The sequence below is a fragment of the Apodemus sylvaticus genome, chromosome 21 (genome assembly GCF_947179515.1).
Source record: "Apodemus sylvaticus chromosome 21, mApoSyl1.1, whole genome shotgun sequence".
Taxonomy (NCBI): Eukaryota; Metazoa; Chordata; class Mammalia; order Rodentia; family Muridae; genus Apodemus; species Apodemus sylvaticus.
The window spans coordinates 34,108,599-34,180,687 of NC_067492.1; positions in this window are offsets into that span (position 1 = coordinate 34,108,599).

Below are 72,089 nucleotides of genomic sequence, written 5' to 3' on the forward strand. Positions count from 1 at the left end.
TAGACAACTAGAAAATGCAGAGTCTTCTACCTAATAGGAGTGGCATTTATCAATTGACCTATTGTGACCTTGCACTTGTGTAATAGGTGTACAGTAGTCTTTTAGCATTGGTATGGTATGTTCCACCATTAATTAACTTTTCAGCTATAGAAAACATCATTTATATGATTACAAGTAGATCGGTGGCATTCTGGATTAGCAGGAAATAAAATTTACTGCTTTCTGGAATGCTTTTCCAACTAATTTTTCATAAATTTTCCCGTCAGTAACTTTGATTTTTTTTTCCTCTCGGAATGGCAGGTGATATTTGTGGACTTGTACATGGTGCTAGTGGGTGGCAGTAGCTGTGTGGGTGGAGTGGTAGCCATGGACTGTGGTGATATTTGGGAGGGGTGGCAATGATGGCAGTTATGAGAGGCAGTGATAATAATGGTGGTAACGTGGAGGTGGACGTCATGGAGACTGGCAGTAATGGACATAATGTTTTAAGAAGATGGTGACATCTATTGGTGATAATGGTTGCGAATGGTGGTGGTGGTGGAGGAGGCTATGAGTGGTAGCCAGGCCATAGCTGAGGATATGATGACAGAGCTGGTGATACACATAAGAGATAGTTATGGTCATCATACAGTGGCAGCAATGGTGATATTCCAGCATTAGTTGGCAGTGATTCAGGTCATGTTGTTGATGATGATCATCAGAATTATTACTGACGATGAGGAATATGATCCTAATAATCAGATAAAAATAGTTGTTGGAGATAGGGTGGTGGTAGCGATGGTGATGGTGAGAGTTAGGAGTGATAATTGTGGGGCCGATGGAGATAGGATGGTGGTGGAGTAGTTGATAGTTCTAGATGGTAGTGGTGACAGAGCTAAAAGCTTGGAAACACGGTCATGAGGCTGAATGGTTGCAACTGTGAGTAGAAATGAGGACGGTGTCAAATGACAAAAAAAACCTAATGACAGATGTGTGTGGCAGCAGTCGTGGGTGGTAATGTCCTGCATATATTCGGCCGGGGTGTGGGGGAAATACAAACAAAGATAATTAGTCATGGTGGGAATTTCAGAGGTTGTTGTTCGTGATTCAGTGTTCTCGTTAAAAAAAATGACAAGATGGGGTTTAAAATAACTAGTTGAAAGGCGGCCGTTGGCCAAAATTATCTTGGTTTCCCTTTCAGTCTGTCGATTGCTGTTTATTGCTGAGAAAAACCCAGGAGTGTGACAGAAGAAACTGTCCCACTGCCATCATTGACAACAATTTAACTGTTATTAATTCTGTGCCTACTGTGTAATGGATGCTGTGTGCTTGGGCCTGTGTGTGCACACATATAGCTTTAATTTAATCCTCATAAAAGCCCACATTATTCCCATTAGAGACACAGACACAGTTTGGTTGAGTGATTTTTTAGCATTTTGCAGAAATTCATTCAGAAAAAAAGCGTAAAGTTGGACTTGGAATTAAGTCCATCACCACAACTTTCCCTTCTGATACGACAGGTTTGGAACATATCCACACATTGAGTTAGGAGTGAGAATATTGTGACATAGGTGTCATTTGGTGACAGGAATGGAGAGCTGGATCAGTGGTTAACAGTACTGACTGCTCTTCCAGAGGACCCAGGTTCAGTTCCCAGCATCCACATAGCTGATAATCATCTAGAACTCCAGAGCTGGGGGGATCTAATATCTCCTTCTGGTCTCCACAGGAATCATGCGCGTACATGATGCACAAAAATTACATGCAGGCAAAACACCCATGCACATAAAATATATAATTCCTTTTTAAAATCTGGCAACTGTAAAAAGTTTCTGAGCAATCAAGAACCAAAGAGCAATTCACAATCAGACAAACTGACTCCAGGATGTCTCTGGCAGTGTTTATCTGTCCAGTTTCCTCCGTTTCACTGCAACTTTGGTTTCCGAACCCACAATCTGCACTTTCCGAGTACGTGGCATCACACCAAACACTGCCAACAAACGCAATCTGAAACTCTGTGGTCCAGACTTGAGACTATCGTGTGTTATGAAAATGCTGTGTTTTTCCTGTGCATACAAAAGTTTCTGCTCTTATTTAAAAAAAAAAAATGGTTTGGGCCAGCAAGATGGCTCAGTGGTAAAGGTGCTTGCTCCTAAACAGATGATCTGAATTCAGTCCCAGAACTCATATGATGGCAGAATAGAACCAGTTCCTGAGAGTTGGGCCACTCATGTAAACACACACACATGTACACACGCACACAGGCACGCAGGCACGCAGACACACACGTATGCATGCACTCATGCACTAAATAAATAAAATATAATTAGAAATTTTTTAAACATAATGGTTTAATTACAAAGGACTTATGATATTGTCCTACCATCATTCCTCAGCATGTGAGTCTAATTAGTTTATCTGTAGATTGTATTGGCTTAGAATGGTGGTTTCAAATATTACTGTTTGAGTTGCTGATAGGGTTTTATTTTGTTTAAATGTTAAGTACATTTAGCTAGGGAAACATGACAGAATTACCAACAAGGGCCAAAATGGTTCTGCAAACTTACTTCAGCCATTTTATGTTATGTGTTTATGTGAAGGGTCATTCTCGGCACTTGACAGGTATAAAAATCAAATTATCGATCAACTCTGGGAAACATTAAGGATACCCTGTATCCCACAGCATCAGTTATTCAACAAAGATGTACAAATACAGCCACCTCTTTGGGATGCTAACTTGCTTTCACAGTGGATGAATTATAAAATTCTGTAAATCAAATAATTATTTTAAAATAAATGTGTTTTATGATTTGCTAATAGTAAATGTTTGAATTGTGTAGCTGTATTAATGAAAACAGGGTTGGTTTGCACATTTTCTTCAGTGAAAAGGGGTCATGAATGGAAAACATTTAAGAAGCCCTGATGTAAGGCAGAGCTTACTTTCAGAAGCCGGGTGATACATACATACATACATACATACATACATACATACATACATACATACATGCAAGCATGCTTTCAAAAACTCCATTTCTAATGAAAGGAAGGCATAAAATTATCAGTATGTTGTATGTAAGAGATACTAAGGAATTCATCAAAACTCTCAGAACTGGTACACCTTTTCAACAAAGTTCATAAAAGCAACATCTAAAAATCAGTAGGTTTTCTACACACCAATAACAAATATGCTGAAAAAGAAGTAAAAAAAAAAAAAAAAAAAAAAAAAACAATTCCATTCACAGAAAGGTCCAAAGGATCCCAAAGGATGGACCTAACCAAGGATGTTGTTAAACAAGTGAATATTTTTAAACAGATATATTAAAACAAAATTAAGTTAGATGCTAAGCGTCGTTGGTAAACATTTAACATGCATAGGTAATGTGCTGAACATCCATATGTGTTGTCAGCAAGCAGGCACTCAGCAAATGATGTCACAAATGCCTACTAAGCCTCAAGCACTGACACACACACACATGAAGGGCACATGGGCAGCCCTTGTATGATTGACATCCTAGTGAGGTAGGATGGGCGGGGAGACAATGTGTGAGGCAGGCAGGATGTTACATGACGGGAAGCAGCAGGGAGGAGCATAAAGCACAGAAGGGTAAGGACTGTCTTAACTGAACAAAGGAGTTTCCATCGTAGCGTGTAAGGACTCGCTCAGAAGAACACGTGAAGAAGGAGTAAACCGTAAAAACGTGCAACAGAAGAATAATTGGGGAAAATGGAAGATTAGCTATCAATACACCCAAGAAGAGTGTTCCAGTGTATCTGGGATCGACAGGGAAGCCACTGTCACTGTGAGGGATGGCCTCATTTGCCTTCACTGTTCTCTGAATCTTTTTATGGAAGAAAAGTTTGGTATGAATGAAAACCAGGCCTTATGTCACTTCCAAAAGATCCTGCTATACCACGCCTGGGCATATACCCAGAGGATTCCCCACCATGTAATAAGGATACATGCTCCACTATGTTCATAGAAGCCCTATTTATACTACCCAGAAGCTGGAAAGAACCCAGGTATCCCTCAACAGAAGAATGGATGCAAAAAAATGTGGTATATCTACACAATGGAGTACTATTCAGCCATTAGAAACAATGAATTCATGAAATTCTTAGGCAAATGGATGGAGCTGGAGAACATCATACTGAGTGAGCTAACCCAGTCTCAAAAGATCAGTCATGGTATGCACTCAGTAATAAGTGGATATTAGCCTGGAAATCTGGAATACCCAAAACATAATCCACACATCAAATGAGGTACAAGAAGAACAGAGGAGTGGCCCCTGGTTCTGGAAAGACTCAGTGTAGCAATATAAGGCAAAACCAGAACAGGGAAGTGGGAAGGGGTGGGTGGGAGAACAGGGGGAGGGAAGGAGGTTTATGTGATTTTCGGGGAGTGGGGGACCAGAAAAGGGGAAATCATCTGAAATGTAAATAAAAAATATATCAAATTAAAAAACAAAAAACAAACAAATAAATAGATAGATAGATAGATAGATAGATAGATAGATAGATAGATAGATAGATAGATAGATAGATAGATAAGAAAACCAGGCCTTGAGCTCTCCAAGAGTCATTCAGCCATGGTCAATACTGGGCTATGAACCAGGAGTTTTTCAGAAACATTCTCTACTGCATGGCTGTGCATTTAGCAACACTATGTAGATTTTGAAAACAGAATAGTTTTATACTGTTTATGGTACTTTAAATACTCTTGGCCCAAAGAATGTAGCACTATTAGGAGGTATAGCTTTGTAGGAATGGGTGTGGCCTTGTTTGGAGGAAGTGTGTCACTGTGTAGGCGGGCTTTGAGGTCTCCTATGCTCAAGCTCTGCCCCGGGAGGAAATGACCCAGAAGGCAATGTGTCTTCCTAGCTGTCTTCAGATCAAGATGTAGAACTCTTGGCTGTTCTAGCAGCATGTCTGCCTGCACACATCTGTCATGCTTCCCGCCATGATGATAATGGACTGGACCTCTGAAACTGTAAGCCAGCCCCAATTAAATGTTTTCTTTATAAGACACCTTGGTCATGGTGTCTCTTCACATCAATGGCGAGCCTAAGACAAATACAAAGATTTGCTTAATTAATAAAGGTTAAAGGGTATATATAACTTGTCTTGGAATGTTGCCACACATCTATAATCCTAGCATGAGAGGCAGAGGCAAGAGGACCACAAATCTGAGAGTGTTGGATATACAGTGATGCTGTATTTTCAAAAAGTATGTTACATTATCAACTTTGTATTAATAAAGATTGAAGCACATGGGTTAATATTAAGACTTGGCATGATCTCAAGAGTTTTTATTTCATATGTTTTCATTGAAAATATTTATGAAAGCCATCCATCTGACAAGTGGTTTGTGTCTCTGAAGGGGAACAATAGTGACATAAACAGATGCCATCTTCAAAGACATTAATCTCTGTTTTCCAAAGGGTATTCCTCCCTTGGTGTCACCTGAAAGCTTATTCCAAATCCCAGATTCTAACCCTGACGGGCCTGGAACTCTCTATGTGGACAGGGGTGGCCTTAAACTTACACTGATTCACCAGCCTCTGCCTCACAGTTCTGGGATTAAAGGCATGTGTCAGCATGTGTTGGAGGCACCGGAAACTCAGAGCCCATTTACCTAGAAACCTAATAAATCCTGACCAAGATCCTGAACTTTTGGGAATCCGAAAAGCTGAAAACAGATGGTAGGCTCCAAGGTGTTCACCCTCTGAATCCAGAGCCTTTAGGCATCAGAGAAGCTTCACTATGTTGCCTTTAAAGAGGCAGGTGTCCAAGATACAGTGATGGCATTAGTTAGAAGATATGTTCATTAAGTCAAAATAAAGTGCCATTTAGGGTTTGGACCACTCTATATTAATAGTCTGTGTACCCTCTGTACTACAGAAGTAGGAGACTACCAGAGTGGGAAAGGGAAAAAGTCAAGGTTCTACCTTTATAAAGGCTCATTTCTTTCATTTCTTATTGATACTGTGTGGAAGGAACCGCAGACCAATAGTTTTGAAAACTCAACATGAAATCTCTTGAGTTTCCTTCCAGATAGTTTTAGCCTCTCCATATCATCTATGGATACCCATTTCTAGGAAGAGGGGGCAAATCTGTGCCTTCTGTCACTTGGTTAGCACAGATAACTCATGATTATAGAAAAGTTTGTCGTTAATGTTTATGGGCAATTCTGAGAGTAAACACATCACTATAGGTAAGAGGACATATTAAGTGTCGATAAAAACTTAATACACATACACACAGTGAGAATCCCATCTGGTAGAGCAATTAAAAGGAGGGACAAGAAGTCCAGAAGCAGCTGCTTGGGCTGGAATCTGTCGCTTCACCAGCCATTTTACATGGGATAAACTTTTCTGAGCTTTCTGTCTCAGTCTCCTCGCTTGTCAAGATGAAACCATAATAATGTGTGTTTAATACAATCACTACAGCGACTGAATGTGAGAACGCATACTAAACACTTCATTCCAGTAGCTAGCACAAGGTCATGCCTAACAGCCACTAACATTATGATAGCTTTATTAATTCTACATGCCCTATGTGAAAATTAAGACTCCCAGCAGAAGGTCCCAGCCATGTTTTTTCATTGTCCAAAGGCATTATTCTAGCCAGTGGGGGCATTTCCATCCTGAGTTCCCGTAGATGTCCCATCTCTAAAATTTAATGAGAAATATTGATGAGAACGCACAAGGCCCTGAAACACTCCCACACATTTAAATCCACTTCACTTCATTTGACATCCCAGAGTAGGTCACTGACACGTGGCCTGTTTACTCATTACATAGCTCTTTCTTTCTTCTTCTCTCTTTAGTGTGTTAACTTCTCCATCTCTGGATTTGGGTTTTAACTGAAGCTATCTAGAAAAGGTGTTTTTTTTTTTTCTTGAACTGTCATAAAGCAAATGAAAACATCTTTACCAGATGCCCCTAAATATAATTTGTATTGTTTAAATTATTCTTGAGGAGGCTAGAGAAATGGCTCAGCGGTTAAGAGTACTGGCTGCTCTTCCAGAGGTCCTGGGTTCAAATCCCAGCAACCACATGGTGGCTCGCAACCATCTGTAATGCAATCTGATACCCTCTTCTGGAATGTGTGAAGACAGATCAGTCAAATGCTTCACAATAAATAAACACACTTTTTAAAATAAATTATTCTTTCTTGACCATCCTTATGTAAACTAATTTTTTTGATATTACAAGATTATTTCCTTAGAAACTTTGAGAATTTTGTTTGAGGCAAATAACATAACTCCAAATGTCTAATGCTGTGTTTCTATTGTATGTGATACTTCAAAATGTGGTATATTTACACAATGGAATACTACTCAGCAATTAGAAACAATGAATTCACAAAATTTTTAGGCAAATGGTTTGATCTGGAAAATATCATCCTAAGTGAGGTAACTCAATCACAAAAGAACACACATGGAATGCAATCTCTGATAAGTGGATATTAATTAGCCCAGAAGCCCTGAATACCCAAGGCACAAATTGCATAACAAATAACTCCCATGAAGAAGTATGTAGAGGGTCCTGATCCTGGAAAGGATTGATCTAGCATGGGAAGGGAATATAAGGACAGAGAAAAAGGAGGGAGGTGATTGGAGAAGGGATGGAGAGAAGAAGGTTTATGGGACAGGGTTTATGGGGAGGGGGGATCCAGGAAAGGGGAAATCATTTGGAATGCAAGCAAATAATATAGAAAATAAAAATATTAAAAAGAAAAAAAATATGTTACCTCTTATTTCTCCAATCTCTAGATCTCATCTCCCTCCACCACTTACCTCTCAGTACACACACATGTTTATGTTACATTATACTTTCAGCCAAAAAAAAAAAAAAGAGTTTCTAAGAGAAAAATAAGTGACTTCTCCTGATAAATACAAAAGTTGGAATAAAATCAAAAATGATAGAGGCTACATTTCTCTCATGGTTGGTTGGTTGGTTGGTTGGTTGGTCAGTCATTTGGTTAGTTGGTTGGTTGGTTTGGGGTTCTACTGTTTTGTTTTATTCCCAGGTATTGCTTGCTAGGTAAATGCCCTACCACTGAGCCTCAGCCCATCTCCCACTTCAAAATGAAAGAAATTTAAATAATGTGAAGGAACACACTTTTATTTATTCATTTTATTTATGTATGTATGTATTTATTTGTATCCCTTTTATTCCAGTCCTAGGAAGACTGAGGTAGAGGATTGATGGTTCCAAGGTGGCTGAGATTTATATTAAGACAGTCTCACAAACAATGTAGACAACTTGTGATAAATAATTCCCTTAATCATATAGATAAATCTCTTAACCAGGCTTCTTACTTTCAAGTGTTAAACATAAAAGAATAATAAATACTTTTAGGGACATAAATCTTAATTATTCTGTCTGGTTTATTATTATTAATAATAATAATAATAATAATAATAATTGTGGCAGGCAGGAGAGCTGTCCCCACCCTTCACAGGCTGCAGCACTAGGAAGAGCAGACCCTGCATCTCACCTGGGTAGCATAGTAGAGCTGTGCTGGTGGAGAGAACGAGTGAACCAGCACTATCCGTTGCTGGCTGCAGAACTTGGGTGAGTAAGCTGGGCAGTGCTGGAGACCTTGCTCTGGTGGTGTGAGTATGGGAGAGCTGGTGGGTTAGCCAACTCAGCTCCCATCCAGGCCCAGATCTTGGGATTTGAGTTGACTCGCCCTGTCTCACCCTATCTATGAACTGCTGGGCCACATGAAAGGACTGGTCCTATAGACCCAAAGCTTCAGGATCTCCATGACATAGGACAATAACAGACTATCCAAGAGGAGTCCAGGTGAGGATCCAGTCTTGATAGTGGAGCAGAAGCCAGAGGCCTCAAACCAGACCAATGACTCACTGCAGTGAATATGTGCAAGTAAAGTTATATGGTCAAAGGGTATACTGTGGGACATACTATGACACACTGCAGTTTCCACTGCAAGATTGTTTGTTTGTTTGTCTGTTTGTCTGTCTGTCTTTTGCTGCTTTCTTTTCTTTTGGTGGTGGAAGGTTGCATGGATAGAGGACAGGTACAAAGTGATGGGGAGATGAGTGGGATTGTGGTTCATGATGTGAAATTCACAGAGAATCAATAAAGACATTTAAGAAAAGAAATAAAAAATACAAGATTGTTTTATAATATAAAAATGAGTAGAATTTATGCAATGTTAACTGGATCAAGTACAAAAATATAAGGGTCAGGCATGGTGGTAAACATGTCTTTAACCTAGGGAGACAGAGGCAGATGGATTTCTGTGAATTTGAGGACAGCTTTGTCTAAATTGCAAGTTCCAGGCCATCCATGACTACATAAAGAAACAGCATCAATAATAATAATAATAATTATAATAATAATAATAAATAATATAGTAGTAGTAGTACTTTGCACATAGCTAAAGCTCACTCAAATTGAGTCTTTTAACTAGGAAGCAGAAGTAGGAATTGTGAACTAGACAAAAATGCACAAAAACTGATAGTAGCCAACGCTCTTCACACAAGCCTGTCATCCTAGCTACTTGGGAGGCTGAGTCAAGAAGGTCAAACTTTCAAAGCTTGACTAACTACAGAAGTCTCAAGGCCTGCTAGGCTCACTACTGAGACTTTCTCTCGAAATAAAAAGGGCAGCTCCACCTAGTGGTAGAGAGACACTCAAAAGTTGGGTTGTTTCTTCACAGTTGAGATCCCTAGTCCCTACCCATGGGCACTCAAATCTTAGAAATCTTGGGCCAAGCCTGCTATATTAAATTTGAGAATATCCCTCTAGGGATTAAAGTATTTACTAAAAAGCTCACTTTCAATAGACTGAGCGGCATATGTTCAATTCCAACCTTGCCTAATCGCTCTATAATTCACCTATAAATTCATTTCTAAATATATTTCCCTTTTATCTAAAATAAGACAGACAGAATTGGGTTAGATTTCTGAAAGAAAGCTAATTATTAACCCCACAAAGTAAAATAGCTCATCACAGATGTGTTTGTACACAGATAAAAATCTAGGGAAATACGCAAGTGCTCAGTTCTTTAAAGATGGCTTTATGAGAAATATAGACTTAGAAGATTCTTGATTTTTCACTTTCAAGATTAAATATAGAAGAAATTCCCCCTAGGACACGTTCCTACTGATGTAATTACCCAGATTCAAGGATGGAAGGAAGTGTCAGTTTGCTTAGAAGTGACAGTAGGAGGGGTGGCAAACACAGGTAGAGATTTATGGCAAAATCTGAACTAAATGACCTGCTTTCAGTTATTTAAAAAAAAGCTCATTAAATAATGCAACCTTCTTTTTATTTTTTTTTAACTGAAATAGAATTGAGTCATGTTTTCCTCCCTTTCCTCCCTCCATCCCCTCCCAGATACCCTCTCTCTAACCCTATCATATCTCCCACTCTCAAGGTCATAGCTTCTTTTCCTGTGATTATTATTGCTACATACATATATATGTATGCGTGTACGTATGTGTATACACAAATATAAATAAACGGCTAGATCTATATTTATTACTGATGTGTAAGTGGTTTCAGAGCTGACCACTGTGCACTAGATATCCAGAAAAGGGGCCAGTCACTGGGAGAGGCTAATTCTCTGTCTCCTAACAGTCATTAGTTGCCTACAGTTCTAGGAGCAGGACCCCTGAAATGCTCCCCCTTCCACATTGTCTTGGTAAAGGTTTCACTGCTGTGAACAGACACCATGACCAAGGCAACTCTTTTAAGTACAACATTTAATGGGGCTGGCTTACAGGTTCAGAGGTTGCGTCCATTATCATCATGGTGGGCAGCATGGTGGCATGCAGGCCCACAGGGAGCTGGAGAAGGAGCAGAGACTATGTTCTGCAGGCAGTGAGGAGGAGGGTCTCTTCCACACTAGCTAGAGCTTGAGCCTAGGAGACCTCAAAGCCCTCGTACAGAGTGACACACTTTCTACAACAAGGCCACACCTATTTCAACAAGGTCACACCTTTTAGTAGTGCCACTTCCCATGGGCCAAGCATATTCAAATCACCACAATGTCCCTTGATATTCTTTTTGTCTTCTTTCTACAGCTATTTCCAGAAGAGAGTGCCTCACACTAGACTTCTGTACTCTGGCTCTTACAGTGTTTCTTCTTTGAAGCTCTCTGAGCCATAGATGCAGGAGCTATGGTGTAGATGTAGCCATCAGTGCTGGGCTCCCGACATTCCATCCATCTCTGCGTTGTGTCCAGTTATGCTTTCTGTGATGATCTCAATTTGCTTTAAGGGGAGGCTTCTTTAATGAGTAGCTATATTTATCTGTGGGTATAAGGATAAAATCTGGAATGTAGTAAGGAACTGTGCTGGTCTAGCAAAGTGTTGGCAGTGAATTCTTTTCTAAGGTTCACGACGTCAGTAAGCCCAGGATGTTATTTTCCAGTACTACACATGATTTCCTTACTGGTGATCAAGCCTTCAGTCTAATTAGAGGGCTTCTGATTGCCACCAACATGTAAGCGTCCCTTATTGTGCCTCTATGCAACCTTCTTTAAAGAGAATCCCAGGAATAAAAGGAAGTAGATTTTACAAGTGTAAAATAGCATCTGTTTAGTTGGCCACACTGTCAGACTTCCAAGTCACCACTGCAATACCTTCAAAGACAAAAAGACCCCCTCAAAAAAAAAAAAAAAAAAAAGATAACCAAACCAGCACCAAAATCTTTAGAGAATCCCAGAAACAGCCAAGCCAACATGAGGCTTAAGACTTTTTTTTTTCTTTTGGTTTTTTTGGATTTGTTTTTTTCGAGACAGGGTTTCTCTGTATAGTCCTGGCTGTCCTGGAACTCACTCTGTAGACCAGGCTGGCCTCAAACTCAAAAATCCGCCTGCCTCTGCCTCCCAGAGTGCTGGGATTACAGGCGTGTGCCACCACCGCCCGGCTGAGCTTTAAGACTGAAAGAGCAAGCCTGGCTCTTCTCTGGATGTCTGGTCTGCCAGAACTCTCCCCCATGAAGATGTAGGCTTTAGACCTGTTAGGCTCCATCAATCACATGAGCTATTCCAGTTCTCAGCCAGCCCCCCACTAATTCAGTGGGAACCTGTCTTTATTTATATTTCATCTCAACAAAGAGCTATTAGAAGTAATACACCTATAGTGACATTTAATAGAAGGTAATATTTCTGCAGCCTGTTCCCTGAAGTAAGACATGGCTTGCCTGCAATCGTAAGAATTAACAGTCACTGTAATTGTCCGTAGCTCTGTAATAAAAAAGAGGCTACATTTTTTCACTGTCGCAATTCAGCAGCCATAGGGTTCTTATTAGATTAAACTCAGTATTTATCTCATGAATATCACTGTGTGTTAAGAATTGTCCTCACAAAATAGATGAAATTCTCAGTTACTGCATTCTAATATTTTATGAGTAGTCATTTGGGCATCAATTACATTTTGTACAGAGTTTTTGAACGTTTTAAAATTCCCTTTGACGATGTAAGTCCAATGTTTGGTATCCATGCCATATTGGTAGGTTTAATGGTTGTAGAATTCACTTGAATTACTTAAAAAATATATTGATACAATTCCCACACCTAAAGCTGAAGAGTCACTGTAAAAGAAGGAGACGGAAGACTTTAAGAGCCAGTGGATGGGGGAGTTACCGTGAGATTGTGCTTCCTAGAAACATCAGCAGCTACACCCATTAAGTTTCATGAAGATAACTGTGTAAACGTGTTCTGTACAAGGACTACAACAGACATTCTGACCTGGAAGGAGGCGGGGAACCCTGGAGGCCTCAGTCCTACACTAAGAACTACAGAAAGCCGTGGAACACTCAGAGAAGAAGAAATCATTTTCTCCAGAGCAGAGCATACAGTTAGTTATACAATACTGAATGGTTAGCCCCCAAAACAAACATGCAAGTAACATTGTACAGACTGAGCAGGTTGTAGTTATGTATCTAGAATTATGTATATGAATATACACACATGTATATAACAACAATTAATGAAAAAAGGACATTATCTCACAGATAGCAAGGCAGAATGTATGAGTGGATTTGGAGGGGGAAAGGGTGAAGGGGGAATGATATACTATATCTTAATGCATATGTATTGATATATGTATTTATTGATGCTGCGTTTGGTGGCACTCACCTTTAATCTCAGTACTTGGAAGACAGAGACATGACAATGTCTTAAAGTTTGAGGCCACTTAAATGTGTGTGTGTGTGTGTGTGTGTGTGTGTGTGTGTACATGCGCACTAAAAATCAACAGTAAAATTGAGATTTTTAGTGAGGGGGCAACTGGCAGAACTTTGGTAACATCAGATGAAAATAATAAAATCTATACAGACCTTGATTTTAATGAACTTTATCTGAATTTCAGGGTTTTTTAAAATTGTCATTTTGTCTCTGTTGGAAACCACAGATGTCATTTAACATTACAATTTCTATCATGGCATACTTACCAAGTTCATCCCCTTGTCATTTCACTGAAGTTATGACAACTAATAGACCCACCAGAAGAGCGTGTGACTTAATGCCTTAGTAGAGTTCACATTTCATTACATCACAGTTTTCTAATTTATCACAACTTTGTAGCATAAATGTTTCCTCTGTAATCCTATGAATTGTATACGAGAAAACTGAAAAGATGGTTTTGAAAACAAAAGCTATAGCCTATATCTGATTCTTCTAAAAAGTCTGAGGCTGGACTTACCACATAAGGGCCTTTGCTGCCAAACATGACAATCTCAGTTCTGCCAGGTCTTGAGGGCCTGAGTTTGATCCCCAGAAAATACATGGAGAGGTAAAATAATCCATTCCCACAAGTTGTCTGCCAAGATCCAAAAAACCTGCAGAGGCTTGAGTTTCGTGTGTGTGTGTGTGTGTGTGTGTGTGTGTGTGTGTGTGTATGTGTGTTTTACATAAATTAATTCTTTTTGTGGGGGGTTGGTTTTTGGATTTGATTTTTTCAAGACAGGGTTTCTCTGTATAGCCCTGGCTGTCCTGGAACTCACTCTGTAGACCAGGCTGGCCTCGAACTCAGAAATCTGCCTGCCTCTGCCTCCCAAGTGCTGGGATTACAGGCGTGTGCCACCACTGCCCGGCTGCCACATAAATTAATTCTTAAATGAAAGGGTTCCAATATCAATTTATGTACACACATACACATCAAATTCCCACAGAGGATGGTGGTGTAGCTCATTGGTAAAGCACTTACGAAGCACGCACAAGGCCCTGGCTTCACTCTCCAGCGTCTCACACACACAAAATCCCATACAACGTGTAGAATTCTAAACACATTTTCCCCCAACAAGAGAGGTGGAGAGATGGAGACAAAATACAAAGGGGAGGTCAAAAAGATAGGTGGGACAACGTAAAACACAGAAGCGGTATGTTCTAGTTCGCTTTTCTGTTGCTCCGATAAAACACTGACCAAAGCCATCTTGGAGATGAGTGGGTTTATTTGGTTTACAGATTACAGTCCATCCTAAAGGCAAGCCAGACAGGAGCTCAAGGCAGGAACTTGGAGGCAGTAACTGAAGCAAAGACCCCAAAAGAGCCCCGCTTGGTGGCTGATCCCAGACTCAGGGTCAGTGACCTCGCTAGTACAAGCCGGGCTCACCCATCTAGCGGCTCACCCCAACATGAGCTGCACCCACATTTCTTGGTATTAAATGAACACCATGTCTTTCCCCCACCATTCTTATCCTATTTTCTTTCCTAAAAAGCAGCCCACATGAGTGGTCAAGCCCATGGCATGCAGTTGAGCTAAGTCACCCCAGCACCTTAGCAGGGATGGTCTAAGATGGGTCTGGCCATTTCTTCCCTGTCCACTGTAAGCCTAGGACTGACATGAGCTCCCTCTGCCCTGGAAATGTGGCCACCTTGCTCCTTCATTCTACAGCCACATTTTGCAAATAGCCTTCAATTCAACGCATCTCAAATCATCCCGTTTAGAGGGACCACTCATTTCCTCCTGGGACCGGTACTGATTCATTCACCAAATTAAGTCTTTCAACCTTCCCATATCAAATGCCTTCCTCTGACTCTATTTTTTATTATATTTTTCTTTACATGTCTGTGTCTCAAACGGTTTTTAAATGACAGAGCAATAACTGTCTATCTGAGTCCCCAGTTCCAAGCAAACACTCTCTCATATATAATAGGTGTTTAATAAAAGTTGATTGAATACATATGTAAACAAATGATATCAATTATAAAGGTCATTCTCAGCATAAATAACTGTTTAATTCGGTTACATTGGCCTTCAGCATTACATTTTTGCCTCATGTAAAGACTTTGAGCTTTAAATTTGACTAAGGAACTAGGAAAGAATTGTACGGACTTTATCACCTCAGGCAACAATGTATTTTCATAACAGTTTTATGACACAACACATATTACTTTTAAAAAATGCAATTGTCTCCTTGTATCAAATGGCATTTGCTTTTCATCTTTGTAATTTCCTCCACAGAAATCTAAGAGTTCAGAGGGCATCAGAGAACATAAGGAACTAACAATTTCATTTTCTGTTCAAAATTAAATATTTTAATAGATTGCCAAAAGCAAATCCCTATTTATATTTTTCTTATTATTTTGCTCGGTCAAATATTTGCTGTGGATTTTAAATGACAGATCTCATTCTCAGAAAATGATTACATCGATTTAATTAGATTGTAGCCTCTGGGGTCACCCCTTCTACATCTAAGAAGTTTGGAGCAAAAAAGAAAGAAAGATTCTGAAATCAAAAGAGGCACCGCGTGCAGACACCTGGCCTGTGTTCCTGCATCACTTCTCTATGAGATGCGCTAACGCTTCTCTTGTAATTAAGCTTGAAATTTTTGCTTGACAATGGATTTGGGAAATAGTTGAAGAGTTGAGTAGTTCTGAATTTTGTCTCTCTTGTTCTCTCAAATCATTTAGTTTTCACGGATACATATTAGCTATTCATAGCTAACAGATTTTAGTTTGTGTATAGCTCCTTTAAAATCATATGAAGAGCATCATACCACAGATACTATTCTGTTACTTGGACTTTCCCCCAGGGCTGCTTTCCGGGTTTGCACACATTAGTAACTAAATGTAAAGCTCATTCTTTCCCACGGAGCAGATGGACAGTGCCAGTGGCCTCCCCAAAACCATGCCCCATTCTTTAAGGGAAGCATAGGATGCTTTCTACACAATTGTGTGCACTACAAGGCTAGCCAGTGTTTCCCAGGCATCCGACAGCCATGTCTAGCTGTCCACACAGCTCTCACTGCTGAGATGAAAGTGCAGTCTGTTGAGAACTGCTCTGGACTCATCTATACCCCCTTGCTTCTTTCCTTTTCATCTTTCCTGGTCAAAAGTGAAGATGTAATTCACACTGGCGGGGCAGCCATCTTGTGACCGTAAGGAAAGAAAGTCCATGTACCTGTGGCAACGTGTTATATAAAGAAGCTTGGAGTCCTTTTGATATTTTGGTTGGCCTAAAAAGGCATGCATTTCATTCTGATATCTTCACATATATTGTTATATTTGCTTATATTCATTACTTTCACTGTCTTCCCTGTCCCTCCTCTCTCTCGTAATGATAACCTTCCTTTCCACAAATAGGTCACCAATCTGCTTTTATCACTGAGAGATGTGTAAATTTGTCCTTTATCTCAGCTATTACGTATTATGTAATTACAATAATATTATGAGTGTGCAGGTGGCTCTGTCTCAAGAAGTTTGTATTCTTTTTTTATTCAATATATTCTTTATTTTTTTTATTCGATATATTTTTTATTTACATTTGAAATGATTTCCCCTTTTCTGGACCCCCACTCCTGAAAGTCCCATCAGTCCCCTTCCCTCCCCCTGTTTTCCCACCCAACCCTTCCCACTTCCCTGTTCTAGTTTTGCCCTATACTGCTTCACTGAGTCTTTTCAGAACCAGGGGCCACTCCTCCATTCTTCTTGTACCTCATTTGATGTGTGGGTTATGTTTTGGGCATTCCAGTTTTCTAGGTTAATATCCACTTATTAGTGAGTGCATACCATCTTGACGGCCTCTTGAAGCTTCTGGACTTCACGATAAAAGAGAAAAGTAAAGTTTATATTCTAGTGATGGTAGATAATTCTAGACAGATTTATTAATCTATACAAATGGAATGCAGTCAAGAAATACACCATTTGTGTATCCATTTATCCATTCCATTACAGTGAGCTGTAAGCCTCACACTTTTGTAGTTGTGACCAGTACTGCAAAGAGTACTATTCCACAGAAAACTTCTCTGAGATTTGCCAACTCTGTTTATTAGAAGACCGGTATACCTGTAGCTAGTCAGCTATGGAGAATAGCTTAAAACTTCCAGAAAATCTTATCAGGTCTCATTTTCACAACCTTTGTACTAAACAGGCTCTGTGTGATTTGTTCTGTTGAGAAGACCACTTCTGCATTGTAATAGCTTTCTCTTTCTTTGAGGTGGGATGACTATGACTGCCAAACTCCTGCACTCAACTAATCCTCCTGCCTCACTTTGCCAAGTAGCTTATACCACAATTCAAATGATGTTGATCCTACTACCGGGCAGTGGTGGCGCACGCCTGTAATCCCAGCACTCTGGGAGGCAGAGGCAGGCGGATTTCTGAATTCGAGGCCAGCCTGGTCTACAGAGTGAGTTCCAGGACAACCAGGGCTACACAGAGAAACCTTGTCTCAGAAAAAAAAAAAAAAAAACAAAAAACAAAAAAACAAAAAAACAAAAAAAACAAAAAAAAATGATGCTAATCTTTTTTTTTCTTGCTTTTTAATAGCATTTTGGCTATTTCCAAATTAATTCATGAAAAAAAAATAGGAATTTATGAGTCATTCCCACTGTCTTTGCAAATAAAAAAGAAAACTTCCACTCTGGAGCAATGAGCTGTGATCTTCACGTGGGGAGTTTACTGTGGCCATCTCTTCACTGCTGACGCCTACTGAGATTCTGACGAGGCATAAGATGGGAATCGCTAGTTATTTTTCACCTTGTAACTTTTATAATTTTTCACTTTGTTTTTTTTTATATTTTTACTGTATAATAGACATCATTGTGATGTTATATAAAATATGGAGACATTGTTAGCTGCCCAAAGTCAGACCACTAAGAAAGAAATAGAAGAAGAGCAGAGGTTTCAGACTTTTAAAGAAGGGCTGATGAGATAGCTCTGTTAGTGAAGTGTTTGCCTGCCTGGCACAAGAACCTGACTTTAGTTCTCAGAACCCACATTTTTAAAAAAGAGTAAGTTAAAGTCTGGCACGGTGGCATGCCCTTGTAATCTCAGCACTGGGGAAGAAAGACAAGAGGATTCCTGATGCTTGCTCAAGCAGTAAGAGACCCCAAGCCAGTGAGAGATTCTGTTGTACCCTGAGGAATAGCACTTGAGGTCGTTCTCTGACCTCCACAAGTCTATGCACATGAATGCACAGTCTATGCACATGAATGCACACACACATACACACACACACATACACACACACACACATACACACACACACATACACACACACACACACATACACACACACACATACACACACACACACATGCACACACACACACACACACACACACACACACACACACAAATGCACAGCCACAGCCACACTCAGATATGAAAAGAGTCCATGCATACTCACACATGGAAAGAGAGACTTTGACTCTAAAGTCTGCCTGGTTTTTGTTATATGGTGGCAATTCTGGTTTTTATTTCCACATCCCCTGTGTCCAGAGAAAAAGATATGAACTCCTTTAGAAAAGGGAGCAAATAAAATTGAAAGAAACCATCTTCTAAATTATGAAAATAAACACTACAGATATTCGTACTGATTTTCAAGTGTGGTACTGAATATTAGACGTATTTAAGAAAAAACTCTTGATCACGAAAAATATGAGGTATAAAGAAGTTCAAGAAAGATTGGATTTCACCAGAGAAATGTTCTATAATTGCTACTTGGATACAATTTTAATTTTTATAGGTTAAATGAATACAAGTGATCCATTTACTTTTAAAGAAGTTAGTGGTACTTTTTGCTCATGAAGTTCTCCTTGCAGAATTAATTGAAATTGGTTCGGCTATGAGTACTCTCAGTTGATTTGGGGACTGGCTCAAGAGTCATGAGCCAGGAATAATCATGAACTTCTGAGTACCGAGTTTTCTAGCAGGGTAGCGTTGGGATTGGTGTGTTGCATTTTGTTTAGCATCTTCATTAATGATCTGAAAGAAGGAGAAAATAGCAGGCTAATGAAATTCACAAATGCTAATACGTGTGGCATTGCAAACACTGTCAAGTATTGTTAAGTTATCCAGGGAACCTACAGAAGTAAGGATAGCCAGATTCAAACAAATCACCTCAAATGCAGCATAGACAAATGGGGGCTGGAAGCACGACGTAGGTGGGTGATTTGGGGAAAGAAGTTTCTGGAAAGAAAAGGTACTTACTAAGAGACTTCCTAAGCATTGTTCCTGAAAAAGACAAGGAATTAGAAGGAAAGGCTAGTTAGGGCTTACATTGTGTGGGATGACTGAGAAAAATTTCTATAGTTTACTGATATGAGAGAAAGCAGAATTTGGAATAAATAAAATATATCTGAGATTCAAATCTCCCATCTGATTCAGACACCACCACTCCATCCAACCCAATTTTACACCACTAAGATGAAACTAATAATACCCACCCACCTCACCTGGTTAGGCAGTGTATGGGGCTGGGGGGTGGGAGGGGAGGCATATAACAGGAATGAATGCAGGAGATTTTTCTGTGCCCCCACAGAGGTGGCTCACAGACTCCAGAAACTCAGCTGACAGGGATGAGGCTGAATACAGAGAGCGTATATTCAACATGACCAAGATCTAAGTAAGAGTAATGGAGTGGAATTAAGAATCAGAAAGTGGAAGCTTTAGATCAGGGGGAAAGTTTCCTTGACACGTCAATTAGGCATTAGCAGAATATTCATACAAGGGGAATAGTAAGTGAATCACCTCTTAAAATATTTTAAATTAACAGGATAATGGTTCAAAAAGTTTATCATTAGTGGGGGGAAATGTCCTGCTGACTTTCTCGGGGGCTCTAATGCCTTTGATAATAATTCTCACACCGCCATGTTTCAAAACTGTCTAAAAGGTTCTAAAACTGTAATAGAATAATTGACCTTTTTCGTTAAATTCTCACTAAAAATCCCTAATAAGTCATTGAGCAGAAGTTTTGTGGAGTTGAATGTCTTTTCCTCCCATAAATTATTTCTAAACACTTTTGAATCTATTACTTCCATATGTGATTGTCTCTGATGTTTCTCACACTCATGTATGTCTGTTAAAGGACTTTTCCTGGGGAGACATGACTATTGATTCATGCAGAGAGGGTGCCACAACACACCAAAGAAATAATTCTACACAAGTGTACCTTGGCAAACCAATGAGTTTAGTTTATGGGGGTTACTTATAGAAATGTAACGATGAGGAGCTATTGACATAAAAAACAGACAGCTAAAAGTTACTTGCCTCACTAAAAGTTCCATCTTACCATGAATGAACCCTTCCCCCCCCAAAAAAAAGCTGCATCTCTGGAAATCCCTCCCCAACTTGGTGGTACCTCCACCAAAGAATCTCCCCTCCTCAGCAATTGCTTATTGCTTACACAATCTTGTTAGGGCAGATTTGTGAATCCTGTTGTTTCCATGAAGTCCTTGAGCCTTGTAAGATTCATTAACTTCCTGAGTCTTCTCAGTTTCCCTCCAGCAGGGGATGTTTCAACTTGGTGGAAATAGCTATGCAGCAATTACATTATCACTGCATCAGCTACTTTTCTGTTCCTATAATAAAACACCATGATGAAACGCAACATCTGGAGGGTAGGAGGGAACATAGTAACACATGGCAGAAGGAGAACTTACCTCCTCAACTGTTGAGCATAAAGCAGAGAAGGCCCCCCACTGAAAGTGGTGTGAGGCTTTTAATCTCAAAGCATGCCCTCTCCCCAGATGCCCCTCCTCCAGTAAGACTACATCACCTAAACAGTGCCATCATCTGGGGACCAAGTGCACAAATGCCCAAGACTATGGGGGACATTTCTTAATCAAACAACCATCATCATATAATTCATCTGAGTTTCATAACATTTTTTAAATAAATGATAATTTTAGATGCTCCAACTCCTACCAAATTATGAAATTCTCCACATTGGAAAAATTATACCTGAATCTGAAATGAGACAATCTTGCGTAGGTTAGATCACTAGTATATTACAAGCAAGAACCACAAGAAGCATCTGAGAGTAAAAGCAGGCATCTGACTCATGTGCCAAATATCTTCAAAAATAGCTATATCATCCACTGTGTCTTCAAATATACATACATTGTCCACTGTGTGCCCACACTATGAGGCCTGATGGCTAATGATATCAATTTAAACTTGAGTTGCTAACCATGATATCTTACATTCTGCTGAGAAAGATACTTTCTAAAGGCATAAATACATGCAAACATAATCCACTCTCTGATATAAACAGAAGAAAATTAAAGAAATAGGAGGTAGAAATAGGAGATGGAGCAATTATCTCTTGGTAAATGACGTTTGGTGAAAGACTTTTAAAAAGTAAAAGAAGCAACTAGATCAGAAAAATCATATCCCAAGAAAAGAGAAACAAGCACACCACCACCGCCAGGCACCCTGCTGCAGCTCCTGTGAATTTCAGGAGCAGCAACCATGCATGAAGAATGATTTAGCCAGAAACCAGAGGATGCTCATGAGCAGTGGTAAAGGCAGCAATAGTCAGATCCTTCAGAGCTGGGAAGGCCAGGGAAAAGGCTAGGAAAACAACAAAGATTAGAGGAGACTGTTGGAATGCGGTAGTCAAAAGAATAGTGTATGGTAAACACTGCCTTGGGGAACTGTGAGAGAGACTCCAGGAGAAAAGGCAGGGGGCCTTTTAACTCTGGTGCATTTTGTTCCCTGGATTGTTCTTAGACATACCTCCTGTGTTAAACATTTACATTCTGTTTATAAGACCTGCTTACTCTTGTTGGATGTCAGATCATAACAATAGAACCCAATCTGGTCAGTGTACCCTGAATCTGGATATAATCTTTCCTAGATATCATCTATAATATGAGCCAAGCAGTTGGGTTTAAATTGGTCATCCTTAGAAAGTCTAGGAAAGGGCTTCTGTGTTAATAGTTAGCACATGCTTACTAACATATATTTATGTTTTGCAGTTCGTGTTTTTCTGCACTCAAACAACCTTCCTTGGACCATTGCTTTCTTTGGTACAGTCATGTGTAAAAGTATACTGAACTGAAGTAAGATTGTCTACAGCATCCGACTGTAGTCTGTCCCATTCTGGGGCCCTCATATCCTAGGTCTAGCAGAAAAGATATGCTCAGGTTCCTGGAGTCAACAGAGAACTGTAAGTTTTTAGTATACTGCTTTGGCTCCTGGAAGATCACATAAGTGCACCCACCTAGGAACTGTCTTTGGATCCACTAATGAAACACACACACACACACACACACAAGCTTATTTTTAAATGCCTTGGCTACCTTAAAGGCCAGGCACTCCTAAACCTTCCCCTGCTACCCCATACCCAATCAGGAGAGTGGCCAGTAGCCACTTACCCAAATCTCACATGGCTGGTTGACCTTATCTCCAGGTCACACACACATACACACACACACACACACACACACACACACACACACACACACAAGCTTATTTTTAAATGCCTTGGCTACCTTAAAGGCCAGGCACTCCTAAACCTTCCCCTGCTACCCCATACCCAATCAGGAGAGTGGCCAGTAGCCACTTACCCAAATCTCACATGGCTGGTTGACCTTATCTCCAGGTCACACACACATACACACACACACACACACACACACACACACACACACACAAGCTTATTTTTAAATGCCTTGGCTACCTTAAAGGCCAGGCACTCCTAAACCTTCCCCTGCTACCCCATACCCAATCAGGAGAGTGGCCAGTAGCCACTTACCCAAATCTCACATGGCTGGTTGACCTTATCATCTCCTGCCTCTATTGTGTCCCACCCTTCTTCTCTGAGTCATGGCAAATCGGCTCCATTCCTCTCTGCATCCTACCCTTGAAACCCCAAGTGTCCTACCCCAGTCATTGGCCATTGCCATCTTTACTGATCAATCAAAAACCAATTAGGCATAAGGACCTTCAGCATCTGGACATGAAGATTCCCGATTGAATCAAAGCATTAGACCCAATCTCCAACAGAGAGCAGGCCTGGCATCTCATATTTAAGTCTGTCTGCTCTTCAGAAAATAGATCTTATTGGAGTCAGGTAAAGGAAAATGGAGGAGAAATTAGAAACATGTTGTAGTATGACAGGCAATGGTAGAAATAAGGACCCAAGAGATGTAAGCAGGACTTAAGGCTCAGAAGCCCTTTGAAGATGACTTTGCAGTAGACTTGGCAGATGTGGTATATGAGGTGCGGAGGAGGAGGGTGTTTGTGAGAGGTCCTGGAGGTAGTGTCTGTAAGGGAACTGCAATGCTAGCCCACACAAGGATGTGTGTGCGTTGGGTTTGTTGGGAGAATAGATGATGTGACATGAGATACTATTGCTGCTCCTTAGATGGCCTTCATATACCTCTGTCCCTCAACTTCCTCAATTCAGCTGATACGTGAAACGTGAACAGCTCTCAGGTGTTTGTTTTGTTTTGTTTTTTGTTTTTCTAAAATCTATGTATCAGTCAGGAATCTATGTATCAGTCATGTATCCAGGCATTCATTCTACATGGATACTTCAAAATCTGCCCTCCCACCACACCAAGCCCAAGTTTACTATCAATCTATTCAAGAATCTCTCAACATCCTCTCCAACCAGCAGGACACTAGAGCCCTCCATCTTGAATGAGTGCTTCCATGGAGATTTATGTTTTGTTAATGGGACAAGAGGACTGAATTCTATCCCAGATGCTCCCTCATGCTTCCTCCTCCTGCCAGAGTTTCCTATCTGGGGAAAAAAAACTTTAAGAAATGATGAAGGGTTTTGGTTTTTGTTTTGGTTTGTTTGATTTGTTTTTGGTTTGTTTTGGTTTTTTAATGGGACTTGAGAAATGATGCAGCCATTAAGACTATCTAGTGCTTTTCCTGAGGTCCTAGGTTCAATTCCCAGCACCCACATCAGGTAGCTCACAACTGCTGTAATTCTAGTTCCTACACATACTACACTTAAATTCACTCGGGCACACATGTGTAAATAAGTCAACAAATCATCTTTTCTTAAAAAGAAAGAAATGAGGAAGAGTCGTCTTCACCATTAAAATATACCTTATCTGACTTCAGATTTTTCTTAAAACTTAGACAAGAAACCTCTTTAGGAAAGAAACTGAGTCATTTCATGTTGATGTGGAGACATATAAGACTTGCGTTGAACTGGAAGAAGTCTGGATTATCCAAATGGTAGTGAGAGGAGCAAGTTCTCTGAGAGCAACAGAAATAACAAGGACTGAGCAGGGAATGCTCTAGCTTAACCTTTGGGAGGAGAGGAAAGGGTGGCCGCAGGGGGCATACCTGGGCCGTGCTCACTTTCACTTGGCCCACCTCAGAGAGCTGAATGGGGATGCACGGTGAGAAAGAGGGGCCTAGTCAATAGAAATGACTATGTTCAAAAAGAAAAAAAAAAAAGGCCTGGCGGTGGTGGCGCACACCTTTAATCCCAGCACTTGGGAGGCAGAGGCAGGCGGATTTCTGAGTTCGAGGCCAGCCTGGTCTACAGAGTGAGTTCCAGGACAGCCAGGGCCATACAGAGAAACCCTGTCTTAAAGGGCGTGGGGGGTAAGACTGGGCTGAAGAGATGTCTCAGTGGTTAAGAGCACTAACTGCTCTTCCAGAGGTCCTGAGTTCAATTCCCAGCAACCACATGGTGGCTCACAACCATCCATAATGAGAACTGACACCCTCTTCTGGTGTGTCCAAAGACAGCTACAGTATACTTACATATAATAATAAATATATCTTGGTACGGAGCGAGCAGAGGTCCTGAGTTCAATTTCCACCAACCACATACTAGCTCACAACCATCTGTACAGCTACAGTATACTCATATATATAATAAATAAATAAATCTTTTTAAAAAATAATAGAGTAAGACTTCTTCTCCCATCTCTCAAGAAGAAAAATGAGCATCAGAAATTGGGTAGATTTCTCAGGGTAAGGGATGAAAGCATAAATGTCAGTCGGAGTCTGAAGCAGTGTTGGTTGCGGAAAAGGTGCCAGCAGCCTGGAGGTGGCCAGTACAGGATAAGCAAACTGATCCATAAAGTCACAAGCTTAGCTGATAGGTCAGGGCTAGGAAAAGAGCAGGGACCAGTCTGGAGATTCATCTGAAAGGTAGCGAAAGTCCACAGAAAAGATGTGACTAGTAGCTGAGTTGATCTCTGAATCCTCAGCATGAATTTTTCCAGATTTTATCTCTATAAATTGAAAGTAGGAGAAAAGGTAGTATAGTAGTGGCCAGTGGAAGTGGTATTGACGCGGCAGGAGGTTGTATTGATGGTGATGGTGGTGGCAGTGGTGATAGTGGTGATGATGGTGATAGTGGTGGTGGTGGTGGTGCTGGTGGTGGTGCTGGTAGTGATGGTGATGAAGTGGTGGTGATAGTAGTGATGATGATGATGTGGTGGTGGTGCTGGTGGTGGTGCTGGTAGTGATGGTGATGAAGTAGTGGTGGTAGTGGTGATGATGGTGATAGTGGTGGTGGTAGTGGTGATGGTGATAGTGGTGGTGGTGGTGATGGTGGTGATGGTGATGGTAGTGGTTTTGGTGGTGGTGGTGGTTGTTGGTGGTGGTGGTGGTAGTGGTGTGATGGTGATGGTGATGGTGATGGTGGTGGTGATGGTGATGAAGTGGTGGTGGTGACAGATACTAGAGGAGAAAGAGACAACCTGTGCAGTTAAGATGTTTGTTGAATGCCTACAAAGTGTTAAAAAAAAAAACAGCTGATAACAGGAAGCCTCTATCCCTAGGAGCTTTCTATTTATTGGAGAAATGACACCTGTGAGTCAGTTATCGCAGAAGAGCATTAGCTATCCATGGAAAATAAACATGCATCACCTAACTCCCAAGTATTTCACTAATAGTAGTAATAATTACTAGGATTATCGTATTAGTTACTTTTGTCTCTCTGGGAGCACAGATCCTGACAAAAAGAGCCTACAGGAGGAAAGTTCAGTTTTGCTCACACTTTCAGAGGGTTTCTGACTGTCACGGCGGGGCAAGGGCGGCAAAGCAGCCTCATTAGTGGTGATGGGAGTACGTGAGAGAAGCTGTTTATATCACCAAGAAACAGAGAGCATAACCGGAACAGGGAGCCCATGTGTCCCTTGTAAGAGTCAACCCCTAGTGACCTGCTTCTACCAGCTAAATGGGATGCCCATTTCCCAAACTTCCCAGAGCACCCCTCCCAACAGACAATGCTGGTGGCACTATCTAGAGAATCACACAACACTGAGGGCATCTCAGCTGCAGCTCTAGTAGTCAACATGAGTAAGCTTTACTATGAATCAGGTCCCTTTGTTAACCTGGTCAGACTCTCCTTATGTGATCAGAGGGGAGGAAATCTAATCATCCACTATTGTCCTCATTTTGTGAATGCAAAGTTGGCACTTAGGAAGGGTGAAAGATGCCCTAAAAGCCTGCTGGATAGAGAGAGGTAGAACAATGATTGAACTCTGGGTCTCAAGGCAAACATCCCCAACCACTACAAAGTGCTGTTGAGATCACCATGGCTCTTCCCAAGAACTGGTACAAACTGTAGCTGTCAGAATCCAAGAGGGCTTCTTGATCTGTCAATCTACCATGACCCCCATTACCTCTCTCAATATCTATAACTCAATTTACTAATTGCATCAAATATTACACTGGCTCAGTATTACACTAATTAGAGCCATTTTGTTTACTAGATGATGGCAGGGTTGAATGGGATTTTCTTTCCCCGTGGCCCATTATTAAAATAATTACTCCCCAGGGGACGGCGTGGAAAACAGGGGCCAGCTGAAGGACGGCATGTGTGGATACCTGTGGCCTTTATCAAGGAGGATGGCCTTGCCCCAGCTACTCCATCTGGCAGAGCCGTTACCTGCTGTAGTTCACACTTGACTGGCAGCAATTTGCATGCAAATAGAAGCCTACATGCTTTCTTGGAGCTAAGAGCTGTATTTCCACATTTCACAGTGGAATTAGTCACTGGACAGGATGCCACAGCTTTGTGGATATGCCAGCTAAAACCCTTCTAAATATCAAACTCTGTGTTTCACAGCAAGATTGTTTATTGAACCCGTTTATGGAAGCTCCAAAGACTCCTCCGCTGAAATACTGCCAGCTCCGAGCTCTGCTTTTGACATTGATGTTGTCAGTTGAGATTAAGCCTGGGTCTTAATGAATGCTGGCAGACTGCTTCTGAGGTATGATCACCGTGCTCCGTAGCTAAGTAGCAAAGCTCTGGACAGGAGTGAAGTTGAGGTCTGAGGAGTGACTGGCGGCAGCTGCCTCTTTATTTTTCTGGCTCTCCTTTCTCGTCCCCATTTGCTAAGAAAGAAAATGCCTTCACTGGTCTTCATGGACCTCTATAACCTAGGCCATCATTATCTTACATTGGTCTTATCCACCCAAGGAGTCCCCAAGAGTACTTCTGTTTGTCCTTCCATGGGAGGCAGCACACAGCATCCTTGCTATGCGCATACTGTCCCCACTGCCAGGGATGATCACCTTCACTAATTCTGAAGGACAAATTTGTGCTCATCTTCAAAACCCACTCAGGCTATTCTGACAGATTCTAACCACGTGTTCCAAACACGGATAACTTCTCCATCTCTAAGACTGGTCTATTAATACACTCTTTACTGCTGATGAATGAAAAACCAAGACACGAGTACACAAGAGCCTTAGCTACAGATCTCAGCACAGTGTTCGGCGTATTATGTTTGTTCCGTTCTTATCTGTTGAAGTGAATGAAATTCATCTTAACATGCACACGGTACCGGAGGTCGCTGAAAATGGAAAACAAATCAAACAGTATGCTGATGATTCAGGAATCAGCACCAAATGCTGCCTACTGTCTACTTATCTGGGGGAATTAAATAAACAAAAGAAGCCATGATGGAAGATATTTTTAAAATTCTTGCACTGGACATGACAGTACACACCTGCGAGAGGACTGTGAATTCAAAGCCAGCCTGAGTTGCATATGGAGATCCCAAGAAATAAGAAAAGAAAGGAGGGAATCAAGGAGAGGGGAGTGGAGAGAGAGAGGAAGGGAGAAAGACAAAAAGGAAAACTTGAGAAACAGAAGAAGGAAAGAAAGAAAAGGAAGGAGGGAGGTAAGGGGGAATTAATTCCTTTATCATTCTCATTAGAAAACAGCTTTCAGTATTATGTGCCAGGCTTAGGTTATAGTCCAGTTGGTAGAGAACTTGCCTAACATGCATAAAGCCATGGGTTCAATCCCCTGTACTGTATAACCCTGGAGTGAGAGCCCGGCCTACGATCGTAGGAGACATAGGAAGAGGATTAGAAATTCAAGGGCATCCTCAGACACATAGTAAGCTGAAGACCAAGATCAGGCTACATACGACTATGTCTCAAAGAAAAGGAAAGAAAGAAGGGAGGAAGGGAGGGAAAGACAGAGGAAGGGAGGGAGGGAGGGAGGGAGGGAGGGAGGGAGGGAAGGAGGAAGGGAGAGAGGGAGCGAGGTCCACATTACAGCTCAATGCATATCTGCATGCCTTCCTATATCTATAGATAACCATGTGAATATTCCTATGTAATTCACAAATAAAGCCTTGTCATAGTTCTTTATATTTGAAAGAAATCTACTTTTGGATTGTAGGAATGAGTTGTCCTTTGTATCTGAAGATGACACAATGAAGAAATAAGTGTCCCTCCTGATGAGGCACGGAGCATGACAGCAAGGCTTGCTGAAATCCATTTAGCACAATCAGCCGGTCTATTATCTCCCGATTATGGAAGTGGAGAAATGAGATATTTAATCAGGACATATTTTAGAAAGTTGTAACATATTTGTGTATTTCCCTAAGGCCTATAATGAAGAGCTCTTAATATTTCATTTTCATTATTACCAGAAGAGAAGAGTTACAATAAAAACTCTCCTTGTGGTCTGAGTCTCTGAACAAAAGAGAATTGCATTTCTATGTCATTCCAGCAATGACCCCCACAGTCAAATAGGCAAAGAACTAAGTCCTTGAGGTCACAGCTTGGAGTCCACTTCAGAGTTCATTTCTGTTCTCTGCCGTTGACAGCAGTCTCTGCTCCCTGGATGGCAGGACATCCTATGTTTAGAACTTCTCCCATGGTTGGAAGTTTGCAGAAAACAACTATTCTGATATCTTGAATAAAGCAGACACCTTCCAACAGACACCGAGGTCCTCAAATGTAAGCCAAGGGACACATGCTCTCTGTCATGTGAAACACTGAGGGGTCAGATCTCACCAATGAGTCACTGAGGGACATTTGTGAGGACACCAAGGAAGAATTGAATTGAGTCATGTTTAAGAATTGAATTGAGTCATGTTTAAGATGTGTATATGTGTGTATACACATATGCATTCATGTGGGTGTGTGCATATATGTATGCAGATGTATACACATGTATGTATATGTGTGTGGGTCAGGTCTTCCTCAATAACTCTCTATTTGGTTTTTTGAGGTAGTTTTCTTACCTCAAGTTTCTTAGTTATCATTTCATCTAAGCTGGTGTCTCAGTCAGGGTTTCTATTCTTGCACAAACATCATGACCAAGAAGCAAGTTGAGGAGGAAAGGGTTTATTCAACTTACACGTTCACATTGCTGTTCATCACCAAAGGAAGTCAGGACTGGGACTCAAGCAGGTCAGGAAGCAGGAGCTGATGCAGAGGCCATGGAGGGATGCTACTTACTGGCTTGCTTCCCCTGGCTTGCTCAGCTTGCTTTCTTATAGAACCCAAGACTACCAGCCAAGGTATGGCACCACTCATAATGGGCCCTCCCCCCTTGATCACTAATTGAGAAAAATGCCTTACAGCTGGATCTCATGGAGGCATTTCCTCAAGGAAGGCTCCTTTCTATATGATAACTCTAGCTTGTGTCAAGTTGATACTCAAAACCAGCCAGTATGGCTGGCTAGCCAGACACAAAGCTCCAGGGAGGTATCGCTCTATCTCTGACTCACAGCCGGCACAAGGGTTGCAGGCAGGTACCTTTGCACCCAACTTCCCTGTGGATATTGGAGATGTAAGCTGAGGTCCCATGCCTATGCTACGAATGCTCCACCAACTGAGCCATTCCTCCAGCTCTGGGATTCTTTTTTTTCAGTGCTACATTTTTTTTACATCAGTGCCAAACAATATTATCTACTGGCACAAAATCTGGATCTTTGAGCCAGGGACTAGGATCAAACACCAAAATTCTGGCTTTGGTTCTATTACTGCATTCAGATCACAAATCCTGGTGTTTTTGAGAAGCTAGGCATATTTAGACATAGATCATCGCAAAATGTGTTCTGTTCCTTAAATAGATCGTGATTGACCTAGCTTAACTTGTGAGTGAGAACAGGATGCATAAGCAAGTGGTTGCTCTCCAGACAAAGGCACAGATCGACAAAAGCATGGATCCAGCCCTTTCCAGGAGCTGGTCTCGTGTTCCAGGTCTGAAACTAATGATGCCAAAAAGAAAAGAAGAGGAAGAGGAGCAGGGGAGGAACAAGAAGGGGGAGGAAGAGAAGATAACAATGAAGAAGAAGAAGGAGGAAGAGGAGGAGAGAAGAAGCTTAAGAGGAAGAAGGAGAAGAAGAAGGAGATGTGGAAGTGCAGGTAAAGTGCAGGAGATTAGAAACGGGCCATGAAGAAACTGAGGCATTCTGGGATAGGGTGGGGAAGACCCATTTGATATGAAATTGGAAAAGGGATTCTAGAGACTAAAGGATTCAGAAGGCAAAGCAAGGCAAGAGATGTCATAAGGAACAGGGAGGAACCCAGCAAAATGAATTAGGTATGAAAATGCGGTCAGAAAACTTGAGACTTTGTAAGCTAACTAAAATAAATAAAAACCTTTAAGGTGGACTGTTCAATGACGCCTTCACAGAAGAATCCAGTAACTTCCTCTAGTCGGTGTCACGCATATATTTAAGATGCAGCTGTGGCCTCCTGTCCACCTCGTGCATAGGATGAATCCCAAATGCTGCTTCTAAACCCAAATTAAAGGGCTCCTGTTTGGTATCACTTCCCTAGACGGCCAGCCACGTGATACATTTCTTATGATCTTATAGTATTTTCTATTAACTTTTTGGGGGGAAGGGGAGGTTTTGGGTTTTGTTTTGTTTTGTATTGTATTTTACACAGGGCTCTGTGTAGCCATGGCTGTCCTAGAATTCACTCTGTAAACTAGGCTGGCCTCAAACTCTTTAGATCTGCCTGCCTTTGCCTCCCAATTGCTGGGTTTAAAGGCATACACCACTACCACCCGGTTTCTGTTGCTTCTTCCCCTCATGGACTGAAACCTCAGATTTACAATAAGTTTCTTGGACAATATAAAATCAGCAGAAAGGAGAATAGAATGAGCCCTTTCTAAGGATATCAGATGAATAGTCTCTAACTGGCTAATATTTAAGGTTCTCAGCACCTGAAAATAATAGTCACTGGTTGTGCGGGATTTACTACATATCATTTATCATCTTTTCCCTGTTAAATGAAAGGCTGTTCTAGTGAAAAAGACCTTAGTCACCTGTAAGTTCTCACTGGCTACCTAATTCTGGCTTGGCATGTAGAGAGTTCTTCACTAATGGGCACATGAATGGGAGTGGATAGAGCAGGATTATCTGATGATCAGCGTCAGTGAAAGCCCTGGCTCTCTGCACAGATTCCAAGCGATGAAATGCGCGGGTTGGTTCACGGAGTTTTTGGTTCCCACCCAGCTGGGTGAGCCTGCTGAGTGATCTCCGCACAGACTGTACCTCAGGCTGATCTTCCTCCCAATCACGGGCTTAATCACCTCTGTGGGCTTCTTCCCTGCTTCTTGTGGGAGTGAAAAGTTTCTGCTCCTGAAAGAGCATCTGACTGTGATCCCAGCTTCTCCGTCCCTGCAGCCTTCCGCTATTGTCGGTTCTCCGCGGCTCTAACAAGTGGCTTCTGCCGGATCACAAAGCGGGCTAGGTTCACGTGTGCCTTTATTCCTGTGTGGAGTGGAACGGAGCAAAGAGTTCCTCCCTGCCCACATTGTGCTGGCACTGAAAGAGGCACAGTCATGAGGCAGGAAGGGAGGACCGACTTTGAATCAGAACAAATGCATGGAGCTCCAGCCTACTTCATTTAATTAACAATCAATTGGCGGTAGTCACCAGGACTAACTGACTCTCCTCTCTCTGCTAGCGTGCTTCTCTCTCTCTCTCTCTCTCTCTCTCTCTCTCTCTCTCTCTCTCTCCCTCTCCCCCCTTTATTCTTTTTCCTTGCCTCCCTCTCTTCGTTTATCCCCCCCACCCTCCTGTCCCCCCCCCCCCAGCACCCCCAGCCCCTCCCCATCCGGTCTCTCAATCACCTCTCCTTTCACTGCCTCCCTCTACTTTCAGAGTGAGCATTTTCTCAAACAGGAGCTCTCCACGTAAAAAGCTCTCATCTCTGAGCTTTTAGCAAGACCAGCACAGAGGAGACCCATTCTCTTCCCAATCCCCCCAGTGTCCAATCTTCGTCCTGACTGAATTAACTTGCCCATCCCTAAAACTATGGTACCAGGGTATTAAATGAATTGATTTTGATTGTACAGACAGATCATTCTTCCATCCCAAGCATAGAGGGGAGAGTCAGCTCACTGTTTGCAAGAAGTGATGTAACTTCCCAAGTGACTCCAGAGGCCCTATGGATAGGAGAACCAAAAGTTAGAAGAGAGAATTACAAACTAGAAACACCTCCCAAATTCTCACCTCAAACCTTTGAACATGTCATCACTATTAAGCTTGTAGCTCACAATCATTTAAGCTTCAGTGGGGGTGGGGTGGTCAAAAGGAAAGGGAGAAAGGAAGGAAGGGAGGGAGGGAAGGAGGGAGGGGGAAGGAGGGAGAGGGGGAGAGAGAGAGGGAGGAAGGAAGGAAGGAAGGAAGAAAGAAAGGAAGGAAGGAAGGAAGGAAGGAAGGAAGGAAGGAAGGAAGGAAGGAAGAAAGAAAGAAAGAAAGAAAGAAAGAAAGAAAGAAAGAAAGAAAGAAAGAAAGAAAGGCCATCAGCCAGAGTTTAGATATAGATCGATAGATCAATAGATCCAGCCTGGGGTGCCCCTTTTTGCACTTCACACCCCCTTAGGAGGAACCCAGGGAAAGTGAGAGCAGTACAGAAGACAGAGGTGTGCTACCAATCACTGACTAGAGCAATGAAGTCACACATTCCTGCAAACAAAATGAGATAGATCCAGGATACAACGGAGATTCTGTTTTTCCTGAGGGAGTCACACTAAAGCAGAGTTGGGTTATGTGCACAGAAAAAAAAAAAAAAAACTAATTGTATCTGAATTGGCAATGCCCGCAGAGGGGATTACAGTTAGAATTTGGACGTCAGAGTCTAGCTGTACTGTGAATATACAGCAAGCTATCAATCATCTATTCAGACTCAAAATCTATCTTGTTGACTCTCCAATCAATGACAAAGACATTAGATAGAGAAAAATGTTCTGCTGCATCTTCATAGCAGAAAGTTGTCAGAGAATTTTATTATTTCTTATTTAAATGGTTTAATATATTTTAAATTAAATCCAGATGCTCTAGAAAAGCAACCATTGCTCTTAACCACTGAGCCATCTCTCCAGCTCCCAGAACCTTGTTCTTAATCAGATTTTTTAAATATTTCTTTCATTCTTAAAATGTTTTCATTGAAATAGAATTATATCACTTTCCCCTCACTTTCGTGCCTCTAAGCCTTCCTAGATACCCTCACTCCAACACCTCCATATCCCCCACTCTCAAGGTCATAGCCTCTTTTTCTGTGATTTATTATTGTTACATATACATATGTGTGTGTGTGCACAAGTATATAGATACAGCCTGCTGGGTCTATTTCTGTTGGTAGTGTGTATATCATTTCAGAGATGATCACACTGCTTGGATACCCTATAAGGGGGCTCATCCCGGGGAGAGGCTAATTCTCCCTTTCACAAGAAAGTGCCTAAAGCTCTTTGTTCACGAGTGGGACCCTGCAAAAAAAAAATGTTCCCATCCACATTGACATGTCCAGTGATATTGTCTTGTTTCAGTCTTCTTTCTGCATCCATTTCTAGGAGATGCTGCTTGACAGTAAGCTTTTGTACTCTGGCTCTTACAGCCCTCCTGAACCCTCCTCTTTGATGCTCTCTGAGCCATAGATGCAGAAGCTAAGCTGTAGATGTAGCCATCAGTGCTGGCCTCCCCACATTCCATCCGTCTCTGCGTTGTGTCCATTTGTGCTTTCTGTGATGATCTCCATTTGCTTTCAGAAGAGGCTTCTTTGATGAGGGGTGGTAGCTCTACTCATCTGTGGGGATAAGAATAGGATTTGCAATGTTGTAAGGAACTGTGCTGGTCTGACAAAGTGTCAGCAGTAGATTCTATTCTAAGGTCCATGATGTCACTAGTCCCAGAAAGTTGGCTAGGTTTCTAGTACTAAGTATGAGTGCCCTCTTGTTGGGTGGCCTTAAGTCTCATATGGCAGTCACTGGTTACCATCTTAACATGTGTGTGGCACCTCCTGTGCTTTTTAGGCTACCTCACCATGCTGGTCATTGCTGTGATTCCTAGATGGCGCACCTAGATAGGATTACTAACTGTTTCCTTCCTTTACCAGTTTGCATAGTGTTTTCTGGAACCACAGAAGTGAGACCCCAGGAAGGAAGCTTTTGTCTTAGCTCTAACTCAAATGATCTGAGTCTTGTGTCCTGTATGTATGGTGTCTTCAGCAACAGGGGCTTGCTTTCAACTTCAATAATAGTCTCTATTATCTGGGAGTCTCCTAGACGTCCCTGGATAACCATACAAAAGGTTTCTTGTGCCTGGTGTTGGGGGTTTTGTTAGTCTATGAGTTTTGTCATAGAATTTTAGAGTGAAGGTTTTGTTACTCTATTTGATCTCCTTTTTTTTTTTACTTGCTCTTTCCCAGTGCCTTGTCATCTAAGGGTTCCTTCACCATACATTATTCTATCTGAGTGCCTTCTCTTTGTAAGGGGTACTTAGGGAAACAGTGATTTCTCTCATCTCTTGGCACCAAGTAGATGCTCCAACAACAGCAGGAATACATACCATTAACCTCATCAGTGTTGTTATCAATACTGGTCACTGTAGAATTAAAACTCGTCAGACCCCAGCAGCCCTTGAGCAGCTGGGGCAGAAGGATTGCAGGTTTGTGGCAAGCCTGGCTTACACACTGATAATCTATCTTTTTAAAACATGTGCTGAGGCTATAGCCCAGTGGTAAAGCGCCTGCCTACGCTGGGCAGCGTCCTGTGTTTGACTTCCAGCACCAAAAAAATGCAATTGTGGTCACAACCGTATCGATGAACATCTGTAGTAGGTTCTGTACTCTAGCGAATACTCTGCAAGTCATTATTACAGCAAAACACCGGTATTTCCATCTGCAAATTAAAGGTAAAGAAAACCGTGGAACAGAAACCGATGCAGTGATCCCGATGGTGTGACTCAGCAGAGGACATATGCTTAGCATGTACGAGGCTTTGGGTTCCAGGGCCCAGGATGGAAGGAGCAGTGGCTTCCCCAGTAAATGCAGCTGGTAAGTGACTCCCACAATGTATCCAGCCCCCACTCACAAAAATGTACCTCTCTGTTCCTTCTTCTTCTTGTACTTCATTCTCCATCCTTTGTACCTACCCTTTGTTCCTGATGCTTTCTCCGGGAAACTGTTCTCAGGAGATTATCTCTACCACCAATAAGTGACTGGCTCCCACCAGGTAGCAGAGGCTACCTCCTCAGAGCTGATGGTCCAAAGGGAGCCTTCCCATAACCCCTCCTCAATTGTGTATCAAGAGCAGCGGTAGAATGTCACCATCATCTCCCACCAGGCTGGAGTTCTGTTTCTCTTTAGAATTGTGTCCTTAGCTTCTAATTCAGCTTTTAGTCATCTGCTGCATATTCTTGAAAAGAGAGGTGACTATGACTGCCACAGAGGTGAGTATCAGGGAATTTGGAATAAGTCTTCTGAAGGCTTGCTTGGGTATGACTCTATCTCAGATGTTATTTGCTCAATTCCTTGGAAGAATAGGGAAAAAAATAATAGAAATTTTTGAAGTGGGCCAGTTGTAGAGAAAAATATATGTGAATAATCTGACAGAATATAAGACTCTGTCCTATGCTTTGCCCTCTGATTGAAAGCCAGCTCACTGGGCATCCCCAATATCCTAGAGAAATCAGAAATACAAACATACTTTCCTGTCATACTAACACACGCATAGGTATGCATTAGCCAGTGACTGAGAACCTAGCTCATCGGAAGTTTTCACTATCCTAGAGATCAGAAATATGGGTTCTCAACTTTGTAAGTGAAAATATCAGATTGCTTCAGTGTCACATAAAGAAAAGACAACATTGCACAAATTATTTAACACCTCTGTTTCCACGTCTACAAAGTAGGAAGAGTACTGAAACCTAGCTCAGGGATGCTGTGAGAAATAAATTTCTGAATGTTTATGAAGCATTTAAAATAGTTCATTAATACATCTTATACACATAGACTTTTAAACACGTGTTATCTAACTAAATAAATGAAATCTCATGTTGAATACCTAATTGAATATTGACTACATAATTAAATAACAATAAAAATATTTTAAAGCACTATGAAAACTAAACAAACCACATCTATAGGCTGTTTGCGTCCTTGTGTTATCAATATTGAGACATTTACTTATTTTTTTTAACTGCATCGTTCATCTTGAGCCACCCCTAGGTCACTTCTCCTATATGGTTTCAAAAGCAGCCCTTTGCCTGACACCAAAACCATGGTGCTACACCTTCTGCTTTATAGTCTGCCTTTTCTCTCATCTCATGGAGTCCTAGTTAGGAAACTCACAAAACAGCAAACGTTTTTTGAGAAGCTCCTGCTTCCTAGATTCAGAGGAGTGGAGCCTCTTCTCTCCTTCCTCTCTTCCCTGCACTGTTTGCAGAGGGTATGCGCCACCTCTCCTCTAGTGAGCTTCCTTACTGGCAATCAGCACCACGGTGAGGACATGGCCTGGAAGCAGTTGAGAGAGGGGCTAAAAATAACCACTTCCAATTTAAATTGGACAGGAAAGGGAGGAGGAAGGCAGGCCAGGCAGTGCTGTATTTTAGAGAGAAAGAGACATAGAGACAGAGACAGAGACAAACAAACAGACAGACAGACAGGATACAATTTGACAGAGCAGTATGGTGTGGTGGGAGGGGTGCCTTGGCAGGCCCATGCCGAGACGCCCCTCCCCCTGAGGTCCCAGCCATGCAACAAGTATAATATAGAATATAGAATAGAGTTTATTTAGGTCATGGAAAGTGTTGTTGAGAAGGGAGTAGAGACAGATGAGAAAGAGAGAGAGAGAAAGAGAGAGAGAGAGAGAGAGAGAAGAGGAAGGAGGCAGGAGGAGAAGGAGGAGGAAAAAGAGGAGGAGGAGAAAGAGGAGGAGGAGGAGGAGCTGAGAAAGGAAAGTCCAGCCAGCCAGGAACATGTGGAGAGAGTAGGGGAGGGGAAGGGGAGAAGGGAGAGATGAAGAAAGGAGTCAGGGAGAGAAGAGAGTCTGAGAGAATAAGAGAGTGAGAAGGGTGCAAACGGCCCCTTCTATAGTAAGCCAGGCCTACCTGACTGTTGCTAGGTAACTGTAGGGCAGAGCCTTGATTTCATTTTAAAAAGGAAAAACTAGAAAGGTAATGGTGAAGCAGGAATAGGGTCATCATTGAAGGGGGCTTAAGCAAAACCCACGATGTTTCTCATCCGAGTCACAACACCAAATGAAGGGGCTTAAAAAGAGAGGATGGGGGTTAAGGGAGTGTGGCACGGCGGTGTGGGGGAAGGGGGTGCCCAGGCAGGCCCTTGTCCAGGCACCTCTTCTCCCTGAGGGACCACACACACACAAGTATGGTATAGAATAGAGTTTATTCAGGATAGAGGATGGGAATTACTGGTAGAGAAAGGCAGAGAGAGAGGGAGGGAGGAGAGAGAGAGAGAGAGAGAGAGAGAGAGAGAGAGAGAGAGTAGAGAGTAGTGGAGGCCAGCCATGACCACGTGGAGAGAGGGGGGAGGGGAGGAGAGCCCAAGGGGCAGAGAGGTGAGAGTGGGATGGAAGAGAGAGAGAAAGAGACAGAGAGAGACAGAGAGACAGAGAGAGAGAGAGAGAGAGAGAGAGAGAGAGACAGAGAGAGGAGGGGCAAGTAGCCCCTTTTGTAGTGGGCCAGATCTATGGGGCAGGGCATACCTGGCTATTGCCAGGTAGGTGTGGGTTGGAGCTTATACAGAATACCAACAGTCGTGATCTTGGAAGAATATATTATAATCTAGATGTCATAAATTAAGATGGCAGAAGCTTGTCAATAGTTCACTACCTAGACAGTACCCAGGTCCCTGTGGTCTCCATCACAGACAGTGCCCAGGTCCCTGTGGTCTCCATTACAGACAGTGCCCAGGTCCCTGTGGTCTCCGGCGCAGACAGTGCCCAGGTCCCAGTGGTCTCCATCACAGACAGTATCCAGGTCCCTGTGGTCTCCATCGCAGACAGTACCCAGGTCCCCGTGGTCTCTGTCTCAGACAGTTCCCAGGTCCCTTTGGTCTCCGTCTCAGACAGTGCCCAGGTCCCTGTGGTCTCCATTGCAGAAAGTGCCCAGGTTCCTGTGGTCTCCATTGCAGACAGTGCCCAGGTCCCTGTGGTATCCATCACAGACAGTGCCCAGGTCCCTGTGGTCTCTGTCACAAACAGTGCCCAGGTCCCTGTGGTCTCCATCACAGACAGTGCCCAAGTCCCTGTGGTCTCCGTCTCAGACAGTGCCCAGGTCCCTGTGGTCTCCATCACAGACAGTGCCCAGGTCCCTGTGGTCTCCGGCACAGAGAGTGCCCAGGTCCCCATGGTCTCCATCACAGACAGTGCCCAGGTCCCTGGGTCTCCATCACAGACAGTGCCCAGGTCCCTGGGTCTCCGGCGCAGACAGTGCCCAGGTCCCTGCGGTCTCCATCACGGACAGTGCCCAGGTCCCTGTGGTCTCCGGCGCAGACAGTGCCCAGGTCCCCGTGGTCTCCATCACAGACAGTGCCCAGGTCCCTGCGGTCTCCATCACAGACAGTGCCCAGGTCCCTGCGGTCTCCATCACAGACAGTGCCCAGGTCCCTGCGGTCTCCATCACAGACAGTGCCCAGGTCCCTGTGGTCTCCATCACGGACAGTGCCCAGGTCCCTGCGGTCTCCATCACAGACAGTGCCCAGGTCCCTGCGGTCTCCATCACAGACAGTGCCCAGGTCCCTGCGGTCTCCATCACGGACAGTGCCCAGGTCCCCGTGGTCTCCATCACAGACAGTGCCCAGGTCCCTGGGTCTCCGGCGCAGACAGTGCCCAGGTCCCTGCGGATCTTGGGCAAAGTCAGTCTAGCCATCAGGCTCAGAAGATGAGAAACTTTTTCCTGAGGAGTAGGAACATGGGAGAAATGACTCACCTTGTCTGGGGGCAATATGAGACATTTAACTCTCTGTTTATCCTCTATTGGTCCACAGTATAGGCCAAGCCCTGGCAGCAGGCAAGGCAATGGAGCGGTGTTTCTCATTGGATATGGTAGCACAACCTAGGCAGTCTTGTCGCTATGCCCAGATCTTCTAGGAGACCTTAGGGGGATGGGTCACTGTTAGGCTTTAAGAGTCTCTGTCATAATGCAAAAACATTTAACATTGCATTTAGCATATCTCTGAAAAGATTGAGAGCCAATATGTTTTACGTATGTCTGAGTTAGACAACTTTTTTTTTATAAAACAAAACAGGTAGGGCAAATTTTATTTACATGAGTGAATGAAAGATAAGAAAAGGGGGGTATTCTGAAGAAGTTGGGAGTATGGTAGAATTGCTTTCGTCTCCAGCAGTGTTGTCAAAACACCCATGATGATGCAAATGCCTGTCACACAAACCCAAAGGAAGCTTATTTGCATGTTTGAGATGCACAAGGTTGTAAGTGATGGTTTAATTGGGAAAATCTGCCTAGTCGTTTGAACAAGCAGACCCAGGAACAGACATTCATAGCTTAGTGCTGAGAGGAAAATAAACTGCAGATGATTTCTCTTCCATTGCCTTGACACTGCCCCCTCACTCCTCCCCTTCACTCCTCCTGCCTCCCTCTCTCCCATTTTCATTTCCATCAGGGGAAAAAAACATCTCTGCTCAGCATTTCCCAAGTCTCCTTAACCTCTCTGACTCCCTCACTTGGGGCCAATGGAAGACAAAGCACTCTCTCAATGACTAAAGACAGGCTCGAGCAGTACCCAATCACCAGGCTGACCCTGGGGCTGGGAGGGTCTACCTAGAGGCAAACAAAGCAAAGGCTGACTGACTAAGAGATGTAGAACATCTAACTTAGTAACTAGAAAATAAAAAGCATTCAAAAGACAGACTTTCTTCTCTTGCCTCAATAGAGAACTGGCATGTATTGGGGGGGAGGGGAAGATTATGTCTCTAATAAGAACTTTTAACTGGGAAGAATTATATCATGTGGCAATGATAGCTGTCTCTGAGTCAATCAAATTTCTTTACATTATTATTCAGATGTTTCAAATGTCATACAATGAATAATAAGAAATAATTCTTGATTCAAATATTCAGGACACTATCGTATTAAATGTATATTGTTTTCTATTCTTATACTCACCCACCCATCCAGTTGTCAATCTAGTTACAGTTATGTGTTAATGAGTTTAATCAGGCATGGCAGCCCATACCTGAGGTCAAGCCAGAGCAGAAGGATTGCTTAAACTCAAAAGTTAGATATTAACTTGGACTGGGAAAATGTAGCAAACAATACATGTCTAAAAGAAATCAAAGCTAAAGTTCTAATTCACCAAAGTTTGTAGTTCTTTTAAATCTCTCCAAAAATTGATATATCCTGACAATTTTTAATATTTTTATTTAATTCCTTGAGAATTACATATAATGTATTTTTAAGAAAAAGAGAAAAGCTGGATATTGGTTGATGTAGTTATCATCTTCCAAAACAGACAAAAATGCATACCAAATCACAAAAGGGACTGTGGAACATTAACTGTTTCATCATCTTGACTGTCCTTCCTAAGAAACCCTTTTGGTTGTCAGTATCAGACAACTGCAGTGAACGTTACCAAATACCCTGCACCCACCTAACTTCAGCACTAGGGTAGCGGACAGCTCCATGGCACCTCTCTGGATATCTTGTTTCTGGGACAAGGGCATTCATTGTCTTCTGCTTTCATGAATGTCTCCATATAGTATACATTGTGCTAGGCAACTCGACTGCACTGGTTAAAGGCTTTCTCTGCTTGAAACTGTTTTTCATAGAACAATATAGTAAGTGTAACTCCCAGATTTATCGCTAAATATATGACCTTGCTCAGTCAAAACTCAGAATCTGCCTGTAAAATGCCAATAACATAAAACTTACATTGTAGGTCACTGTAAGAATTGCAACCAAAAAAAAAAAAAAATTCCTGAAATGTGCTTAGTACAGTCCCTGGATGAAATTCACTTCTACATGTTAAATGTTATTGAAATCACATCCAATTATAGCAACTAAACAATGCAAAAAAAAAATGCTTTAGGAGAAATGTAAGGGTTTTTTTTATTCTAATCATTTCATTCTTGGGTGATTTGATAGTCATTAAAATTCCCTTATAACATGATAAATGTTTGTTTAAAAACAAAAATAATGAAGATACCTATTTAGAAAATCATAATCTAAAATGGAGAAATATCTCTGAATATATGGATTTAGTCATGCACCAAAAAATGTATAGAGTCCTGGGTTTGTGTGAGAAGTGCAAAGTAACAGGGTCACAATATTGAGCGAGACTTGCTCTCCCGTGAAAGCAACAACTGGCTAAAGAGTCAGTGAGAGCCCAGTGATAGAATGAAGGTACTATGTCCAAGGGAATAAGTGAAGTCCACTCAGAGGTGTTGGAGTGTGATAGGCAAAGCTTCTCAGCTATAACTGTCAAACTGGAAAGTGAAGAAGGAAGAGTAGTTAGCAATTCAATCCATGGGGGAAAGGAGATCTGGAGCCCTGCATTTATACCAGGGAATGGGAGAACATGGCATCTTCTAGGAATGCCAAGTTAGACGACATTGAAACCAAGACAGTGGAGAATTAAACGAAGAGAAATAGAACAAAACAACTCTGACACATGATAGTGTGTAGTTGTCTTTAAATAATCATAGTGGAGTTATCACCAAACCTGTGGAATATTGATACTGCCTATGGTAAGAGTATATGTCCATCTTTATATGTATAAAAAACTAAAGCCAAAAATTGAGCATCCCAACTCCAGATGTGGTGCTCTGCTGTCCTGAACAGCAGCTCATAGGCTGCACTGTCTGGGAAATCATCAGGAATAGACCTTGCAGGGCTTCACACCATCCATCACTTCTGGTCAGAAGCTCTGAAGACATGGGGAAGAAATGTGTGTCTAGCAGCTGGCTCTGAGTCACACTGGACTGTATGGGAAAGGAAAAGAAAACAAAGACGTGTCTCTTTGACATAACAGTTTGAAAGCTTACTAAGAACTTATGTACCTCACTCTTATCTTGAAGTGCTCTGAAAACCTTAGGAAGATGTTTAGTTTGTCAGGTGATTCGGTGGGCAGACTTTAGAAAGCACACTGAGTAGGGTGGTCAGAAAATACATTTTTCTCCACTCCGTTTAAGTGCTAGCTAGGTAGAAACCCAAGAAGACAGAGTTTCCAGTGTTCATTCTAGAGTTGACTGACTTAAAATAATTAGGCATACTCATATCTTTTCTTGTGCTTCTCTTTCCCCTGAGATGTGTTCTCATTGCAAAGCTCAGGTTGGTCTTGAGCTTGTGATTCTCCTGCCTCAGCCTTCCGAGTCCTAGTATTACATGTACGGTCACGAGCAGCCAAGTAAATTCATTTTTACCATTATAGCAGATTAGAGTTCAGGCAGAAGTTTATTAACACGTTTTTACTACCACTCACCTCTGTGTTCTCTTCAATTACTATGTGCCATATATTTAATAAAATATTGATAAGTGGGCTGCTGTTGTAATGTGTACTTATAATCTCAGTGATCAGGAGCCTGAAGCAGGATTATGAGCTCAAGGTCAGCCTGGGCTACACAGTAAATTTCTATCACTGCCCCTTGCAGTGTATATTAAGACCCTATCCCAAAATGCCAAAAATGATAACTGAATAGACAACCTAATTAATGAAAAGAATAAATTAATATTTGAGTATACATAAAAAATGCAAAAATATATTTTTAAAATCGAGCAGACTTCATATGACTGAATATATAACATTTGAAAAAGTGCAGTCTGAACACTGTGGCTTATCACATCGATTTTTCTGAAATTAGAATCATTCTGCATCCAATCAACCTGCCCTCTGTATTGCTGACATCAACCACTGAGGTGATGAAGAAAAATCTGCTTTGTGCTAGTATCTGGCAAACTAACACAAGTTAATTTGTCAATTAAACTATCAGTGTAATAGGGGACGTTACAAACTAACATTAGCAGGTTAAGAGAGGGGAACTGTATTATTCATAAAGAAAAACACAAGTCCACAACAGAAATTCAGACATCACTTAAAAGATGAACAGTAGGAAAAACAAGTTAAAGACAGGGTCTGAGTGACCTCTAGCGGCAGGAAGGAGAATATAAGAAAGAACGCTGCCCGTGGTGAAGAATCCTTTTTTTAAAATCCTATTATAGATAGAATGTGTGTTTTATATAGAACTTCATTGCAACATAGTTTTTATTTCAGCCCGTTGAAAAGTCACCTAAGGGAAAAAGATTGCCTAAGAAATAGCTCATGGGATTCTACATTTCACCCCTCACAGAAGCACTGCTCCGACTTACAGTGTTAAAATGTCTTCTTCAGCGGCGCACATGCAAAAGTTGAAGACCTCAGCCTTACTATCCAGACTATCTTCAAGGAAAAAGAGTGCCTGCTCTTAAATGTTAAATAACAGTAGGTTTCCCAGTTGGTATTGAGAAAAGGTCAAGGGGATGCAGAGAGGCAATAAAGCCATTCCGATTTTAGTAGTGTGGAGAGGAGAGTGCTCACATTCAAGGCTTCGCCTTCTAATGTATGCATTGATTTTTCTAAAAGCTCAGGTCTGATCCCCTTCCATCAAGGTTCTTCAACCCCCCAGTTGCTTACCAAATTAAGAACAGACTCTTAGGTGGGTTGTTCACGGGCTTCTGCGAAATGACCCCTGATCTTCCTCCCCTGGGAGGAAAACACTGCAGTATGATGCCCCCACTCGGGCTGTTTATGCTGGTGCAGACCCCCCACCTCCCAGCATCTTCTTTACTGCAGTCGAGAGCCTCTGTGGAAGAACAGCCCCAAGCCCGGGGAGAATGGGGGCTTAGTTCTGATCATCTGATTGTATGCTTTATTTCTAACGTCTAATAGATACGGAGCATTATAATCAACAGTTAGCCTAACTTTATGTTATAAGGATCGTGTGTGCCCTAGGTGTATTACCACAGCCACCTCTCCTCTGCATGACAGAAAGAATGATAGAACAAAGAAAGCCAAAAGCCACCGTTGCCACTCATCAATGCCAGGCTGGAGCTTGGACAAGACAATCTACTCTCCTAGTCCCAGGCTCCGAGATGTAAAGCAAGCCAGGTAATAAATGGCTTTGTGACACCAATAAGAAGATTCAAATCAGATGACACACAAAAAGTGCCCAGGGTTCCCTATGCATACCGGATGGAGAGCCTCTCCCCACCCCCACACCTTCATGTCCTCTGGCTGGGGTGTCTGATTTTCCCATTCCTGCTTCTCCTGTTTGTTGTCAGCCAATGAATCAAGGTGTTAGTCACACAGCTAAAGCCTGATAGCAAAGAGTCACCCGATACTCCTACTCGGTTTCATGTACGGTTTTGATCTTGTATGCTCTCTGCTCTGATTTAGAGCATGGCTCAATCAATTAAGCTCAGCAAATGAGTAAAAGTATCTTAGCCACAACCTTGGCTCAGGATGGAGAGTTAAGACAAAGCTTTATTAGGTGGTCCCACTTATATGAGGCATCCAGAGTGATAAAAAAAAATCAAAGAAATATGGTTAAGTGGGGGGTTTCCAGAGACAATACACAAGGGAATTGTTTAATGAGAACAGATTTATAAAAATGAGTTACAGATTTGCAGAAAGAAGAAGTTCCGAAAACCAACAGTGAGAGGATAATTTGACATTACTGAACTGTATACTTAAAAATACCTAAGACGGAAAAAAATAAAATGAAGGTAATAAAAATAAAATACCTAAGAGGGTAAGTTATCTGCTTTATCTGTTTCACCACAAGTAATGGTTGTTTAAGAGCTCAGGATGTAGCTCAGTGGGACAGCACTTGCCTCATAGGCACAAGGTCCAAGGTTCACACACACACACACACACACACACACACACACACACACACACACGCACACATGCACACAGAGAGAGACAGAGAGAGGCAGAGACAGAGACAGACAGAGACAGCAATAAAGAGACAGAATAGGGAGGAAAAGAGGGAGAGAAAGAGAGAGTTGGATGAATGTCTTATAATGGCCTATGAAATAATTAGTCCCATGTAAGTACCACACATCCTATGTTGTTTTGAATTTATGTTGAGTGAGAAAAAGTAGTTTTGCCTCCTTTGAACATCACCTAACACATAAAAAGTGGTGTTGAATCTAACTCCTGCTAGAAACTAAAGGAGGAAGGTGGAGCAGCGATCTTTTGCCTGGAGTAACAGGCAGACCTGGGGACAACTCTTAGCAACAATCAGGGGTCAGGGTCAGGGTTCACATGATTACTTAAATGATGCCTCAACAACAGTTACCAGCAATTCCTGATACCTTTCCCCTCCCAAAAGAAACAATGAGGTCAGTTTCAAGGCCAAATGCAGACTTTACCCCTTCCTGGTGCGCAGGCAGGAAGAAGGGGGGGGGGGGGGAATTAAAAGTCTACACTGCTGCTTTCTCAGGGTGGGAATTCCAAACAACTTGCAAAGGCCCCTCCCTCTTCAATGAGTCTTCCCAACAGCTCAACCCTTAGTGTTTGCGTGACACTGAAATGGATGGAAACTGTGGAGTCTCCTGCAGAAGGGTGCTATGGAAACCTCAGTATGCGTCCACTGACCCTTGTCCTACTCAGAGTCCCCTGGGACACCGTCTCTGAAATGTCATCATCTTCGTCATCATCGTCAACATTGTCATCGGCATTTTGTTGTTGGGTTTTGGTGGGAGTGGAGGGAGGAGTTGTCAGAGGAGGGTGGATTAGCTTCTTTCAGCTTTTTACCGATGGATAGCACACGGAAGAGGGTGCAGGTCATAACTGCACACATGATGGAGTTCTGCCAGCTGAGTATCTCCCCATAACCAGTACCTTATCAAAACAGCACTGCATCGCTGCAGCTCCCGAAGCCCCTCTGTGACTCTTTCCAGTTTCCCTGACAAGGGCAACTATAACACAGATGCGATTACTTCTCCCATTACACATTCCTTCTGTCTTAACTTTTTTGTAACTTTATATAAATGAGATAAGGAGCTTCAAATTTGTGAGATCCCATGTAACTGCTATTTGTTCTAGTTACATGTTGTTGTAAACATACATGTTGTTTCACAATATACAGTTGTGGGAAAACTGCTATTTGCACACACACACACACACACACACACACACACACACACACACACACGCACCTTGCTATGAAGTGAATCTGCTGTCCAAACAGGAATGGTGCAGCTGACTCTTACTCCAGTTTCCCAGTTCTGTGCTATTATCCCACCATACTTGGGATTTCTATCAATTTTTTGTACCTTAAGTGTCCAGTAACATGCTAGGACTTTTCTGACAGCACACCTAGAATGTCCTTGCCCAATTTTAGTTCCAAAAACAATCCCATGTGAGAATCTGGAGAATCATGATTTCCTGAGGACAATATAACCCACCCATGTTCAGAGACATTATATCATTGCCTTAGAAGCTGTTCCTGAAATTTCCACCTTCCATCAAGTTCCATTCCAGCTGTTAAGTTTTATTGGAGTTCTATGAGCCAAACACAGAACTGCTTGCTAAGCTACCAAATAAATGACAATCTAGTCTCCAGTTTGGGGAAAACTGGAATTTATTAAAGATAAGCATGCTATTTGATCCAGCTCTCCTACTTCTGAGTAAATATCAAAGGGAAATGGAGGAAGAAACTAGGAAGAGGATCGTAGGAGGGGAGGAAGGGAGCCATCCAAGGCAGGGCAGGGGGTGTGGTGAGGACAGAGGAGAAGTTAAGTGACTTGACATATGGTGCCATCAACATGAGAAAACGCCACAAGCAGACCCATTGGTTCGTACACTAATCTTAATTGTTGTTTTCAAAAGACAAAGAAAAGAAAACAGTACTTACTCTAATTTGACCACTACATATTGTGTACAAGTGTTAAATCACACCAAACCTCGTTGTCTTAGTCAGGGTTTCTATTCCTGCACAAACATCATGACCAAGAAGCAAGTTGGGGAGGAAAGGGTTAATTCAGCTTACAGTTCTGCATTGCTGTTCATCACAAAAGGAAGTCAGGACTGGAACTCAAGCAGGTCAGGAAGCAGGAGCTGATGCAGAGGCCATGGAGAGATGTTCCTTGCTGGCTTGCTTCCTCTGGCTTGCTCAGCCTGCTCTCTTATAGAACCCAAGAGCACCAGCCCAGAGATGGTACCGCCCACAAGAGGCCCTCCCCCCTTGATCACTAATTGAGAAAATGCCCCACAGCTGGATCTCATGGAGGCACGTCCCCAACTGAAGCTCCTTTCTCTGTGATAACTCCAGCCTGTGTCAAGTTGACACAGCCAGTACACTCATTAACAAGAACAACTATTACATTGCAACAAGAACAAAAAAAAAAAATCAAATAAACATGATGCTACTATTGTGATCCACCCAGAAAATGTATCTCAAATACAGCTCTACATCATGATCCTAAGTCTGGGAGTGTCAAGGAGATCATACGGAGTTAGCTAAAGTATGAAACATCCTTTAGATGCTGTGTACCAGTGACCATATGCAATGTATATGCATAATATACAATAATTCTCACTTTTTGGTATTGTTAAGTGTGTGTGTGTGTGAGAGAGAGAGAGAGAGAGAGAGAGAGAGAGAGAGAGAGAGAGAGAGAGAGAGAGATGTCTGTCATTCCTGCATTGTTGGTATAGGTATTGTTAATATTGTATTGTGTGTGTTTGTGTGTGTGTTTGTGTGTGTGTGTGTGTGCCTGTCTGTCTGTCTGTCCAGATATGTAGGGTCTCATATGCTACAGCAGACATGCTGAAGTCAGAGGATATTTTTCCCAAGTCAATTACCATCTTCTACCTTGTTTTGAGGCAGGATACATCTTGTTGTGTTCCAACAAGTTTCCAGCTGATTGATCTGCCTCTACTTCCAATCTTGCCAGAGTGCTGGTATTGCAGACATACACCACCAAACCCCACTTTGTAGATGGGACCTGAGGATAAAACTCAAGTTATCAGGCTGCGAATGTACTGAACCATCTTTGTTGGCCTATGCCTGTTTATAAATATAAATATAAAAAAATATTTCCTTTAAAGCCAGACACATCATGCCTACCTTTAATCCAAGCACTCGGGAAGTATATGCAGGCATATCTCTGTGAGTTCAAGGCCAGCCTGGTCTAAACAGTGAGTTTCAGAACAGCTACTGCTATGTAGAAAAACCCTGTCTCAAAAATCAAACCAAACAAACAATTAGTGTGTGTGTGTGTGTGTGTGTGTGTGTGTGTGTTTATTTCCTTTCATAACTGACCCCTAAACATATATACCCACTTTAACACTTGAACCCTTATAACCCCTTAATATAGTAAACCACAGTCAGATATCACTACCAACGTTAGAAAAAGACAAGTCTAAACAACCAATAGAAAGTTACCATGTAAAAAAGCACGAAGCACCTCCATTAGTCTTGTAGATGATTCTCAAAAGCCTGGCCATGTTGTGTTTTGGTATATATTAATTGATTTCAACTACTTTTCCCAGGAGGTAAATGATTCTTCAGATATTTTATTCACTTTAAACAACCAAGCATATCATAATAACTACCTGAGGCTTCAAACCACAAACCTCTGTAAAACACAACCTGAAATTCCAGTGTCACTCACATGTTTAATAACCAAAAAGTAATGCCCCTGATTTTCCTGTTTGAACGTAGAAATTGACTCCTGGGAAGGCAGAGAAGCCAATTTGCAATGAGCAGCTCTCGTTTCCCACATTTAATTCAAATCTTTATGAAATTGTTTGAAGTCTTGGCACTCATAAAGTCATTCCAATGTAGCTCATGAGGGGCCCTTTGGGGAGGGACATTTAATGTAAAATATATCTACATACAGACCCAACAGTCTGTGGACTCTGAGTCCTGGGAAAGGGGCAACTTTCTAACCACAAAGAAAGCGATGAGGCCGGCGCCAGACAATCCAGCTGAACTGAGCATGGATTCCTCCCAAGCCTCCTGTCACAGCTGCTGTGTGTGGTGCAAATAGAAGTGAACCTGCCACTCATTTACAGGCACAGCCTGGAAGCTGAGGCAAGCCCAAGGGTGTGCACAGTGAAGTCCCACTGGTGTAGAAGTGAGAACGAAAGCCTTGGGGTCAAATGATGTCATCAAGATGGAGGAAGAGGTGAATGAGGTCCGGTCAGAGGCAGAATCGAGGGAAAAAAGATGAATAGATTGAAAGGCAATTTTTCTGTCTAAAAGTAGTCTGTGGGGCTGGGACGGTGGCTCAGTGGGTAGGAATAGTTACAAGTATGAGGACCTGAATTCAAATCCATAGCATCCATGTAAAAACAAACAAACAAACAAACAAATCTGTGTGTTCCTATCACCCACATTTGAGAAAGAGACAGGTAGACACTGAGTACTTGACAGACCAGAAAGTTTTGTTGACTTGTCTTGGGACAACAAAGCAACAAAGGAATCTTCCTATTCATACACACATGATTGTGCTCACCAATGCACTCATTCACAGATACCATTTAACACTAACACACACACACACACACACACACCTGTGATATAGGGGAGAAAACAGAAGTGTTGAGTGTATTGGAATTACAGACGGTAGCTGGGCACATTAGCACACGCCTGCAAGCCTGACACTGAAGAGGCATTGTTGGGAAGATCGTGAGTTCTAGGCCAGAGCTGTTTAAAGAGACTGCTATGACTTGAACTGGAAATGTCTCCAATAGGTTCATGTTTTGATTTCTTGGTTCCTCACCTGATAGCGCTGGCCCTTAGAGCATAGTTGAAGGAAATAAATCACTGGCTTTGTGCTTTTGAAGGTTATAATGTGTTCCCTATCTGCTCCTCTCTCTCTTTCTCTCTCTGCTTCCTGTCTGCATTTTGGAACTCTCCTCCACCCACTCCCACCATCATGATCATCCAGACATCCAGAGCCAGGTGACCTTGAACTAAACCCTCTGAAACCAGGGATCATGCAATAAATGTTTGCCTCTCTTAGTTTGTTTTCTCGGGCTACGTGAAAGTGAGTAATAGAGAAACCCTGCCTCACATACACACTCACACACACACACACACACACACACACAAAGTAAATAAATAAACAATATCCGAGGAGAAAATGTTTAAACAATAAAAGAGCAATCAACTTTCCCAAAGAGACTGAAAGGCCCCCTGAGATGGAGCTCTTCCCGCCATAATACTATCAGCCAAACAAAGGCTCTGGTGACCATGACAAGTGAGGTTTCAGGAAGGATGGAGGACATAATGCAGGGGCATCCATGGAAAACAGGCAGCACTTTGAGTAGCATAAAGAAGACGGCACAACTTTCTAAAGGAAGATGCATCAGGCCGGCCGTGTGCTTGCGCTGAGAGCCAGGAGAAGATAAATCGGTGCTGGACTGAAGATAATGGAAGCTGGCCTTAAGTTCCCATGCTGGATGCCTTTGTATGCGTGTGGTGGGGGACGGGGGGAAGAGCAGACTGCAATTAGGGAATTTAGAGAACAGGTATCCGTATCTCCTCTACGAAGCTCAGGGCAGCACAAGAGGTGCGCGGGCGGGCGTCTGTCGGGTTGTCACTATGGCGCTGGAAAACCTGAGTTTTCTCCCAGCTGCTTCATCTTGCTCCAGCAAAACAAAAAGAAGGGTTCCAGGCAAAGAAAGAAGGAAAAGGGGAAACTTTGAGAGAAGAGGAATTGGGGTTTACAATCTGCACATCCTAAGCTCACTGCTCCCGCAGCTCCTTTGCCTGAAAGGCAGGGATTCGCTGTCTTCATCATCTGGTTGTCAACTTTTCTTTGACTTGAGGACCTCCCAGGTCTGTAGAGATGGTCGTCTGGACACTTCCTTGGTAGTTCTGTTTTGTTTTCAGTCAAGCTGGGAAGCTTCGTACCACGGAGCTACACCACAACCCCTCAAGGAATTCTGAATGAAACCAGTTATCTCTGAGTTTCTATCGATAAGGACTCACGTATACAGAAACCATGACATTTAAGGTCATCTAGGAGGGCTGGGGACCTAGCTCCGTGGCAAAAGTCTTACCCAGCATATGCAAGCGTCCTGGCTTTGATCTCCAGCATTCCAAAAAGAGGGGTTTGTGGAGTGCACCAGCAACTAATCTTGGGCTTAAACTGACTCTAAAGGATCCTTACCCAGGAAAGCACCAACTCTGTTCTGGCAGAGAGAGCACGTGGCTAAGATGCTGGTTCAGTCTAGAGAAACACTGCCTTCTGTGCTCCACGGAAGTCGCTCAGGTGCAGGTGTTACCAGCAAGAAGAATGGAGTTGTGGAGCCCAGAGATCTGGTTTGTCCCAGATGTAAAATTCTGGGAACACTTAAACACAGCTACACCCTTGCCTTATCTCAAGGACATCTTTGCAAGGTTTATATTTACAACCAGACCTTCCTTTAAGTAGCAATATCATGGTCTTTGCCCCACTACATTTAATCCTTGGGATGAACTAAAATTTTAAGTGTTAGCATGTATCTTGCCATCAGTAGCAAACTACATCAAAATACTGACTCTCAAAGCACTACAGAGTCTTAAAGGACTTCCCAAATATATTTTAGAACAAAATCTTCAGGTAGACATATAATCTTTAAAATCCCATGCTAACATTGACTTAACAAAGACAGATAGTTACAGACAAGCTTTTGATGCTCACATATGGGAAATTAATTATGTTCCAATGGCAAGTTACAGATTAAAAATAAATATGAAGTTCTATGTTGTTTTGATGGGATGGCTACATATACAGCCAGACATCTTTCATTATTTGAAATAAGTCTTGGTCCCAGTAAGTGCAAGCCTTACCAGGGCTGATTCTGTTCCTTAGGAGACACTTCCTGTTAAAGGGGTTGTTTGTTTGCCTGTTCATTCCTGTTTGTTGTCCCGCAGTACTGACGTTTAAATGGAAGGCTTAATGTCTGTTACTTGGGTGCAAGACCACTGAGCTTTACTTCCAGTCCTTGTTTGGAGACAGAATCTTGCTAAATTACCCACCTCTGCCACTATGGCCTGGGGATTTGTCTGTCTGTCTTTCTCTCCCCAGTGTTGAGTATAAGCATGTCCCTGGGTGCCTAGAATTTTTTGTGAGGCTTCTTTGGTTCAAATTCAGGTCCCCACGTTTATGTGGTAAGTATTTAACTAATGGTGGTGTCTCTCCAGTCTCCCCGCTCCCAAGCTGGGCTTCTTTTAGGAATAGTAACTGGGGCTGGAGGGGTGGCTCAGAGGTTGAGAGCACTGACTGCTCTTCCAGAGGTCCTGAGTTCAATTCCCAGCAACCACAGGGTGGGATCTAATGCCCCTCTTCTGGTATGCAGCTGTATATGCAGGCAGAACTCTACGTACATGATAAATAAATGTTTAAAAAAAAACAGTAACTGTTCTAGTTTCATTCTATTGCTGTGATAAAAAAAAAAACTCAGATAAAAAGCAACTTGGAGGGAGGAAATGGTTCATTTCAGATCATGCTTCCAGATAAGAGTCCAGCACCAAAAAAAAAAAGGTCAGAGCAGACACTCAAGCAGGAACTTGAAACAGAAATCCTAGAAAAAAGTTGTTTGTAGACAGTCCAGCCCAGACCCACTTGTCCAGGTATGGTACTACCCACAGTGGGCTGGGCCATCCTATGTCAAATAACAATCAAGACAATCTTGCATTGATATACTTAAAGGCAATCTGGATGACTCTATATTGTGTCAAGCTGACAACAGTCAAATGCCACAGTAACCAAGCCAAGTGCCATGAAAAATGATGATGATACCATCACTGGGAAGACTGAGGCATGAGGACCATGAGTTCAAGACCAGCCTGAGCTACACAGTGATGACACACCAGCCTGGACCACAGCATGAGACTTAGTCTGGGAAAGACTCCACTCTCCTTAACAGCCTGATAAACTAAAGCTAGTATGTAATAACTTTTCCACCCTAGCCTCAGCACTTCTCATCAAATTAACTATATGACATTTGCATATACATATGCATAACATACATACAAGCAATACACATACGTATACACACATACATATATAGACACATACACACATACGTAAATATACAAACACACACACATACACATACATAGACATAATTTTATTGTTTAATAGTTGTGAACCTCATTTTTTTCTCTACCTGGGAAAATTTGAGAAGTTAGTTTGATTTCCTAACATTTTTTCCCTCATGTGTATCTTGAGATAGAATGATAACTCCATCTAGAGTCTATCACAGGTCACTGTTGAACAAAAAAGAAAACTATATGAAAATGGCCTCATTGGAGAATGGAGAGAGATGTAGGAATGTAATCCAGGATGCACTGCCGTGATTGCAGAATGTGCTGGTGGTCCCACAGGGTGTGGCATAAATATACATCATTAAAGAATTATGTGTCTGTGCATACGGATATAGATGTCTGTCAGAGCCTAGTGAAAATGGGAAATCACTGTTACGAAATTAATAGAGCCTGTCTCGCTATTTAATACTGCTGCACAGCACATTAATGACACTATGCCTTTTTAACATCGCTGCCCCACGTGGAAACATTTAAGAACTTGAAAAGTACATTTGTTAATGTCTTCATAGAAAGCACCGTGTTCAGCCTGTTCTTTGAAAGGAACTGTCAACCATCTCTGAAATTCTTAGAAATGAGATGTTAAGAGTCTGTGGTGACAAGAATGGGCTCATTGTGGGCTGCCGATAGATAGTACAGACGCCTACAAATGTCTCAGTGTGCTTCGGTGCTGGCCTAATGATTTGTGCCTAATGGATCATGAAGAGCATTTCAAAACCTCCTTTACCCGAGCATCATCGACTCCCAGGACCTTGTCAAAGAAACAAAGAAAGAAAGAAAGAAAGAAAGAAAGAAAGAAAGAAAGAAAGAAAGAAAGAAAGGCCACCATGAGTGGCCGTCACAATGTCCAAGCTGATCCCCAAGTGTCCCTCACCCAATGCAACCTTTAAATGCATTTGGTGACTTCCCAGAGTGCAGCAAAAGTCAAAGGGAGCTCAAAAGAGTGCACCGGAGCTTTAAGAAAAACAACTTAAACCTAAAATCATATCAGAGAAGTGGGTGCTTCTTTGTGGGAAGAGTAAACAGTTTGAAAATTCTTAATTGTATTCAGTTAGAATAAAATAAAAGCTAATGGTGGTGAAGCACTTGCCAAGTGTGTGATGCTAACAAATGGGTTGTTTTCTTAGTTTCTGCAACTTGCCTGTCTCTTTATCGTTGATTACTTTATCCCTGGGGCCACAAAGATGCTAATAAATACTAACAGGCCTTATTTAACAACTGGAAAAGTCATGACTCAACCCAGGTCTCCCTGATTCCAGCATATGACTGTGTGATTACTCTCTGAAGTACACAAATTTTCCAGAAATCATACATGTATTCATGAAGAAATCCTTTTTTTTTGTTGTTGTTTTTTTGTTTTGGTTTTGGTTTTTGGTTTTTGGTTTTTGGTTTTTTGAAACAGGGTTTCTCTGTGTAGCCCTGGCTGTCCCGGAACTCACTCTGTAGACCAGGATGGCCTCAAACTCAGAAATCTGCCTGCCTCTGCCTCCCAAGTGCTTGGATTAAAGGCATGTGCCACCACTGCCTGGCTGAAAAAATCGTTACAAGACAGAGTTTGGTATTGACCCCTGTTCACACTCCAGCTTTCGTATGTGCCTTGTGTAACCTTGAATAAATAGACTGTCTACACTTCGGTTTCACATGAGCACACTGGACGGAAGCAAACCTGTAAGCGAGAATGTTCCATGATCTGGGGTCCATTTATTTGAAGGGTTTTTTTTAAAAAAACTATGGTTCTAAATTATTTTGCATCTAATATAAAATCATAAAATTGGAGAACCAGACTTTGGGGACTGTGGAACAATAGGGCACTATGAAATAATCCCAGGTTCAGACTAAACCCTAGAATTCTCTTCAAATGAACCAATATTTTTGCTGTCAGCCATCCCAGCAAGAGCTCCTGTGGGGACAATAAGAAAGGACTCAAGAGAAACCCCTTGGATGGGGAAATTATGTCCTTTTCCTTGAGTTTCAGAGCTGACTACTCCTAAGCCATTGTTGACACAATCCTAGAAAGAATCAAGAAGTCAATCTGACATGAACATCTATGACTGCAAGACAGCTGGAATTGTTCTTAATTGTTATTAACTTTCAGTAAAACTCCGTGTTATGATCTAGAGTGAAGTTCAGCAAACATTTTCTGTAAATAATTTAGGCTTTGTGACCATGCTATCTCTGTCGCAAGGACTTAACTCTGCTGTGGCAGTATGCAAGCAATGAGGGTAATTGTGTCCCAATAAAACTTTATTTATATACACGGATACAACATGATATAATTTTCTCTTAAAATGTTAAACCATTTAAAAACATAAAATCAGCCTGGCGGTGGTGGTGCACGCCTTTAATCCCAGCACTTGGGAGGCAGAGGCAGGTGGATTTCTGAGTTCGAGGCAGCCTGGTCTACAGAGTGAGTTCCAGGACAGCCAGAGCTACACAGAGAAACCCTGTCTTGAAAAAAACAAAACAAAACAAAACAAAGCAAAAAACCATAAAATCTATTCTTACCTTGCACCTTACCTATATAAAGACAGGCAGTTTTCAGACTTGAAACATCAGTCAGAGTTTGCCAGACCCTGATCTAGGAAATTAAGGAGGACATTTTCCTGAGAGCAAGACAGCAAAAAAGAAAGAAAAAGACTTTGCCCTTCTGGGAATGAGAATAAAAACACATTGTAGCAGCTACCATCAAGGGCTGGGGATATGGCTCAGTGGTTAAGAGCACTGACTGCTCTTCTAAATATCCTAAGTTCAAATCCCAACAACCACATGGTGGCTCACAACCATCTGTAATGGCATCTGATGCCCTCTTCTGGTGTGTCTGAAGACTGCTGTATATAAGTATACTTATATATAATAAATAAATAAATTTTAAAAAGAAAAAAGCCACCATCAAAAGACAGACAGAAACCCACTGACTGTTTTTTTGTTGTTGTTGTTGTTGTTTTTGAGAGAGGGTCTCATGTAAACCAGGCTAGCCTCCAACTCTCTTCATATCCCAGGATACCCTTGAACTTTTGATCCTCCCATATCCCCTCCAAGTTTTGGGATCACAGCCATGAGCCACTGCTCCTCACAATAAAAGGTGGTGCACGCCTTTAATCCCAGCACTTGGGAGGCAGAGGCAGGAGAATGTCTGACTTTGGAGCTGGCCTTGTCCACAGAACAAGTTCCTCCGGGGCAGCCAAAATAAAATACAATAAACCAAAATTTTAAAATTTTAAAAAAGAGACAGCCATGTTTTGTGGAATGTGGAATTTCCTCCAACTTACCAAGGCCCACACTGTCTGAATTTTAGCACTGTCAGCACAAAAGCAACGATGCTTTTGTGCTGCTGAAAAATTAGTTATTATAGACATAGTCCTGGGGTATATGGAACACACCCTCAGGCTGTTTCTTTCTCCTCTCTTCCTTTTATGGACATTTTAGCTTCAAAACTGTTTAATTATTCTTAGTCCCTATCTTAACCACTAATTTCCCTAAACCTGCTACTAGATAAATAGAAAAGCAAAATAAATTATCATTACTGAAGCCACAAAATTATTTTTTAATTTTTTTCTTCCTTGTTTTGTGTTGTTTTGTTTTGTTTTTTAAGACAGGGTTTCTCTGTGTAGCCCTGGATGTCCTGAAACTCACTCTGTAGACCAGGCTGGCCTCAAACTCAGAAATCTGCCTGCCTCTGCCTCCCAAGTTCTGGGATTAAAGGCGTGCGCCACCAACACCCGGCTTTTTAATTATTTATTACATAAAGAGTAATTTGTTTATTTAAAAGTACATAAGAATTTACATAAGTACATAGTATTACATAACAACCTAAGAATACATAAGTATTTATATAAGAATATAAAATCAATTTTTATTTTATTTTGTATTAATCATTTTATTCATTTACATTTCAAATGATAGAGTAAATCAAGAGATTTACTCCTTTCACAACTTGAAGACAAAAGACAAAACTACGACATCAGTACTCAGGGACTAAGTATGTGACTCAGTTTGCAGAGGGTTTTCCTAGCGTACGTAAGCCCCGGGTTCAATCTCCAACACCACACAAAACCAACTTAGACATGATCATGGCTTAGATCATGGCTATGATCCTGAGCTTGAAGGGAAGACAGGAGGACCAAATATCCCAAGGTCATCCTGGGCTACAGAGAGAGTTAGAAGCCAGCATGGGTTACGTGAGAGTTTCTTTAAAAAGAAAAAGAAAAACTACTCAGAGGTTCTCTGGTGATATCTCTCCTTATGTAAAAACTTCAACATGTCTGTCTTTTCCTCCAGTGAGCCTCTGCTTGTGTGTGTGTGTGTGTGTGTGTGTGTGTGTGTGTGTGTGTGCATGTGTGCATGCATTCCCATGGGCCTTTCTCCAGCCTTTACTTTTATGCACACTTTGAAATAAAAACTCTCATTAAATACATCCATCTTTTGGATTAACCAAAGGAGAGTTTGGTGAACATTAATGTAGCATAGAAAAATCGATATATCACAATTAGTGAAAGGCAATTGGAAAAACCTCCTGGGTTTTATTTTATTTTTATTCAGACACACTCGGTTTGTTTGGATGGCAAATAATTTTGCTACCCATTCCATCAGCCAGAATTCTTGAACCAATGAAGGCGACGGACACTAATGAGAAGACATTTTTCATGTCCGTTACATCTGACTCAACACTAAGTTGCTTAATGAATTACATTTCGGTTTCATCTTAGAGTTGATTAAATATTTAACATTTGGAACAAAAATATAGCCACATATGATACGTTAATGGTGAGGTGTAAAATAGCTTCTAGCAATCAGCTTCAGAAGTGCATCTACAGGCAGCACTAATAAATATAATCTAACCAAACTGGGTATGGTAGTATACTTCTTTAATCCCAACACTCAGGAGGCAGAGGCAGATGTGTCTCCATAAATCCAAGTCAATCCTGGTCTACATAGAGCTCCAGGGCAGCCAGGGCAACACAGAACCCTGGCTCAAAAACAAAAACAAACAAAATCAAAAAAACAAAAAATGAAAACCACAAACTCAATGACCCAATAGTTTGGGTTAGAAAATTCAGGCCGAAGAAAATAGTTGACAGCTGGGCATTGGTGACACACGCCTGTAATCCCAGTACTCTGGGAGGCAGAGGCAGGCGGATTTCTGAGTTCGAGGCCAGCCTGGTCTACAGAGCGAGTTCCAAGACAGCCAGGGCTTTACAGAGAAACCCTGTCTCGAAAAAAAAAAGCCTAATCCAGAAAACCAAAATAAAAAAAAAGAAAACAGTTGACATGTCAGGTCATTTGGCTACACATTGATCCACCACTTCCTTTAGCTGGATGTTAGATTCCTTTTTAAAAAACAACTGAAAAACTGAACGTACTCCTTTTAGTAGAGCAAAACCCAGTTTTCAGGAATTGGCCAATCTCTTGAACAGATATAGGCTTTCTAGTTGACTGTGGGGCACACCTCTCCACACTAAGGGAAAGGTCTGAATTTTAGCTGCTGAGGTAATACAGGGCTAAGTTCATCTGTATGAGTGGAGGATTTATTATTAGAGTTGGTAGTTAAGGGAAGGTGGACAAGGTAAACCATCAGTATCATAAAAGAAACACACTGCAATAAAACATATTCATGGCGTCCTTCCCTATTTATGGACACTTGAGCATAAAGAGAATGAGTCTTTCTTAAGTTCTAACTTAAACATTAATTATTAGGAAATTTAATTAGGAAATTAATTAGGAAAATTAATACGTAGTTCTGATTTAGAAGTTGCATGGACCAGCTGAACTGCAAGATTTCTCAGTAAAACAGCAACTTTGATTCAATTGATTAAGTAATTTTGTAACATTATTGGGATAAAATTAACACATCAAACTGCCCATATTTAAGAGGCAAAGTTGAGCCAGTGTTGACATATATACTCGCAAAACGAATTATTGAAATCAGGAAAATTAACATTTCCATCATACTTAAGATTTCCCACCACCACCCCTTCCAACTCAGTCCCGGCTCACCTCTGTTCTTTTTCTCGCTTGCTTTTATCATATAACGCTGGGTGTTAAATAGCCCTTTACTGAATGTTTTCCCGTGTGCATCTTACTTAGCTGGGTATTCAGTTGTCTCGTCTTAGATTTCATCTTTGAAATCATGAGACTGCTGATCATTCACCTGACAGCCCAAAGGCACAGCAGTAACCCTCACAAAACAAAACAAAACAAACAAAAAACGTAATGCTTCCAGAGAGTTCTGCAGCTAAAGATCCTTGGTGGTGACAGTCTCATCAAAAGTGGTATATCCACCACACAGTGATTTTTTTTTTTCTGTTTCATCTGGTCCTTTGAGGTCTCCATGAGGGTTTTTGGATATGAGCATGTACTTTGGGGTTTGGGGTTTGCTTGATTGAATGGGGATTTTCTTCATCGCGTTATTGTTTGTTGCGGTGTGAGGGAATAAGACCAGGACTCTGAGCTTGTTGTGCAAGAATTCTACCATACAGCTATACTGGCAGCTCCCTGAGGGCTTTGATGACGTGGACAGAGGCAGACACCCCCCACTTCATTCTTAGTTTATCTGTTTTGAATGGTCACATTCACTGAATCGTGACACCATTGGAAATGTCATCACAACCAATATTTTGGAGATAGAACTAGGGACTCGTCTTGGCCACCAATGCAAGAATGGCATCTTTCTCTTCAGATGACAAACTTCTGAAGGCATTCTGTCATCTCCTCAGAGATTCCTAGCAGAATGAAGTGAGTGTATACATGGATATAAGATCACCCACAAGAGCATGAAATTCTCAAATGATATTTTTGGGGGAGGGAGCAGGTTTCTCTGTGTAACAGCCATGGCTGTCCTGGAACTCACTTTGTACACCAGGCCGACCTCAAACTCACAGAGATATGCTTGCCTTTCCCTTCCAAGTGGCTTTCCCACCACCACCCAGTTAAATGATAATTTTTAATAAGATAATGCTTTGTGGAAAGAATAAATTGAACTGACTCCTAATCACTTAGCATCATTCCCACAGATTGGTACATCTAAAAGATTCTCGCCGATGGCAACAACACAGAGACTCACAACTGGTCAAAGTGCAGAGAAGAAAAGACTACAAAATCTTCATCCTTAAATGGGATATCTATATCACCAGGCCTCCGCTCAAGGCACATATACACTAATAGATGCTGTGACAGCATGCCCAAGACCTGCATAAACTCAAGACAGACAAGATCCCATCATGGAGAGAGGAGGTGTAGGTATTGGCAACTGGTAGCTGCTGAGAGAGGAAGAGTCCATTTCCTTTAAGAGTGTGTCCCCTGGCCGGGAGGTGGTGGTGCACGCCTTTAATCCCAGCACTTGGGAGGCAGAGGCAGGCGGATTTCTGAGTTCGAGGCCAGCCTGATCTACAGAGTGAGTCCCAGGACAGCCAGGGCTACACAGAGAAACACTGTCTGGGGGGGTGGGAGGGGGGGGAACCAAGAGTGGTCCCCTGGTAGGACCACTATACTCCAGTGGAAGCCCAAACACCCAAGAGTATATGAGTGCCACAAATAACATAGGATGATTTTTTTTTTTTTTTTTTTTGGTTTTTCGAGACAGTGTTCTCTGTATAGCCCTGGCTATCCTGGAACTCACTCTGTAGACCAGGCTGGCCTCTGCCTCCCAAGTGCTGGGATTACAGGCATGCACTACCACGCCCAGCTCTTGGATGATTTTTTTTTTTAAATGAAGACATGAAGTTGTGTGGGTAGGTGGCAGGGTGGGTCTAGAAGGATATGGAGGAGAGGAATGAATCTGATCAAATGAATCTGATGCATTGTATAATGTATTCATTCCCAAATAATTAGTAAAATACTTTAAACATAAATTTTATCTCTAAAAATTAATTTAAAAAAATAGAAATAAAATCCATCTTACAAGGCTCCTTTATAAACTCTCTCCTCACTGTTCAGCCTTCCAGTGTTCCCTGCCACTCCTGCCTCTGGTCCACCAACAATCCTATAACTCAGTATTCAAAAGAAAGAAAAATCAGGGCATGTCTTGTTAAAGAGGAACTGAATTTCACATCTTCCTGAAATCCCAACTTAAAGAAACTTTTTCCATAAGCTGAAAGATAGTTTCATCAAAATGCTACCACCTGAGACTTAGATGCCTAAGTTCCAGATATGTCCCTGACATTAATATAAAGTATATCTTCAAATAAATTCTTCTTCCTCTCAGGGTATAAAATGATCTCTTTCCAAATCTGACAGATTATATCCATGATGCCCAGGGTAATAGGAACTTTCAGCGTACTAACAACTCATAGGGTATATGCCTTCAAACATACAGGTTAATTTGGTGATATACAATGAATATGGTTTTTTTTTTAATATTTGCTAGTTTGGTAAAGTTGTAGTTGTAGGCTCTCCTTTAAGATCCACAATTTCACTAGCTCTAGGTACTTGGTTTGGTTTCCAGTACTAGGCAAGATTATCTTCTTGGTAAATGGGTATTAAGTTCAATTAGAGAGCCATTGGTTGGGCTAAAGAGATGGCTCAGCATTTAAGAGCACTGACTGCTCTTCCAAAGGTCCTGAGTTCAAATCCCAGCACCCAGATGGTGGCTCACAACCATCTGTCATGAGATCTGACTCCTTCTTCTGGAGTGTCTGAAGACAGCTACAGTGTACTTACATATAATAAATAAATAAACCTTAAAAAGAGAGAGAGACAGAGACGGAGAGAGCGAGAGAGCTGAAGAGACAGCTCAGCAATATAGAGAGCTGTTGGTTACCAAGGTGTGTGTGTGCCACTGCCGCCCCCTTAAAGCTACTGTGTCATGCTAGACAGTGTGGTGGGTCATAGATGTCACAGCTTGTATAGGACTGCTGGTAACTTCCCTCTTTTGGAAGCTTGCATAGCACCTTCTGATACCATGAAAGCTAGGGAGAAGGCTTGCAGGACAGTTGCAGCTCACAGGACCTCTGGGCCCTGTGTCTGAAATGTGTGCTACCTCCATCAATGGGGAATTACCTTCCACCTAGGAGGCACAACCAGGGGCAAGAGCAACATGTCTGTAGAGTCTTGAACAACCCTGAATGAATAACTCAAAAGACTTCTGATGCCCAGTGTTGGGGTTTTACAAGGTGGCCTTTCACTCTTGGATTGGATTTCAGTTAAGCTCTGTATGTATGATTATACACGGGCTTACATGTGTTGTGGGGTTTTTAGATAAATAATTAGTCGTATGATTCCTTATAAAACAGCCTTATTGTTATTTTGCTTTGTTCTCTCTCTTCCTTCTGTACCTATCTCCCTCTCCTCTCCCTAGTTAGAGCATCCCATCCTTCTGACACCAAGAACTACAGTCAACTAAGGAAAGCTGAGACTGGGAGAATAGTCTTCCTCAAAGAAGAGCACACCAATTGGTTCTCCAATACCAAATGCTTGGCCCTGAAAACAAAGGCATACAAGCCACATTAGACAGACTGAGCATGCCATATTTATATATATATATATATACATAGATGCATGTGATAACAATTAACGGGAAAAGAGTCCATGAATTTGAAAGGGAGCAAAGAGGAGTATGTGGGAGGAGTTGGAGGAAAGAAAGGAAAAAAAATAAATCAAGTAACTATAGTCTCAAAATTCACAAAAAGACATTAAATCATTTAAAAATACCTGCTTGTCTACCCTAATCAAACCACCATATTCTCTGCTTCATTATACCCTCTCTGTAAAGACATATATTAAATAAATCATGATAAAGGGTGAAATACGAACAGAATTGCCCCAAATGAACCAGCTGCCCAGTGATGCCAAATTATCTTCACAACATTTGGGAAAATTTTCTAAGAAGTCATTTAGGGCAATGTTCAAAAACAGAAATTCTAAAAATGGTGACATTTTGCAAGAAAAGTTGGAGGATGTCTTTAGCCAGGGGGCAGGTCGGGGGAGGAACGTTTCTAGCTTCCAGCTACTTGAGATGCCAGTACATGTTTTAAACTTTTGAGTAGCCACTCACTCTTAGGACTCACTCTTAAGTACACATGGTACTTAAGCAAACAGCAATGGCACAGCAGCACCACTGTTTATAAAGCTTTAGACTCTCGGAGGACCCTTAAAAGAAGCCCTGAAGAGGGTTGCCTGAGACTGCCCCTCACCATGGGCGTAGCTGCAAAGCCCAGGAGCCATGGAAATGCTTGTATCCGGAGAGGAACATACGTGCACATGCGGGGTAGTCCTGACCTGTAGCATCCTGTGTATTCTAAATGCCTGGAATTCCCATAGAACATTGTGGGTGTTGTTCTAACTCCATAATAACTCATTTAGGAGAATGCAATTAGCTTCACACATATAAAACAACCCCAGTATAAATTCAAATCAATAAAGCAAATGGACAGAGTGGGAACAAATGAGTCAGACTTGGTTGGAACTCAGGCCTGCCACTCACTTAGGAAGAGTGGGAGTCTGATTTTTCTGGGGCTGTGGTAATGAGCTTTTCATCACTGTGTGATATAACAGGGGAGTGGGGGGGAGCCAGGCAGTGGTGGCACACGCCTTTGATCCCAGCACTTGGGAGGCAGAAGCAGGCAGATTTCTGAGTTCGAGGCCAGCCAGGGTCAAACACCACCACCACCACCCAGCTACTTTGGGGCCATTTTGATCCAAACTGAAGAAAACATTAGGCCACCTAGGTTTAAATATTGATTCTACCACGCCTCGTCTGTATGACACTGGACAATTTTTCCCTTCAGTTTAAAGCTTACCATAGAGGGTAATGCTGTGTATTAAATGATACAACACGTGTGGAGAGCTTGGGAGGTTGCCTAGCACATCATTAGAACTCAGCTCCAGCCAGGAGGTGGTGGTGCACGCCTTTAATCCCAACACTTGGGAGGCAGAGGCAGGTGGATTTCTGAGTTCGAGGCCAGCCTGGTCTACAGAGTGAGTTCCAGGACAGCCAGGGCTACACAGAGAAACCCTGTCTCGGAAAAAACAAACAAACAAAAACAAAAACGAAAAAAGAACTCAACTCCATAGTGGCTGGTTATCACTATCATCCATCACTGTGATTAGTAACTAATTACATGTTACTACCTTCATACAAACATCCAAGGTGCCTCAGTTTACCTTTTCATAAAGCAGGTATGATGAGATTATTCTTAAGACCAGTATGAGAGAGAATGACGTCATCCCAGCCAAGGTCTGAGTATGGAGGCTCTGGCTCCGTCACACACTAAAATGTGACTTCACTGTGCCAAATTTAATACTCACTAGTGAAGAAACACTGGACACTTGGAAGCAACTGGAAAAGGTGGGACCTGGTAGCCAGCTTTATTTATTGTCAAGGCCAGCACATTCATAAACTCTCCTCATTAAAATTTGCCAATTAATAAGCAGTGGCATAGCCCCTAGCAAAGGTCAGCCGCAGCCTAAGCAAACTTATCAAAAATTCAGAGAGGTTCAGAGTTTGGGAAAAGTTCATTCTTCCCTTAATTAACGGATCTAATTACAATCCTGACATAACAAAATGCAAAATGCACACTTCAAAAGACACCAAGTCAAAGGTTTAACAGCCCAGATAACCTTCTCCTTTGGTACAGGGTGACCCAAATGTAGGGAGGAGGGAGGAGGGAGGAGGGAATCTTAAAGTACAGTCAACAGCGTGGATGAAAGGGCTTTTCAAGAAATGAACACTTGGTAGCACATCAGAATCCCAGCACAGTAAAAAAACTGAGAGGGAATTAAAAACTCCCACATCCCAGGATCTGGGTGAACACAGAGTCAAGACTGGCTAATCGTCCTTCTTAGCAGACATCAAAGTATTTGTTTGATGACCTTTACTGGCTGGTTATGAATAGCACTTTGACATCCTCAGAGCCTGTAATTGTTGCCTCCTTTGGATAAAAACCTAAAGTATATGGACACAGAATGGATATGCTGTGTTTAAACTGTTTGGGAAATAACAGGTCCAGGGTTTCAAATCAGGTTAGCACTCCGCTAAGGCTTAGCAAGAGAACGCGCACAGCCTGCCCGGCAGCCCATCCACTCAGGGAGCCGCCATCTTGGAAGGGTTGATCCAAGCATCCCACAGGACTTCAAAGGCTTTGGAAAGCTGAGGTTTTGACTCATTACATAAAAGTTAGTGGGTGGAACAATGAGGAAACATTGGATCTTAGTGTTCCCCCACCAGTTTTAAGGGTCTTTAAAACTTTTAGACAGCAAGAAGCTTTTCATTCATAATGCCTCAAAAGCTTCCTAAGTGTCTAACAAAACACACATGAACAAAGGTGAGAAAAATCTGCTCAACAATTAAACACATCGTAGGTGAATCCAAACCTGAAAGAAGAACCATGCTCAAAGGCACAAAGTGATTCATTTAAAGCCAAGAGAAGCATGCGACCCTGCCTCCACAGGTCACAGGTGGCAATTCCATCTGTGTGTTGATTTGTTCAGTAAATTTCTGTTGAGCCTCTTGCACGTGTCGAGCCTTATTCGTCTGCAGGATGTGATCAAGCATCCAAGCCAGACATGATCCTCCCCCTCACAAAGCTCCTATGCTAGTAGAGGAAGAGAGATGATTAAACCAATAAACAAATGCTAAAGATGAACCAGGCACTGCTGTTCAGAGATGATCAAAATGAAGAACTGATGCTGCCCTTTGGATGCCTCTCCCCCAAACGCTCCCTATGCTATCGGTTTGGTGCTATTGATAAGTGATAGAAACTTTAGAAGGAGAGACTTGTCCAAAGGTCCTTAGCTAACAAAGAGCATGGATTGAGACGACTCTAGGCTGCAAGTCTCTTTCTTCCTTCTCCAATCCTTTTCCCCTGACCTTACATGATGTAAGCTGTTTCATTCTTCCATGAATCCTCATAAGGCTACTCTGAATTCTTACAGGGCCCCAAAGCAAGAGGACCAATTTACCAAGAACTATACTGCCCCCAAAACCTTGAAGCAAAGTAAAATTTATTTTTTTTCTTTGCTTTTTGCTTGTTTGTTTTTGAGACAGGGTCCCTCTGTATAGCCCTGGCTATACAGAGAACTCACGCTGTAGACCAGGCTAGCCTCAAACTCAGAGATTATCCTGCCTTTGCCTCCAGAGTGCTGGGATTAAAGGGGTGCATCACCAGGCCCGGATTAATCTATACCTCAAAATAGCTAGTAGAGAAGACTTTTTTAATATTTTCAATATTAAAATTAAAAAGAAATGAAAACTGAGGTAAGAGATAGCCAATGGCAACTAATCAGTGTCCACTGTCTGCCTGTATTGACAGCAGTCGGAATGAGGGCACACTTCGGGAGTGAAGTGGACAGACTTACCGGTGGACTGCCTGAATGTGGGAAGAGCTGAGAGAAGACACAGGAAGGGGTGGGGTTGGCCTTGGAAATCAGAGTGATTTATAAGTCATTGAAAGAGAAAAATAGCTTTGAGGAAGAAGTGGATGTGAGTGATAGAAACTCCTCTCTCTCTCTCTCTCTCTCTCTCTCTCTCTCTCTCTCTCACACACACACACACACACACACACACACACACACACACACTTGTAAATAGCAAACCTTGGGAAGATGAAGCTTGAGGATCCCAAGTTCAGCTTCACCCTGAGCTAAGGGATGGAGGGAGGCTATCCACGAGAAAACTCATTTAGACAGGAGGATGAAAATATGCAAACCCAAGATCCACATCAAATTGAGAGTTACTCCCTCATTCTCATTTAAAGCCAGAGGATTGAGTAGAGGCTCCCGGGCAAAAGGGAGTCCTTTTCCAGAAGAGCGGTTCTCAGAACCAGGGCGGGCAGGCGGGCGGGCGGGCGGGAGGGGTAGTTGCTCTGGCTCAAACACAGTAATTCTAGCCTGTGTTTGGGTCCAGGAGCGTGGCGGGGGAGGGGACAAAAAAAAAAAAAACGAAGGAAGCGAAGAGGCTAGACGGGAGCTCGTGTGCCGCTTTGAAATCCAAGGAAACCTTTCTGGAATCAACAGCCCTGGGGGGCCGCTGCGAAGCGGCAGATCGGCGCTGCCTGGTGAGTGCTGCTCCTTCAGGAGAAGGAGGGCGGTGCTCACACACAGCTGTCAAGAGTCCCTGAGCTCAGGGGCTGGAGAAGGAAATCGAGGTGTAGCCTGGGGTGAGACTGCCCCCTCGCGGCCTCCATCGTTCATGACCCACGAAGCGATCCAAAATCATGATGGTAAAGAAAGTTACAGCATTCAGCTGCCTCTATTTTCTCCCCAAAAGTACAACTTTTCTAGAAGTTAATCCCACGGGTTCAAGTTAAAGAAACATCGAAAAAATGAGGAAAGGAGAAAATTCCAGATTACTTTAAGCACCACGCACCCCACCAAAAAATGTCCATTTGTTTCTTTCTTTCCTTCCTTCTTTCTTTCTCTCTTTCTTTCTTTCCTTCTTTCTTTCAAGCAGCTACACACCTGTAATCAAGAGGCTGAAACAGAAGAATCAAAAGTTCCTTAGAGGCTAGCCTGAGCTACATAGGGACTCTCCCTTAGAGAGGCTTTTGTTCAATGGCTTAATTTTTTTCTTGAGTTTATTTGGGTTTTGTTTGGTTGTTGCTTTGGTTTTTACATGCATCACTATTAATACGAAAACATTTGCTTTTTCCAGATTTGCTTTGTGTATTTTAAATTAAATAAGTCATTTCTGATGAAGAAGTTGGGTAGGGGATCTTTTTGTTTTAATTTATTGATATATTTATTTACATTTCAAATGATTTCCCCTTTTCTGGACCCCCACTCCCCGAAAGTCCCATCAGTCCCCTTCCCTCCCCCTGTTTTCCCACCCAGCCCTTCCCACTTCCCTGTTCTGATTTTGTTCTATACTGCTTCACGGAGACATCATACTAAGTGGGGTAGGGGATCTCTTATCACACTGTTCAGGTTGACAGCTTAACAGATTCAAATACCTGGTGTTCTTTTAAGCCCCGGAGTATGACCTTGCTATGAAAACTACACATGCATCTGATTACCCGGTGTCTTGATCTAGACTCCCCTGCTAAAAGAGCCAGAGACAAGGAGTTGAATAAAATTAATGCCAGGAAGCAGAAGTGTGGCCAAGTGGAACATCCCAGGAAGTCCAGCACCTCAGAGGCTGAGGCAGGAAGCTCACAGGGTAGAGACAGCCCAGTGAGGTCCAAGCCACCCTGCGATGCACAGCAAGATACTGAGCCCCTAAACACAAAGGAGAAAGTGCAAGGAGGAGCGGGGCTGGAGAATAGAGGGACCTGGAGCAGGAGTGGATAGGGTCAGAGTAAAAAAAAAGCAAAAGAGAATCCAGAGATGGGTGCGTGTGCCGCCCGGAGCCCAGTCCCCAGAGAGCTTCTGAGAACCCACGGGGCACCTCGAGAATGTCTGTCTGAAGGAGAGAAATCGGGTCTGTGTCAACCACCTCTCATTCCTTCTTGGTAAAAGACTGTTCTTTTTGTATCTGGTCTGGGGTCATAGGAAACAGCTGACTGGCTCCCTTCATGGCTGTATCAAAGTCTGGAGACAGAAGATGAGAGAGATGCCTAAGAAACCGCAGAACCGAGGTTTAAAGTCCTCCTCGGCTGAGTCGGAAAAGATAAACCAAGGGGGGGATGGCAGGCATCTGAAACTTGCAGGGAGGCTCTCGTCGTGAATCATAAGCTCAGGAAGCCATGGCTCTGTGGAGCACGCCACACAACATTTGCTGCTTGCTAGCTGGTGAGTTTTGGCAACTCTTCCCACTGAACTCTGATTTCTTCATCCATAAAGTAGTAATAATGGTAGCTATAATTAAGTGCTCTTCTGAATAATAAATGTGTTAATATATGTGAGGTGCCTGGTGCAAAGAGGAAAGCACATTAAGTTGTTATACTATTGTTAATAAGATAACAATTATAAGAGCAATATCTCACTTGCCGCGCTGGCCTCGAGTTCTGGCTCGCGTTTCTAGACTCCATCACGCTCTCAGCCTTGCTTTGTAACCTTGCTTTGTAACTCTGTAACAGGTGCAAGATAGGTGGTTTGCCTACCTCATCCCTCTCTCTATTCTTTCTCCATAGCTTCAAGCATTGTGCTAGCTTTAATCTATAATGCTACTTTGTTTCTCAGACTACTTAGCTTTATCTTCCAAAAGGCCAATCATTTATTATTTATATAAACACTATCCCCCACCCAGCCGCCATCCCCACACTATGCAAGCATCTAGGGAGCAATGCCTTTTGGGGATATTATTTTAAGGTATTTTGTAGCAATACGCAACAAGACAAAACAGACCTAACCCTACAAAACACACCTGATCTTTCTTTCATAAGACCCACCCCGCATCTAACCTAGTAACCTTCACTTCGTAAGTGTGCAGTATTGGCCCCCGTTTTCATCCCTTTGTTGAATATTTCAGCACCTACTCCGAGATGATTGATGTATTAAGTGTTCAGAAAAGACTCAAAGGTGATTAAAGTGTGAGTTATGGTATCATGATCCCCGCGGTCTGTGGGAGAAGATAATAAATACTGAGCGTCCCTCACTGTAACAGTGAATGATGTGTCTTTGCAGGAAGACAGTGGGATCCTTTAGGGAAGAAGCCAAATCATGTTGTATTCCCTGTGGTGGGCAGGAAGCTCCTAATATGCTCTTTCAGGAGAAGGAGAAATGATGGAACTATGGAACTCGGTTGCCTGAGATGGAAGAAGACTACGATATTCTACCAAGAAGGCTCTCAGACGGCTTTGCTCTGGTTGACATACCCTTCCTAAAATGCGAATGGAACTTTAGTTTCCGCTATAACGCTATCAAGAGAGAGGGTCTCTATCCCATGCGGGCTCTGCTCTCAGCAGTGGCTTTGCTGCTGTTATAAAAGGATGCACTGAGTCCCTCTTCCTCCTTGGCTCTTTCTCCCTTCTGCCATCTGAGAGACGTTGTTTCTCCCCTCCGCAAGATAAGACACTTCAGGCATCAATCTTACCAAGAGACAAAGCCCTCATCAAACTCCAACCCTGACGAGGCCATGATCTTGATCTTCCTACCCTCCGGACTGTGAGAATTAAATTCGTCCTTTATAAATCACCCAGTCTGTAATATTCTGCCAGAGCTACACAAAATATAGATGGGGGGAAGAAATTGTAGGTGAAGTCAAATTAAAAGGCCAGGAGCTGAGGTAGTAGCTTACCTGGTAAGGGTTGCTAGCATGCATAAAGGCCTATGTTCAGTCCCCAGCACCAAATGTACTTCCATCTGTAATCCCGACCCTCAAAGGGTTTAGACGAGAGGATCAGAAGTTCAAAGTTATCCTCAGGTCTGTGTGAAGTTCAAGGCCAGCCTGGGCTACATATGACCTTGTCTCAAAAAAAAAAAAAAAAGCATTGGGGAGGATTCAAAGAGATTGAAATATAAGTGAATACATTCTTAGTTCATGGGACAGAAGCAGAGAGGAGCTATTTGTGCCTAGTCTACAACAGCACTGACCACATGATGGGAAGTTAGGATAGTTATCAAGAAACAACAGAAGGATACGCTGGAGAGAACTTTTAGGCCACTTACCTGAAACTTACGGTTGGTGATTCATTATTTTATGATGACGTGAATCCACAGGGCACTGTTGAAGAGCACATGCAGTTTATCACTTACCATAAAAAGGCTACATTTTACCTTGCTATGGAGACCACCTCACCCAGCACAGTTCTATCTATAAATCAGGCTACAAGTTCACAGAGAGCCATCTAGACATTGCATATAGTATGTGAACCTCAAGCTGTATCTTACAGAAATAATGTTTCACAGATGTTTTAATAGCTATATGTGTTGTTCCAGCAGGCAAACCAACTGTAACATTCCACAAAGGTTTTCTCAGTCAAGCCAGACCTGGAGACCAGCAGAAACATCTGGGAAAGAAAAGAGGGTGGGATAGCAGACTTGTTCCCAAGGTTCCATTACAGGAGAGTGAATCTGATGTTGGAAACGGTCAAGGAACTACGCTGGCTAGCCGTCCTCACCACAGTGTCTGTGGGAAGCAGTAGGAAGACATAGCAGAGAGGAAAAATCCGAATGCTGAAGCAGGCAATGAATAAATGAGATGCCGATGCTGGAGAGATGACTTAGAGCAGTGGTCCTCAAGCTTCCTAATGCTGCGACCCTTTAATAGAGTTGCTCATGTTGTGGTGACCCGCCCCCCAACCATAAAATTATTTCATTGCTATTTCATAACTGTAATTTTGCTACTGTTACGAATCATAATACAAATATATGTGCCTGCCAGTGGTCTTAGGCAAGCCCTGTGCAAGAGTCGTTCCACCACCCCCCCAAAGGAGTTGTGCCCCACAGATGGAGAACCACTGGCTTAGTGGCTAAGAGCTTATGCTGCCCTTGCAGGGGACCTGAGTTCTTCTACAGCAAACACATCAGTGACTCACAATCCCTTGTAATTCCA